General features: G+C 35.1%; 1 protein-coding gene across 2 annotated transcripts; it reads left to right on the top strand.

Annotated features, from left to right (window-relative positions):
* Window positions 1-30,932: 30,932 nt before the first annotated feature.
* Window positions 30,933-42,264, top strand: LOC131150863 (cell number regulator 1-like). 2 transcript variants are annotated; one of them, XM_058101907.1, is made up of 3 exons: window positions 30,933-31,815; window positions 32,020-32,229; window positions 41,986-42,264. In XM_058101907.1, exons 1-3 carry the CDS (start codon window positions 31,557-31,559, stop codon window positions 42,057-42,059), a joined length of 543 nt encoding a protein of 180 aa, XP_057957890.1. In that variant the 5' UTR covers window positions 30,933-31,556; the 3' UTR covers window positions 42,060-42,264. The 2 variants fall into 2 exon arrangements, with proteins under 2 accessions (XP_057957890.1, XP_057957897.1); XM_058101914.1 differs by having other exon boundaries at window positions 31,373-31,815; window positions 32,020-32,233; window positions 41,994-42,264.
* Window positions 42,265-72,089: the final 29,825 nt, after the last annotated feature.

The raw sequence follows: 72,089 nt of genomic DNA, 5'->3' as shown, positions 1-72,089 counted from the left end.
AATTAATAAAGGAATTCTCCAACCTTTTTTAAGTGTTTTGGGATTGTATTTATAGGCAAAAACCCCTTGTGATCGTTATATAGCCGTTGGGACCTTAAAATATTTTTTTTATTTTGAAAACTAACCGTTTTTCAGCTATTGGGATGCTTTCCCAAGAAGGTCGGTCAACTAAGCTCAAGGTTTGGTCAACTGAGGCTGCTTTGGTCGATCGTAGTGAAGGTTCGGTCGACCAGCCTCGAGTTTTCTATGCGGACACTGTTCAGTGTTTTGGCAATAAATTTTTATATATAACTCCAAATTGGATGTTATTAATATCAATAAAATTAAGAGAAAATACCATAACTTTCATATTGAAAACATTTTAAGATGAGAAGTTTTGGATATAGAAAAATGTCCATCAATGAGACGAAAGAAACATGAAGGGAGTTTTTCTATTACGATACATTTTAGTGTTTTAGCCATAACTTTTCCAGTGTAACTCCAATTTAGACGTTCTTGGTATCAAACGAAAGCTAAGGGAAAATTCCACAATTTCATGTTGAACATAGTTTGTGATGAGATCGAATTGAGTGAGAAAAGTGCTCATTTCTAACGTTTGGTCGACTGGCTGGTTGACCGACCCCTTTGAAAAATTTAGTTTTTACCTTCTTTTAACTTTAAAACCATTTAAAAACCTTTGTATAAGTTAGACATTTTATTAAAAGAGTTTTTCATGTTACTTGGAGGTCCTATGGTCAATCTAAGGTTAGTTAGAGCTTCAATTTAAATCATGTAAGATGCATGCACATTCAACCCTAATTACTATTACAACCCAGAAAATAACTAAAGTTTCCGTGTCTTCTACTCCTCAATGCTCCATGGAATATGTTGATTGGTGTTCTTCTCAGTGCTCTTTATAACTTCCATTTTGCATTCATCACTTGTGCTTAAAGAAATATAAACATGTTCACACTCAATTACACAAGTGGATACTGTGGTTTGTCATTATCAAAACAAGGATCAGACTCAAAAAGTCAACAATCTCCCCCTTTTTTATGATGACAAATACAGGAACAAAATTGGGATTGCCTGATAAGGCTCCCCCATACAATATGCATAAATTTAAAATGATATTCAAAAAAGCTTAATCATAAACATGAAAACTTCACAAATTTTCAAGTTGACAGTTAAGTTCAGTGGTTCAATGTTCATTTTATGTTTGAAGCTATTTTAATAAAATATTCAAGTTTGTGCATTTGTCATTTTCCATTTTGAGTAACAAAAGGTAGAGAGATAAAAGGGGTTTATAATTTTTCTCAAGAAACATCTCCCCTTTTTGTCATCAGCAAAAGGGCTAAAACAAAATTTCTTTGAAAAGAATACTATTTAAAGTCCAAAGCCCTTAAAAAAAATCATGACACAAATGAATTTTTGAAACTAAGTAGTACCTGTCATGATTACTTTTATAGAAAAGAAATAAGATTTAGAAATTATAAGATCATTCTTGCCAAAAAAAATTCCGTTTTGGATATTACTAATAAGTTCCGGGGACAATGCTTGCTGAAAAAGAAACTTTAACATAAGAACTCAAGCAAACAAAGTTTTTCTGGTATACATTCAAGCACGGAATATTTCATAAATTAACTAGAAGTAAATGCAACCATATTGATTCAAAAATATCATACAATTTAATTGCAAGATCATATGGCAAAACCTAAATTGACTTGTGGCTAAATAACATATTTTCATTTAAGATTTTCAATACAATCATCATACTTCAATCTACATGCTACCGAAAATTTAATATAAATCTAAGCAAAAGAATGGATGAGCAGAACAAGATGAAAATTTAAGTTCAAAAGGTCCCCCTATCAATTTGAATATGAGCTTAGATGCTGTTAACTACTTATACTGATATAAATTGTGAAAATTCATTAAACATTATAAGCAACAATTTAAGAAAATATACTAAATGGTAATTAGGCAATTTTCGACAAGCAACCAGTATAATCAATCCTATAGGATACACATGCACCAGAAGATTGAAATAAAGTCATGAAAAGTATTTGTACATGCCAAGAACAATCCATATTAAAGTATAATTCAATGAAGGACTAGATATGATGTTCAAGGTACCAAGAAAAACTTAAAGACAAACAATGAGGCACATGAGTCCATGAGGTAGGTGATTTTAATCTTTTTCTTGGGGACGGGGCTCAAGCTCCCCCTATATATATGCATGCATACATGAGTGCATTTTCAAACAAGGATGATGTTCATTTAAAGTGCAATCATCATATATTCATCCTCCAAAGGATTTCAGCATGTAGCAAATATTAGGCGTTCAACACACAAGCATGACATATTGCATATCTATTCAATGCACGATAACCAATCAAGGCTATACTCAAAAATTATGCAATAGGGGTTCAATATAAAGATGACACAACTCAATAATACATAATAAGTGCGTGCAAAATGAAAACTCCCCTAAGTCATGCAATTTCCCTTGTCTATAGACTATCAAAATATGAGACGTTTGACTACAAGGATGATGTTTTACCATTTAAGTCCTGAGTGAAAGTTATAACCCAGAGATTTGGACCAAATGGTGTCTATGAACTAGTTCATCTTAAGATTATGAAATGTGTACATGTGATCAATTTGTGTAGCATTTTGGACTCAACATGTACTAGTCTATTCAATTAATTTGCATGCATTAAATATATTCATTTTGTCCAACCATCATGTAGTGGTTTTCAAGCCATGATCATTAAGCATGCATCAACAGTGAATATTCAGCAAAATACATATAACATTGTAAATGACCACTTAAGATAAAATATTATGTTCAACATGGTCACAAATTTGAAACTGCATAAGACTTGTGAAACTATTTAGAATTCAAAAATAAGTCTTATGAAGTCATGATTTCAGTTAACTAGATGGCATGTGATTATATGATCATTCAATTCAACATGCAAGATCCTAGTTAACTACCAACATGCAATTCATAATACTACATCAGCCATGCAGTTGGCATTTAGAACAAGTATGCATACCAGTATGGCTCAAATAACAATTTTTGTTACAAATTATCCATCCATTAGATAATATAATCATTAAGTAAAAATGGATAGTAGCATTTAGTTCACGCAAATCATCCAATATAATTAAGTAGGGCAATAAGATATATCGAAAGTATGCACAATATAATACAATATTTATTGGATGAAATTTTAAATCATGCTGCTCCCCTTTTTCATTCAACTCATTAGCCAAAGAATTATATATATTCAATTAGCAATATTTGGCATAACTAATATTTTCTACTAGGGGGTGAGTTTTAAATGCATTTGAATAAGATTGATCATTTAAGCTCAATGGAGTTTAGGGATTATGATTCATAGCATTGATTGATTCTCTAAAACTCAATTCAATGTGGTGGACAACAATTAAGACTTTAAGCATATATATATAGCTTTAAGAAATAAGAACACACATGTCCACTTGAGGAGAGTTTCACTTAAGCATGCTTCTAAGATTCAATTCAAGAAATGATAATTTATTTAAGCATGCTATAGCCAATATAATCAAATACTAACCAATCATCATGATATATATATATATATATATATATATATGAAGTTATTAGATTGGATATTTCACTAAAATTCTTATATTGGCATGCTCTTCTATGGTTCTTAATAAAACAATAGTGTATATTAAAATTTAAAATTTTAAGCATAAAACACTAGTTAAGCATTTAAAGTATTATAAGCCCTTTTATATTATTTCCTAAAATCTTATGAGTATATAAAATATTCCTATGTAGCATCTCATAAGATGTTATACTAATATCACATGATTCATAAAAAATTTAACGCAAAAATATCACATGAATCATGGCATAGAATATTTAATAAAGTTGAAGGAGGAAGATGTACCTATTTTGATTTAACTCTTCTTAATCATTTAAGCACGAAATCCTTGAAGTGGTGTTCTTCTCTCTCTCTCTTGATTTTTCCACGCTTCTTAATGTTCCCAAAATACCTTAGCACTACTAGTACAAGATATAAACCTCTTTAAAAACATTAGTAGCATAAGGCACAATAAATAATGCATGACACTCAAATGATATGTGTTAAAACCAATCTCATGCTCATCCATTTCACATTCAAGTTTGGGAAACTATGGATTTTTAAAATCATTTTTATTGAGATAAAAATATTTTGACAAACTCTTTCCAAAACCTCCAATCAATTGATTTTACAAAAATCATTTTCAATATTCAAATGGTAAAATCTGCATAATAAAAGTAGCGGAGGATTTGCAAAGGATTGACCCTCAAAATAGGGATACACTAAAGAAGAGTCATTTCAATCTTTATGTAAATGCGGTTAAACTTTTTGCAACCAGGCACTGATACCAATTGATAGGAATGGTGTATTCCCAAGAGGGGGGGTGAATTGGGTATTTAAAAATTTCTTCCTAGGTTGACTTCAAATCACAGTCAGTATAACACAACTTAGGGTCTTTCTAAGAGATAACTAATTTGAATATAAATATTTGGTAGTATTTAAATCATGCACAACATTCACAATAAATCAAATTTAAACATACATGTGCGGTAAAGACAAATAGTAAAGAGAAAGAGAGGCACAACATTTGTTATCGAGGTTCAACCAATCTTGCCTACGTCCCTGCCTTGAGCCAGCAGCCCAAGGATTCCACTAATGCTCACTTAACAGGTGGAGCGGCACCAGTTATAATCAGGTCAATTCACGAGACTGGCCTCAACAAACACACCTTACCAGGATGATGCACCTAACTTTCCTAACCGGGTCTAAGCTAGTCCAGGACTTTCTTAACTGGGTCTAAGTCTATTCGACACTCTTCACAAGGTGAGTCTCCCTTTTCAGGCCACACCTGGAATACAAATATATTTAATAGAATTTGCGTACAAAAAAATGCTTCAAAACTAAACAGGGATGTACAACATTAAAATCTAATATGCACTCTCATATGATTTTGAAATGAAGCTCATGTAGAGTATGAGTTTTCTCTTAAAATATTTTTCAAGTAAAACTTGAGAATTTGGAAAATGATTTTCTTTTCTAAAATGATTGACCTTTTCAAATTCAAATAAAAAAGGCTAGCAAAAAAAAATGAATATATGCTTTCGCCTTTTTTCAAGAAGCTTTTCGAACCAATATATATTAATGAATATATGCTCAAAGCTCTTGAATAACCCAAAGAGTTTCTCCAAAAATATACTTCAAGATAAGTAGGAGAAACTAGGATTTTGCTGTCAAAATGATTGATCATTGTAAAATAAAAGGAGAAGCTTTTCAAGCAAGTATATATTAAATTGATATATACTCAAGGCTCCCTCTTGTATAACACAAAAAAATTCTCCAACAAATATATTTCAAGGTAAGAGTAGGAGAACATTAGGGTTTTCTTTAAAATGATTGACCTTAGTAAAATTAATCTCAAAAAGGCATTCAAGCAAAATATATGAGTAAGAATATTAGGCCAAGCCTTCAAGACATTATTCACAAGAAATTTATCCAAAAAAATATTTTTCCAAATAAAAGAATATAAGAGAAATTTAATCTTTGAAAACATGAAAAATAGAGAAGCTTTCAAGTAATATATATATATAGAGAATGTTATATGCTCAAGCCTCTTCAAAGAATGATAAACTAAATTAACAAAGGAATTCTCCAACCTTTTTGAAGTGTTTTGGGATTGTATTTATAGGCAAATACCTCTTGTAACTGTTATATAGCTGTTGGGACCTTAAAATATTTTTTTATTTTGAAAACTAACCATTTTTCAGCCGTTGGGGCGCTTTCCAGAGAAGGTCGATCGACCAAGCTCAAGGATCGGTTAATCGAGGCTGCTTCGGTCGACCGTAGTGAAGGTTCAGTCGACTGCCCTCGAGTTTTCTATGTGGACACTATTTAGTGTTTTGGCCATAACTTTTTTTATACAACTTTAAATTGGATGTTATTGATATCAATATAAATCTAAGAGAAAATACCACAATTTTTATGTTGAACACATTTTAATAAGAAGTTTTGGATATAGAAAAATGCCCCTCAATGAAACATAAGAAACATGAAGGGAGTTTTTCTGTTAGGGACACCTTTCAATGTTTTAGCGATAACCTTTCCTGTGTAACTCCAATTTGGACGTTCTTAGTATCAAACGAAAGCTAAGAAAAAATTCCACAATTGTCATGTTGGACATAGTTTGTGATGAGATCGAATTGAGTGAGAAAATTGATCATTTCTAACTTTCGGTCGACTAGCTGGTTGACCGACCCCTTTGAAAAATTTAGTTTTTGCCTTCTTTTAACTTTAAAACCATTTAAAAACCTTTGTATAAGTTATACATTTTATGAAAAGGGTTTTTCATGTTACTTGGAGGTCCTATGGTCAATCTAAGGTTAGGTAGAGTTTCAATTCAAATTATCTAAGATGTATGCACATTCAACCCTAATTACAATTACATCCTAGAAAATAAATAAAGTCTTCGTGTCTTCTGCTCCTCAATGCTTCATGGAATACGCTGATTGGTGTTCTTCTCAGTGCTCTTTACAGCTTCCATTTTGCATTCATCACTTGTGTTTAAAGAAATATAAACCTGTTCACATTCAGTTACACAAGTGGAATACTGTGGTTTGTCATTATTAAAGGAGGGATTAGACTCAAAAAGTCAACACAAAGATCTTTAGCACACTTTCAATATCTCAACAATTATTTTTGTACAAATATAAACCTCAAGAGATATTTAGATTTAATTTATAAAACGATTTGATCTTTGTGTTCAATAAGATAAAATCAATCAAAGGATATTTCAACAAAGATTTTTTTGCATATGCACAAATATCTCAACAAAATATTTCTCAAAGTAAATCACACGTGATATTTGAAATCAGTTTGTAAAAATTATTTGATCTTTGTGTCAAGATGATATTATCAATTAAAAGGTACAATAACAAAGATCTTCACAAGAAAATATCCCAAAAGTATTTTTCTCAAAAATAAGCACACGGGATATTTGAAAAAGGTTCGTAAAAGTTTATTTCACAAACAAAAAGCAATCTGAACTCTTGAGTATTGTCACGACCTGCTCATTTTTCACATTTTTTTTTATCAAAATTATAAAATCAATACTACATATCCCACAATCCAGCTCTGCAGGTCACCATCCACCTGGACCCGTGGGTACCAGGGATATAACAAAACATACAGCAGAAGCCTACGCAACAGAAAGTATAAAATTATATACATCTCATCATAATGTGCCTAATACATACCAGAGTACTATAAACACTGACTTTCAATATATATACATCCCAAAAATGGAATCTAGGGACAATTCCTACAAAAACCTAACTGTCCCTACCAGAAACTTACCCTTCGCAGAGGGCAGATAAACAACACTACTTCTGCAGGGCTTTTCCCGCTTTCCTATCCAGGGCTCCTAAAAAGTTAATAAAATTTAGGGGTAAGACACCTCTCAGTAAGGGAAATAAACTAATACTAGTGTGTGGCAACATGAGTAATTCGTGTTCAACATATATCATATATAACACATTTAGTACTGTTTCATCAAATTTGGGAAAACATATATATATATATATATATATATATATATATATCTCAACAAAGCATAACATACTGCATTCTCATAACATATCTCAACTCATGTCATAATAATAATAACATAAAAATCATCCTGGTGGATTAGTTGGTTTTTGTCATGTATTACCCCCACATGACTAGGTTGTGTGGCCCGAAGGCGGGACCTGACAATGGTTGGCTAACCACTGCCAAGTCAATAGTCTAGTCTGTAGGTTCGATGGGTCTACCCAGACTGGTCCGTACAGCAGGGGCGATAACATCACACTTATCAAAAATAACCGCATTGACCATCCAATCTCACACCACTCCGTACAGCGGCGTTAACACAGATATCATGATCCCGGGGATCATGGACACATAGCAACGGTACCGTGCAAGTGCTAGCCTAAACCAAGCCAACCAGGTTCTAATATCATATACATATACTGAAACCGTGATACATAAATATCTCATTTCATTTATTTTCACATCAATCGTATCATTTCACATATATACATGTATCATAAAAATCATCGGCCCGTACGCCCGTATTTCTCATTTTAACATAGCACGGCCCGTACGCCGGCAAATCACATAACACAACCTGTACGCTGGAAAACCACATAGCACGGCCCGTACGCCGGCAAATCACATAGCACGGCCCGTATGCCAACAAATCACATAGCACGGCTCGTACATCGGTAAATCACATAGCACGACCCGTACGCCGGCAAATATATCCACACACATACACACACACACACACACACACACATATATATATATATATGTACAAAAACATCTTGACCCGTACGCCGATTTTCCCTCATAAAAATCCACATTCCCAGAAAACAGCATTACAAAAACTCATGCCACACAGTAGATTTTCCACATACTCAACATACGATCATTTTCACAGTATTTTGCAAATATAAAACATACGTATATATAAACATATACATTTTCCATAAATCAAATGATAACTATATATATTTATAAGCATTTTCCAAAACAGTACTAGCTTAGTTTATCCCCTTACCTGATTCCTGGAAAGCCCCTAATAAAATTGCCCCGCACCCGCAGGGTTCCTAACTCAACACCCTGAAAATAAAAAATCTCAAAATTAAAGTTCAATATTTCGAAGCATACAATATTTTCCTCAACTGCTAAAAACTTAAATATTGGGTAGAAAGTTTTCACCCAAAAGCATTCAAGTTTAACACCTGAGGGGTTTCCTAACCAATATTCCGAAACTGAAAACCCCAAGTATTAAATTTCAGTATTTTCATGCGTATGACACTTCTTCTAACTAGCGCAAGACTAAATATGGCTTAAAAAGCCTTACCTCAACTTTGTGATGATTTCCAACTAGCTTTCTCCCACGATCCGCTCCAGTAGATTTGGAGACAACTTCGCCAGGAGCGTCGTGGTGACTTTGGATCGTCGATTTGACGACTAGTGGGGGCGGAAACATAGAGAGAAGGGAGAGAGAACCATAGAGAGAGAGAGAGAGAGAGAGAGAGAGAGAGAGGAGAGAGAGAGGTTTCGTAAAAAAATAACATCTCTCCTGGATTTTTCATTCTTATAAAATAGGATTTCATCGACGAGTCCTTCACAAATTTCGTCAACGAGACCCTGTGTTCGTCGACGAAATTCAAGATGCCTCAGAACTTCTCTCGGTATTTTCTCGTCGATGAGGCCTTGTGTTCGTCGACAAATTCTCTTAAGCCTTCGTCAACGAATACAGGGGATTCGTCGACGAAGCCCTGAAACTCCCCCTTTTTGTTTTTTTCTTCCAAAATGCAATGTCATCAACGAATGCTCCGCGTTCGTCGACAAAGTCTACGACTTCCTTCTGTTTCCGGTTTCCATTTCCCTTTCCTTATTATTTAAATTTCATTTTTAAATTCGGGTCATTACAAGTATTGCAATGATGATGTAAAACTCACAAGTTCTACAAAATTTTCCTACGGAAGACTTATTAATGAAGTCTCCTAAAAAAACTCAAACTTACTCTCAGATAAAAATGTATGCCAATCAACTAGAACTAACGAGAGTGTAAGCTTAACTAGAAACTCACAATAATACTCTTACTTAGCTCGATTTGCAATGAGGATGAGTAAGAATAAAAGAATGAAGCTTGAATGTGAGAAAATGAGCTTTTGAAAATCAAAGAAAATTTGCTAATTGTTTTGCTAATCTTATACTAATTTTTGCAAATGAAGAGGTATATATAGAGTTTCCTAAAAATATAACCGTTCAAGACATGTAGGGTATTATTAGTATTATTTTAAACCATTTTAAAATAATTAACCCCATTTAAAAAATTTAATCGCGGTAAAAATAATATGGCAACCTGAGAGCACCAGTCGACCGGACTTAAGGTTCGGTTGACCATTGACTAAGTTTGGTCGACCAGGCAAAATTTGAACTAAAGGTTCGGTCGACCAGACTAGGGTTCCCAAAGGCGATTTTTTATTTCTGCGCAGTTCAATCGATCGGGTGACTTTGAACTGAATGGTTCTATCGACCGGGCAGTTGGCTAAACACATGTGGGAACTTGGTCGATCAGGTGGTTGGCTTAAGCTATAACGACCCAAAAATAAATAAATAAATAAATAAATTATAAAAAATTATTATTATTAATTAATTAATTATTATTAAGAAAATTAATTAAATTAAGAAATTTAAGGATTTTAGATATATATACATATATATATATATATATATATAAGTATATATGTAAGTAATATGTACAAGTATATATAAGTATATGATAAGGTTAAAGAATGGATAAAGGAGAAAGTAGGATAAAGGAAAGAAAAAAAAAAAAGAAAGAAAAAGAAAAAGAAAACTTAGTGTTTAAGTTTTCTGCTGGAACAAAACAGAAGGAAAGAAGAGAAAAAAAAAATTCACGCTCACAGAACTAAACAAGAAGGAAAGAAAGAGAGAGAAAGAGAAAGAAAAATTAAATATATTCTCTCACTCTCCACTCCTCTTCTTTCTACGATTTTGCGGTCGATTCTTGTCCAATTGAAAATCCAAAGATACCACCGAACTCCATTCTTCGCCACCGACATATCTACCAAAGTGGATTTGTCGTAGGAGTAACCTAGGCATATCTCATGGGGTAAGCGAAATTCTCATTCTTATCTCAATTTTTCATAAATTTTAAGCCAAATAGGCGATCGAACACCACCACGAGAATCTAGAGATGATTCTCTACAAGTCTAGCGGAGTGAAATTCTCATGGGGTTATTGTAGAAATAGTTCAAAATTAGGATAAATGTGTTATTTAGAAATTAATTATTATTTAATTATTATAAATTAAGAAATGTTAAAATAATATTTTATTGGGGTTGATTTGATTGAATCAGGGTTCGGGTGAGCGTCGCGAGTATAAGTTTGGGAGCCCTGCAAGCGTAATTCAGGGAATCAGGTACAGGGGAATAAAATTATATCAGTATTTTATTAAAATGAACCAATTATTTACGAGCATACGAAATTTATTATTTATCTATATGATTTTCAGAATAGTCTGATTACTGGAAAAAAATGATTATTTGGTTTAAGGTTATATTTGGGATAATTGTTTATGATATGAAATTCGTGTGACATGAGAGTAATTTTTCCTAATAAATTGAATATGAATTACTGTGGTATTTGGGTTTGCATGTGGGGGCTGATTTTTTGTTACTAAATAAAGGACTTATAGATGCTGATTTTGAATGGTCGAATCTGTCGTCCAAGCATTGTAGTGTTAGATATTGGGTTTGAACAGTAACCATGTTTTTTTGTAAAATTCTCAACTTTCCCTCTTTGATTTTTAAGATCTCTTGTTATTAGCTAAAAAATAGAGTTATACACTTATTGTGGTGGATGAAAATTATGATCTTGTACTCACACTTTTATCATATTGAACTTTTATCATATTGAAGTTTTTGAGTGAACTCTCAAGTCCTGTAGTTTTTACACTTTAATTTAAATGGATTTTTCACATAAAATTGTGTGTCTCGTGTAATTGATATTTGTGATTATTTTTTGGCTAATTTTGTGCTGCTCAAAAAATATATTTTTGTGCTATTATCATATCATAAGAACTGATTATGTTACTTGGGAGAGAAAAAACTTCTAGTTGTGCTTCCACGATTTTTCAGTAAGTCTCGTTTCTTCCCAATAGTAGGCTCATTCATTTTATAAATAAGTAATTTTTAAGTCCTATTTTGTAGCCCATAGATTTCTAAACACGAATGGGTTTCGATAGTTTTGGATCGTAAGCGACACATTTTGGCTTGTTCAATAAGCTTGTATTTGATTTATTTATAAGATAGTTTAATAAGGTTAAATTATAATTGATAGACTATAGTAGGGGTGTGTAACGACCTGCTTATAAACTCATATAATATAATTAAAATAAACAAAACAGTCAACCCGAACCTGTGGGTAATGGGGACACCTGTCATTCACAGCGGAAGCCTAAGCAGCAGTAAATATAAATCACATTCTCAAAATCATAAAATATATAATATCAGAGTCTACTATAATCCTATAATACTGTATTTATATACAATCTCCAAAACATCCAAAATAAACCTAAGATCATACCAAAAAAAAAAAAAATCTCCTGATCCTAGTACAATACTTACCCTCCTAGCGGGGTAACTTAATAAACTCAACGGCGGCCACGACCCGCCGGTCTCTCAGGGTCTCCTGAAAAATTAATTAAGTTCGGGGGTGAGACACTTCTTAGTAAGGAAAAATAAACTAAATACAGTTGTGTGACAATATGAACATTTAATGATAATATAGATATACAATACATTCTTCATACCAGAAAACATTCATCATAAACGTATACCTTCATATTTTATAAAGCATACTAATCATAACTGTCTGGTATAGCTAATAATACAGAAAATATACTCAGAATGAATAGTTAGTTGATGTCATGTATTACCCCCCATACGGGTTGTGCAGCCTGAAGGCGGGACCCGACAATGGCTGGCCGACCATTGTAGAGTAAAAAATGTCTATAAGTACGATGGGTCCGCCACACCCTAGTCCGGACTGTCAGATGGACGTCTACACTCTACACTGAAAGCTACATCAACTATCCATCTCCCACCTCCTTGTGAGGTGGTTAGCACCAATTTGATCATAGATATCTATAAGTTACGGTATCGTACTCCTGAACTGAACTAAACTAACATCCGGGTTCTGATAACATATAATACATGATAATATGGCGTTTAACATAAATAAATTGATAGCATTTCTATAATTTCATAAATACGGCCTCGTGCCGAACATTTAATAAATACGGCCTCGCGCTGAAATCATACGTAAAACACAGCCTCGCGCCAGCTATCAATCACGGCCTTGCGCCGAAAATCTCATACATATCATTCTGAATAATAATCAATTATCATGTATTTTCAACATCATTTTGTACTGTAATAATTCATATTCCTGAAAACATACTTCATTTATAACATAATCATATCATAATACTTCTCACGTAAAGTAATATTCATGTCATACATTTTCTGTATAAAACCATACTTTATATCCTAAAATCATAATTTCTGGTATCTCGAACATATACATACATTTCAACATAATAGCAGTATTTTCCCAAATGTGCATTTCTTTCGTAATATATTGATATAATACATGCTTTACAAAAAATTAATTTACTGATAAATAATAATAATTTGCATGGAAAATAACTGCTATAGTTTATTCCCTTACTTGGCTACTGAGAAAAGCTCCTATAAACTCTAGTCTCACACCCGTAGGATTTCCTATTCAGCACCCTGAAATCAACAACTCACAGAACTAAACTTCAGTATTTTCATGTGAATATCATTTCCTATAACTACAGTAAGACCAAATTTGACATAAAAATCCTTACCTCAACTCAGAGATGATTTTCAACGGAATTCCACCGACAACTTGCTCCGGTAGATTTAAAGAGAACTTCCCTAGAAGCGTCGTGGTGGCCTCAGATAGTCGATCCGGCGAGCAACGGAGCCGAAATTGAATAAAGAGGAGAGAGAAACCGAAGGAGAGAGAGAGTGTGAGAGATTTCTTAATTTCTAAGTTAAAAATCCGAGTTTTGCTATTTATAGGACCAGATTCGTCGACGAGACACGTTCGTCGACGAGTCTTGTAGAAAGTTCGTCGACGAACCTGCACCTTCGCCGACGAATTTCAGACTTCCCCAAAATCCTCTCTCGGTATCTTCTCATCGATGAGACTTAGCTTCGTCGACGAGGCCCTCTTATTCCCTCGTCGACGAATCCCCTGTGTTCGTCGACGAGGCCCTGATGAATTCCCTCAGTTCGCGTTGCCTCTTTCTATTACTGTTTCCATTTTCCTTCCTCTTTATTATTTAAATACCATTATTATTATTCGGGTCGTCATAGGGTGAGCATAATTCGATTAAAATTGAACTAACCGAGTAAATTCAATTGGTTCGATTCGGTTAAAAATTTATTTGGTTTAGTTCGGTTTTCATTTTCATTGAATTTTGGTTTTTGATTTTCGGTTCAATTTTTGAGTTCGGTTAATTCGGTTAACTGAACGAACCAAATAGTATAAATTAATAATAAATAATTATATATATCATATATTAAAATATTAAATTGGTTAACCAATTTAACTGAAATTCAGTTCGGTTGGTTTTGAGTTTGGTTAATATGAAATTTTGGTTCGATTTGGTTCAGTTAATGAGATTTTTAATCAAACTTTTTTAATTAATTTAGTTGATTAACCAAATTAACCGAACCGACCGAATGCTTATCCTTAGACTATAGTTAGTTTAAAAGTGAAAATTGTTTGGATGTAAACTTGCTTAACTCAAATTCCAGAAACTAAATTTAATTATAACAGTGGCCAACTATTTTATTAATTTTTATTATTTGTCGGATGCAATAAAAATATAGAAAAAAAATAACCATGACCTATATTACAAAAAAATTATTATATTTTATCTTATTTTAAAAATAATTATTTTGTAAAGTAAATCAGATATAAGAACTTTTTATTTTTCAATGAGAGATTTTTTTTTTTTATAAAAAAAATTAAGCTTACATTTGCTTTGTGAAATGTTTATTCCTATAAATATATTACTTTTAATATTTTAGATATAATTAATTATACAAAAAATTGCGTTATTATTATGAAGTAAATTAAAATGTAAAATATTTTATGAGGAATAAATAAGAAAGTTATTTATAAATTTTATCATTAGATATCTATTCCTTTCTTATTATTCCTTGAATGAAATAATTAAAATATATTACTTTAAAAAGTGAAAGCATTTCAATACCGTGGGCCAATGAGAAATCGCGAGCTCATTCACTCCACTAATTTTTGCAGCGTCCAGTGGATAGAAGGCGACAAATGGAAGGATGAATTGCCTGTTGTGTGTTTTTGTTTTGACCTGCATAGTTGGCAGTCACATGGGGGGTATAAATGGGGCCTGCAGATCCCTAGTAGACACCAAACGGGGAAGCAACACGTGGAGGAATCTCATGGTTCCAACTGGGGACGACCAGTCAAGACAGGCTGCAGAGAATCCAACACAATCCTATACAGATTACAGCACATAGCTGTGATGGCCTTATCCTCCACCGAATTAATTTCCTCTCTCTCAAAATCTGAAGAGGGTACGGCGGCCCACCCCGGCCCAGCCCAGCCCAGCCCAGCCCAGCCCAGCCCAGGGCGGGAAAGCACATGCCAATTGGGCTCAGGGACGGAGGTGCACCCGCTCCCACTCATTTCATCCTTTGTTTTGTACTGGCCCCCGGCCCGGCCCAGTCGCGGAGGCCCTTGCGCCGCTGATCCTCACTCTGGCCTCTGCTCTTTGCCCCTCCCCGTACGGAAATACTTTGGGTCTGAATCGTCTGATGTGAAAAAATGTTTTTATCTTATATTTGCGACAATTTTAATTCTATTCTTCTTCAATTTAAAAAATTATGTTATGAAATTAATTTGATGATGCATAACTTAGACCTAACAAAGAATTAATAGAGGCTTTTTTAAGATCTAATCTCTTTTGTTAAGTTTAGAAATATGACATTCGCTATCTAAATCAAATTGAAAATTAGATTGATTTATTTTATTTGAAAAATAGGTTAATGATCTGTAAAGAACTTTAAATTACTGTGAATATAGTGTTAAAGTGATTGAAATTTTTATTATTAATGATTGGTAAAATTCGTACAAGTCAAAATTATTAAGTAAATAAATAAGGGAAGAAGAGCTATTATTATGGTAAAAAAAATTCATTTATTTCAAATTATATAATTAGGATTTTCAAATTTTTTGACGAATGTAAATGTTAAAAGAAAGGATTCAATAGTACAACAAAGAGTTATCTAGTGCAGCCAGTTGAAATGGTTGTAAAACTAACTTCTGAATGGATCATTTCACAATATAATGATAGACTTAGTAAGAATTGTTGTATAAAAATAGTTTGACAGACAATTCTATAATACAATAAATGCAGAATAAGAAGTGCAACTGGTGTTTATTATCCACAAAGAAGAACTATAAAACATGGAAGAGGTAAGTGATATAGTTATTGCTAGCAAGCAAATCTATCATTTTAGCAAAGTACATATGACGGGCAACAAAAAAAGTACTTGCAAAATTGCAAACCAAATGATTGCATGAGTAGGCATAAACAATGAATCACCAAAATGAATATAGGAATATTCAAATGGTTCATCTTTGGTAAAACTTTTCTACATATTATCTGTTGTGAAACGTGTAACAATTATAATGAATAATATGAAAAACAAAGAGATAGATAAGGCAATAAAAACACACGAATTTAACATGGTTCAATAGTATGTCTACATCCACAGGAGTGAGTGGCAATTGAATTCCACTCTATAAAAGTAAGGTTATATCATATGTATTTATACTAACCCTAACCGTACAGAGGTATTAGAAAATTTTCTCAAATAACCCTATACCGTATCGCGGGGGCGTTGCCCCAACATCACTAATCCATTTATCGTCCCAACCAATAAAACAATAAATTACAAGCCCAAAAGGTTGATGGTGAAAGTGAAGCAAAGTGGAGCGAGGGGAGTGTAACATGGCGGAACAACGGTATCAGCCTGCTTTCTCTATAAGCGTGTTCCACTGGATATGAGCCAAATATTACAACAATCTCCGCCTGACCAATATTCACCCCCTAGGAGAAAAAGAAAAACATAACCTGGAACTCCACCTGAGACAATAGGTTGGGATGCCTCCCAACTAGCATCTGAAGACGTTAATCAAGTCCAAGCAATGCTTGAACTTATCTGTGGTAATAGGCTTTGTCAATATGTCTGTTGCATTTTTAGAAGTTTGAACTTTCTAAAACTGTAATTCACCAAAAGAAACCAATTCCCTGATCCTGTGGAACCTCACATCTATGTGTTTGGTCCATGCATGATATTCCTAATTCTTTGTCAAATAAATGGCACTCTAACTATCACAATGGAACTGAACTCCACCTTGTTGAATACCCAGCAACTTGATCAACCTTGTAAGCCACAAAACTTCCTTGGCAGCCATAGCCACTGCCATATACTCTGACTCAGTAGTAGATAGTGCAAATAGAGATTAAACCATAGACCTCCAACAAAGAGCCCCCTCCCTCCCCCCCACAAGAGTGAATACATAACCTATGGTAAACCTCCTATCATCTAAGTCCCCTGCATAGTCTGCATCCATGTATCCCATAACTGAAGGATCACCCATTGTTTGTCAAATATGATTCCATAGTTTGTAGTGTCCCTCAAGTATATGAAAATCCACTTGATTGCATCCCAATGTCGTTATCCCAGATTTTATAGAAACTTTATCACCACACTAACAACATATGCCAAATCCGGTATTGTACAAACCATAGCATACATCAAGAACCCCAGTGCATTGGCATATGGAACCTTTGACATGTCTTGAACTTCATCATCTGTCTTTGGGCACTGAGCGGTAGATAATCCAAAATGATTCACCAAAGGTGTACTTACTGGTTTTGCATTATCCATGTTGAACCTCTCCAACTGTAGAGACCCAAAGAATTATATTAATTAAATAATAAAAGAAAGGAGAGAAAAGGAAAATTCTAAGGGGGACTCAACAGGGTCTCGTCGACGAGCGCAGAGTGTTCGTCGACAAGAAGCCTTCTTGGGCATGTCAACGTGGATGCGTGCATCGTTGACGGGGCATTACCGAGAGGGTTGATTTCAGGGTTTGAAATTCATTGACGAGGGATAAGTGTTCATCGACGAACTCCCTTTTTGGACTCGTCGACGAGGTGACATGGCTCGTCGACGAGGCGGCATTTTATAAATAAGCTCAATTCGGGTTTCAACTAGATTATTTTCATGCAAACCACTTTCTCTCTCTAAAATCATCTCCCCCTCCTTCTCTCTAGATTTTTGGCTTCATTCTTCGCTGGTTCGACGATCGAAAGCCGCCACGCTACTCCTAGGAAGATTCTTTACAAGTCTATTGGAGTAAATTGTTGGTTAGACCAACTTGGGTACCATCCCAAAATTTGGGTAAGTTGGTTATTTTAAGTTTTATAAGGTATTTGGTATTTCTGAACTGAGAAAAATGTATTAGGTGAGATAATACTGGAGTTTTGTGGAAAAAATGTGAATTTCAGGGTGTTGAACTGGGAACACACACAGTAAGCAAGTTTGGGTAATTTTGTAGGCTTCTTAGTAAGTCAGGTAAGTGGATAAATTAAGTCAGTATTTTCATGAAATTATTTATTATTATATAAAATTTATTTTTTGAAATTACGTATGTTATAATACAATGTTTGGGAATACTGATGTTGAACAAGAAAATGAATTTTATACATTTTAGCAGAAAACATGGTTTCAGCTCATATTTTATATTTAGAATAATATTCACATTTGTGTGGCAGGAGTATGATTTTCTATGAAAATTATGTTATACTGAAATATTATGATTTCCCAGAATAAACATGTTATAATAGTTTTCAGAAAAACCATAAAATAGTACAAGAACTATGGTTTTTAAATAATATGTTAACAATGCAGAAATATCAAGATTCAGTATGTTGTATTTTATACCAGCGCAGATGCCGCCATTTATACAATATGATATGTTGGTGCAGATGCCGTGATTTATACGATATGATATGTCGACGCATATTTCGTGATTTATACGATATGATATGCCGGTGCAAATGCCATGATTTATGTTGACATAAATGTCGTAATTATGTATGTTATAACAGAATTCATGAAAATATGATCAAGTCAAATATTTCTATGAAATATGAAACAGTTATGTATCAATATCATGAAATGTATTATATGTTATCAAAACCCAGTTGGCTTAGTTTAGTTTCACGAGGCACGATATCGTAGCTATATGTTCAAGATTATGTTTATGTTAGTGCTATAACACATCTCAGATAGAGTGTGGGAGATGGCAGTCGATGTGGCTTCATGGTAGTGCAGGTGTTCCACTGGCAGTCCGAGCCAGGTGGGGCAAGCCCATCATACTTACAGACTTATGTTGATTTAGCATGGTCAGCCAGCCATTGCTAGGTCCCGCCTTCAGGTCGTACAACCTTGTCATGGGAGGGGGGGGGGTAAGACATGACATTAGTTAGCTATCCATCCTGGGTATTATTTCAAGTATTGTACAGTTATATAAGATGATTCACATGTATAGAAATTTAGTAAGTTATATTATGTTATGTCAAATCATGTTTTATTCAGAAACTATACAAGAAATTTTACATGTTATACAATTAAGTATAGTCCATGTTTATGTCACGATAATACTCTTGTTGCCACACACTAATGTTAGTTTATCTCCCTTACTGAGACTTGTCTCACCCCAACATTACAAATATATCAGGAAATTCAGGCAGGATGACAGATAGAGTCTCGCAGCAATAGAAGTTGATCGAGCTACCCTAACAGAAGGGTAAGTAGTTAAGCTAGGGTCAAATGAGTTTTTGGATTGAGTCCCTAGGATAGTTTTTGGTCTTTTTTGGATGATTGTATATATATATATATATATATATATATATATATATATATATATATGTGTATGACAAACTCAATAGAACTTTGGTATTGTGTTTGGTGATGTATGATATGTATGTAATTTAAGTTTTCCGTTGCTTAGATATCAAAGATGTATGACAGATATATCCTTGGTACCCATGGGTCTAGGTTGATCATGACTAGTTTAGTTTTAGAAGGTTATTAGGGTTATTATAAATGTTATTATGGTGGAAAAAAAAATATATGAAAAAAATAAGAAGGTCGTTACAGTTTGGTATCAGAGCCTAGGTTGCTAGGTTTTGTAGACTCTAAAGTGCAACAGAAATAATACCAGAGTATAGGAAAAAGGATTCGAGATTTTGTTCTGCAGTGTGGAGACAAGACTTCCATAGTGGTTTTTATGTCTTTCTTGGGGTGACGATTTCAAGAAAGTCATAGTAAACTATTGACGGGTTGTGTTTCCAAAGTGTAGAACTGAATCTTGAATTAAGATAAGGATGTCAGGATAGAGGAAATATATGAGATTTTAGTTAGACATGTAAATTATAGGGATAGGTTCCCTAAGTCATGTTTATTGTCTTTTTAGGATGGACTCGGGTGGTGGCAGTGCTCATACGAGCTACAGTGAGGGTGCAGGGCCCTCAGGTGTAGGCGGAGCTGATTCAGATGCGATATTATATAGTGTAGCTTAGCAGGTCATGGTTGAGATTGCACAAAGCTCCAGAGAGCAGGGAGGCCTGTTTGCAGGGCATGGGTGTATGATAGAGAAATTCACCAAGATGAATCCTTCGACATTTTCAAGAGAAGCTAATCTTGTAGTCGCCAAAAATTGGATGCAGAAAATAGAGAAAGTTTTGACAGTACTGCAATGCATGGAGGAGCATAGGGACTTATTTTCCACTTATAAATTGATAGGAGAGGCCGAACGATAGTGGACTGCCATAAAACTATTGGAGGAATAGAGGATGGTGCCTATAGCTATGACTTGGTGCCGGTTTAGAGAATTATTCTTTGACAAATATTTCCCAGCCACTACTAGAGAAGTTAAAGTAAAATAAATCCTAAATTTGAAGCAGGGACAACAAACAGTCTAGCAGTATGCTGTGAGGTTCATAGAGTTTTCTCGCTTCGCCCCATATATCGTTCCCGATGAAGTAAAGAAGGTGAGACAATTTGAAAGAGGTCTGAGGTGAGAAATTTATAAGTAGGTAGAGGTGTTGAAAGTGCAGAACTTTGTTGAGTTAGTAGACAAAGCAGCTGTGGCTGAGGCCAGTGAGCGAATGGGGGCAGAGGAGTAGGGACAGAAGAAGAGGTCCACGCCTTCAGGCTTTCAGCAAGGGCCTAGTTGGGGCCAATAAAGGAGAGGAAATTATGGCAGAGGACAGAGGCAGAAGACAGGGGGCCATGAGGTTTAAGGAGTGCAAACCTACCCTTTATGTCAGACATGTGGGAAGAGACACTTGGGAGAGTGTCGAGTGGGGACAGACATCTACTATCGTTGCGGTAAATCGGGACATTTGGTGCGAGATTGCCCTACACCACTTGGTGCCACTCCTGCTTCCAGACCTTATTGGGGAGGTTATCAGGTGCCTCGTGGAGGCCAGTAGAGGAATGTAGTTCCAACGAGGGTATACGCTTTGACGCCAAGAGATGCTGAGATCGCAGGCAACGTCGTGACAGGTACCTTTACTGCTTTATCATATCAAGCTATTGTTTTATTTGATTCAGGTGCCACTCATTCCTTTGTGTCTGCGGGATACGTTAAATTTTCTTATGTTGAGACACAGTTATTAGATGTTGAATTGTCAATAGCAACACCAATAGGGTCAGTGGTGAGGTGTCATAGGGTGCTTAGGGGCTATCCAGTAGAAATTCAAGGGAGAGTATTACTAGCTAACCTAATTATGCTAGATATGCATGGATTTGATATAATACTGGGTATAGACTGATTGACTACTAACCATGCTAGTATCGATTTTTATCTGAAAGAGGTGAATTTTAGACCATCGGGAAAGCAAGAATTCAGATTTGTACGGTCACAGGTGCATTCCCCACCTCAGTTAGTGTCAGTGATGCATACGAGAAGACTACTCCAAATGTCAGGGGTTTATGGCCTATGTAAAGGAGGTGACAGGAAATGAATTAATGCTTGTCAGTACACCAGTAGTAAAGGAGTTTCCAGACCTTTTTCCAGGGGAACTACCTGGGTTGTCTCCCGACTACGAGATAGATTTTGCTATCGACGTACTTCCAGGGATGGTACCGATCTCTAAAGCTCCTTACCGAATGACTCCAACAGAATTGGGAGAGTTAAAGGATCAGTTGCAAGATTTATTGAATAAAGGGTTTATCAAACCTAGTGTATCACCTTGGGGAGCTCTAGTTTTATTTGTGAAGAAGAAGGACGGGTCTATAAGGATGTGCATAGATTACAAGGAAATAAATATAATAACAATTAATAACAGGTATCCTCTACCCCATATAAATGATTTATTTGATCAACTCTAGGGTACATGGGTCTATTCCAAGATCGACCTCAGGTCAGGTTATCATTAGGTGGAAGTTAAAATAGAAGACATCTTAAAGACAGCTTTCAGGACCAGTTATGACCATTATGAATTTCTAATTATGTCATTTGGTCTAACGAATGCTCCTACTGTATTCATAGATTTTATGAATAAAATCTTTCACCAGTATTTAAACCAATTCGTTGAGGTTTTCATTGATGACATGCTGGTCTACTCAAGGAGTTTTGAGGAGCATGAGATGCACTTAAGGCTAGTACTTCAAATGCTCAGGGAAAAAGAATTGTATGCCAAGTTTAGCAAATGTGAATTTTGGTTAGAAAAAGTTGCGTTTCTGGGGCATGTTATATCAAGAGATGGAATCTCAATAGATCCCAACAAGATAGAGGCAATGGTGAATTGGGCCAGGCCGAGGAACGTTTAGGAAATCAAGAGTTTCTTGGGACTGGCAGGATATTACCATCAGTTTGTAAAAGGATTCTCAGGATTATCAGGGCCTTTAACATGACTAACCAAAAAGAATGCCAGGTTTGAATGGGACGATAGTTGTGAGCAGAGCTTCCAGGAATTGAAACAAAGGCATGTCACTGCACCAGTATTGACTATTCCATCAGGAGGTGATGGTTACGTGATCTATTGTGACGCATCTTTGAGGGGGCTCAAATGTGTATTGATGCAACAGGGCAAAGTAGTAGCTTATGCCTCCAGACAATTGAAAGAATATGAAAAGAATTGTCCTACCCATGATCTAGAATTGGCTGTAGTAGTTCATGCATTGAAAATTTGGAGGCATTATTTGTACGAAGAGAAATGTGAAATATTTTTAGACCATAAAAGTTTAAAGTACTTCTTCATACAGAAGGAGTTGAATATGCAGCAAAAAAGGTGGTTAGAGCTCATCAATGATTATGATTGTACTATCAGCTACCATCTAGGTAAAGCAAATATGGCAGTTGATGCACTGAGCCAAAAGTCCATGATAGCAGCATTGTCAGTAGCAGAAATTTAGCGTCCGATCCAGATGGACTTGGAGAGGCTTGGCGTGGAGTTGGTAGAGAGTAATCACCGGGCATATATTGCTAACCTAGTGGTGCAACCTACCATACAGGAAAGGATTAAAGCTTCTCAAAGGGATGACATAGAATTAGCAGAGCTGGTAGTTAAAGTGCAGAACGGACAGAGAGAGGAGTTTAGTATTTCTGATGATGGAACTATGAGGTTCCGTACCAGGCTGTGTGTGCTTGCAAATGTGGATATCAGAAGGACGATCCTAGAGGAAGCTCACAAATCCTTATACACGGTTCATCCAGGCAGCACTAAAATGTATAGGGATCTGCGAGGGTCTTTTTGGTAGAGCGAAATGAAGAGGGGGATTGCTGAGTTTGTGCAGCAGTGTTTGACGTGCCAGCAGGTAAAGGCTGAGTACCAGAGGCCGGTGGGCCAGCTACAACCACTTCACATCCTAGAGTAGAAAATGGGATCACATTTCTATGGACTTTGTGGCAGGTTTACCGCCGGTGTGGTAGGGGTAGAATGCTATTTGGGTGGTCTTAAATCGACTGATGAAGACCGCTCACTTTATTCCTATCAAAGTCAACTACTCCATGGATAGGCTGGTAGAAATATGTATTGAAGAGATAGTACGATCACATGGTGTGCCTATGTCTACAGTATCAGACCGAGACTCATGTTTTACATCACGGTTTTGGAGGAGCTTGCAGGAGGCTCTGGAGTCTCAATTATCATTCAGCATGGCGTTTCATCCTCAGACGGATGGGCAGTCAAAGAGAAAGATTTAGATATTAGAAGATATGTTACGAGCATATATGCTGGATTTTGGGAGTAGTTGGACCCAATATATGTTACTGGCAGAGTTTGCATATAATAACAGCTATCAAGCCAGCATTGACATGGCACCTTTCGAGGCGTTATATGGTAGGAGATGCCGATCTCCACTATACTGGGATGAGATGGGAAAGAGGTGAGTGTTGGGACTAGAAGTAGTACAGCAAGCGTACGGTAAAGTCCGACTTATTAAAGAAAGAATCAGCGCAGCTCAGAGTCGATAGAAAAGCTACGCAGATACTCGCCGTCGGAAGTGGAATTTAAAGTGGGAGTCCATGTATTTCTAAAAATAGTGCCACTGAAAGGAGCTATGAGGTTTGGGAGGAAGGGTAAGCTGAGCCTTAGGTTTATTGGCCCATTTGAGATACTTGATAGAGTGGGGTCAGTTGTCTACCAGCTAGCTTTACCACCAGTTTTATCTAGGATGCATGACGTATTTCATATTTCCATGCTGAGGAAATACATCCCAGATCCCTCCCACGTGCTTAGTTATGTAGAGATAGAACTCAAAGATTCACTGGTTTATGAGGAGATACCAGTACAGGTCTTAGATAGGAAGGAACAGGAATTGCGTAGTAAGAAAATTCCATTCGTGAAAGTCTTGTGGAGGAATCACACAGCGAAAGAAGCTTCTTAGGAGCTTAAAAAAGAAACACAATAGAAATACCCGCACCTATTTAGTGGGGACCAGTAGTAATCAGGAAAAATGCAGATAAGTATGTTAAGTTTCTTTTATGTAGGATAGTCAGTACATGTAATAATTCTCTGATAGTAGGTAGTATTTTGGTTTTGGGAGAATTTTATTTTATGTATTTGTAATCTTCCAAAACCTTGAATATAACCACGGTATTCCTCTGCCACAAGTGAGGGTAAGTAATTAAATAATTAGCCCATTTTCCTTAAAGGATGGTGTTCAATACAGATAGTAAATTTCAAGGACGAAATTTTATAAGGGGAGAGAATGTAGAGACCCGAAGAATTATAGTAATTAAATAATAAAATAAAGGAGAGAAAAGAAAAATTTCAAGGGAGACTCAGTTGGGTCTCGTCGACGAGTGCAAAGTGTTCGTCGACAAGAAGCCTTCTTGGGCATATCGATGTGGACGTGTGCCTCATCGACGAGACATTACCGAGAGGGCTGATTTCAAGGCCTGAAATTCATCGACGAGGGGTAAGTGTTCGTCAATGAACTCCCTTCTTGGACTCGTCGATGAGGTGACATGCCTCGTCGACGAGGCGGCACTTTATAAATAAACTTAATTCGGGTTTCAGTGAGATTATTTTCATGCAAACCACTTTCTCTCTCTAAAATCATCTCCTCCTCTTTCTCTCTAGATTTTCGGCTTCGTTCTTCGCCGGTTCGATGATCAGAAGTAGCCACGCTACTCTTAGAAAGATTCTCTACAAGTCTGTTGGAGTAGATTGTTGGTTAGGCCAACTTGAGCACTATCCCAAAATTTGGGTAAGTTGGTTATTTTAAGTTTTATAAGGTATTTGGTATTTCTGAATTGAGAAAAATGTATTAGGTGAGATAATACTAGAGTTTTGTGGGGAAAATGTGAATTTCAGGGTGTTGAGTTGAGAACACACACAGTAAGCAAGTTTGGGTAATTTTGTCGGCTTCTTAGTAAGCCAAGTAAAGGGATAAATTAAGTCAGTATTTTCATAAAATTATTTATTATTATATAGCATTTATTTTCAAAAATTACGTATGTTATAATACAGTGTTTGGGAATATTGTTGTTGAACAGGAAAATGAATTTTATACATTTTAGCAGAAAGCATGGTTTCAGTTCAGATTTTATATTTAGAATAATATTCACATTTGTGTGGCATGAGCATGATTTTTAATGAAAATTATGTTATACCGAAATATTATGATTTCCCAAAATAAGCATGTTATAATAGTTTTCAGAAAAACCATAAAAATAGTATAAGAACTATGGTTTTTAAATAATATGTTAGCAGTGCAGAAATATCAAGATTCAGTATGTTATGTTTTATACCGATGCAGATGCCGTGATTTATACGATATGATATACCGGTGTAGATGTCGTGACTTATGTTGGCATAAATGTCATAATTATGTATGTTATGACAGATATCATGAAAATATGATCAAGTTAGATATTTTTATGAAATATCAAACGGTTATGTATCAGTATCATGAAATGTATTATTTGTTATCAGAACCCGGATGGCTTAATTTAGTTTCACAAAGTATGGTACCGTAACTATATGTTCAAGATTATGTTTAAGTTAGCGCTACCTCACATCTTAGATAGAGTGTGGGAGATGGTAGTCGATGTGGCTTCATGGTAATGCAGGTGTCCCACTGGAAGTCAGGACCAGGTGGGGCAAGCCCATCGTACTTACAAACTTATGTTGACTTAACATGGTGGACTAGCCATTGCTAGGTCCTGCCTTCAAGTCGCACAACCCTGTTATGTAGGGGGGGGGGGAAGACATGACAACAACTATCTATCTATCATGGGTTTTATTTCAAGTATTGTATAGTTATATAAGATGATTCATATGTACAGAAATTTAGTATGTTATATTATGTTATGTCAAATCATGTTTTATTCAAAAACTATACAAGCGCTTTTACATGTTATACAATTAAGTACAGTCCATGTTTATGTCATGATAATACTCATATTGTCACACACTAATGTTAGTTTATCTCTCTTACTAAAATGTGTCTCACCCCAACATTACAAACATTTCAGTAAATCTAGGTAGGAGGGCTAATAGAGCCTTGTAGCAATAGAAGTCGACCGACCTACCCTAACAGAAGGGTAAGTAGTTGGGCTAAGGTCAGATGGGTTTTTGGTTTGAGACCTTAGGATACTTTTTGGTCTTCTGTGGATGATTGTATATATATATATATGACAGACTTAGTAGAACTCTGGTATTGTGTTTGGTGATGTATGATATGTATGTAATTTTATGTTTTCCACAGTTTAGGTATCTAAGATGTATGACAAGTATATCGCTGGTATCCATGGGTCCTGGTTGATCATGATTAATTTAGTTTTAGTAGGTTATCAGGGTTATTATAAATGTTATTATGTGGGCAAAAATATATGAAAAAATAAGTAGGTCGTTACACTAACACCCTCTTAACTTACACTAAGATAACAATAATCTTCTCGAAGCTCTGTCCCTACAAATCTCTATCCCAAGAATTTTCTTGGCTGCACCCAAAAAAGTCTTCAACTTATTGACCTCACTCATACTTTTTGCATAAAATCAACATATCATCCATATAGAATAGTAGAAAAATAAATGAATCATCATCAAGGATCTTTATATAAACACAACCATCATACTCACATCTCCTGTAGCCAATCCGGATCATATAGGAGTCAAATTGCTTGTATCACTATCTCAGAGGCTACTTCAGCCCATAAAGTGGTTTCCTCAATTTACAGATCAAGTGTTCCTGTCCAGGTTAACTGAACCCTTCCAGCTGTACCATGTAAATCAGCTCCTCCAAATCACCATGAAGGAAAGTTGTCTTTACATCCATCTGCTCCAACTACATATCAAAATGCGCTACCAAACCCAACATTACCCTGATGGAAGTGTGTCTGACCATAGGAGAGAGGATCTCATCATAGTCAATGTATTTCCTCTATAAGTAACCCTTTGCTACTAGACAAGCCTTGAACTTTTCTCTCTATTTTTCTAATACTACTTTTTTCTTCTTATACACACATTTGCATCCTATCACTCTTTCCCCTTTGGAAGCTCCACCAATTCCCATGACTGATTCGTATACAAAGACTTCATCTCCTCCAATATAGCACCCATCCATATATGTTGACTTTTTGAGTCCTATTTCATTTCTGATAATGACAAATACAAGGTATTTAATGTTTGTCAAGTTTGTGTGCAAGATCAAATTGGCAAAATCATATGACGACACATATTGACTTGAAGAAAAAGAAGACCAAAAGTGTTTAATTTCCTTGTATTTTTAATTTGGGTATGTAATATTATTTAAATTCCAACGGTCTGTAATAATTGATGCATATCATGCATGTAGGAACCTATAAGCTTGAGACCGCTAAATGACCTTAGGGATTACTGGTCGACCGACACCGAATTTTTGGATCTAGGTGAAAAGACCTTAGAAAGACTATAGGACCTTGTACAGACACTTAGAATAAGTCCCCACTATCATCTATGCAAATCAAAGGTACAAATTTAACTTAAATCCTAAAATGATAAAGAATTCGAGTGACTGAACCTTGGCGTTGAAAATGCCTTAGTCGACCGAACAGTTGGAAAGTCAAAATGTTGACCTGACTTTGGGCGACCAAACTTATTTGAACTAAACGTCCATGGTTGACCGAAGCCAAGTCTTGACATTTTCCAACAACTTGAGCACCTAAACTTCACGTTCAAAATACCTTCGGGCGACCAAACATGCAAGTTCGGCAGACTGAACTTGAGACCAAGCGACCGAACCTCGAACATATTGAAAAATCACCTTGGTCAGCAAACCAAATCCTCATTCAGGCACCTGAACTTCAAAAGTAGCTTTTTTGTATGAGAGTGTTTGAGCAACCGAACTATATATGACTCGATCGACCGAAACTCTCGAGTTGGCCAAAATTTTATTGCGGTTAATTGGGGTTAAACTGGGTTAATTTTTTAAACTCAATTAAAAACAATTCTAACAATTTCCTTGGTGTCCCCAACGGTTATAATTTTGGCCATGTCTATATATATATATATATGAGCTCATTTTCAAAATTAAGATATGACTAGGGATTTAATTAGCAAATATTTTCTCTGAATTTTTTGAGAGGCCTTCTTCATACTCCAAGCCAAAATACTTCTCCTTTACTTATTCTTTTGCAAAATCTTGTTGAGTGAGATTATCTTGAGAGTACCGACAATCCCTTACACAAGCTATACTCTCTTTGTTTTGATTGAGTGTTGATTTTTTTGTGAGAGCAAGTTATAAATTTTTTCCATTGATTTTTAATCCATAAATTCATTTGTGGGGAAAATTTTGAGAGCTTGTGAGTCTTTGCACTATTATTGCAAGACTCTTGAGCTTATTGTATTGTGTTCTTGTATAAAACATTTTTGCAAGCTTGGATTGCTAATATCTCTTGCAATTGATTGCTTAGTGACATTACATTGAGTGGTATTGCACATATTTGCACTGAGCTTATAGTTCTTATCTGATTGATGTGCATTGATTATACTATACTAAATCAGTACATAGTCTGCTTAGTTGATAGGCATTTGAATTATACATAAAATTTCATACTTATTGATTGTATTCCAAGCGTGGCCTGAGGGGGTTTGATTTAACTCGGAAGGATCAGTTGTTAGGACTTTCTCTGCCCCGCAAGAAGAGTGTGTAAAGGTTGAGGTCAACCTTGTGAATTTGACCTGATTGTAATGGGTGCCGCTCCACCCGTTAAGTGAGCTGTAGTGGAATCCTCACGCTTGCCAATTAGAGGCGGGGACATAGGCAGTATTGGCCGAATCCCGATAACATATCTAATGTTAGTTTTATTTTCCGCAATTTACTTTCTGCACATGTATGTTTATATTTATTGTTTGAATATTTGATTTGGTTTGCAATTACAAAGAAAGACCCTAAGTTTGTGTAATACTAGTCTTGAAATTTGAACCAAATTTAGGAGGAATTTTTAAATACCCAATTCACTCCCTCTTAGGAATACACCAATTCCAACAATTAGTATCAGAATCTCGTGACATTGACTTAGATGTTTTTGTTAAAGATTGAGATGACTCACATTGGTGTATCTCTGTCTTGGGAATACACAAATTCCAACAATTGGTATCAGAATCTTGTGGCATTGACTGAAACGTTTTCTACTGCAAGCATCCTTCCGTAATTTGAACATAACTTTTTCTATATGACTTCAAATCGAACGTGTTTGATATCAACAAAATATTAAGATAAAATCTCACAAATTTCACGTTGGACACTTTTTAAAATAAGGAGTGTTTAATAGATAAAAGTACTCATTAATGCGACGGAAGAAACATGAAGGCTTGTTTTTTTTTTTTTTTCAAACTTGTTTTCGAAAAGTTTTTTCAAGAAAATTTTATGTGCCCTAAGGTCAATCTAAGGTCAAGTTTGAGTTTCAAATTAAATCATGAGATGTATGCACAATTAAACCTAATTAATTATTACAACCTAAAAAAAATAGTCTTCAAGCTTACTCTCCTAATTCTCATGGAATACGCCGATTGGTGCAAGCTTGAAGTGTGTTTACGGCTTCCATTTTGCATCCTTCACTTGTGCTTCCAGAATTATAACTTGTATATTCACTAAGTGTACAAGTGAGATATTATTGTTTGACATAATTAAAATAAGAATCGGACTCAAAAAGTTAACACATGTCAAATAAATTTAAAAAAAAAATAAATAGAGACCCATTGGATTGACTAATTTCGTTACACACAAAATTAATGTAGCATTTGTATCAAACTCGGTTGATATTTTCATTTATGCCAGCTTGAATAGTCTTATTATTAATTTTTATTAAAAAAGTAGTGTAGATGGTGTACCTTTCGTTGAAGATTAAACATTGACCCCAACAAACGAGTCAATATAAATATATATATATATATATATATATATTTATATATATATAATTTTAAGTTGGAGTTATATTTTTTTAATAACCAGTACTTCACCAGTTGTGACCTGCACGGGTTACATCCAAGGCAATCTCACTACATCCAAAGCAATTCACGTGGGCAATGGGCACTCCCCGTAAGCCCCCAGATGCCGAGCATCCTTGTTAAGCTTCATTACCATTTACCAATCACCAACTCAAATACACTATATATATATATGAATGATGAAGATCAAAATTGCGCCAAGCTTATGAAGAAGCTATGCAGTCCCACCATCAAAGCCAACACAAACGAGTTAAATATGATTATCCTCTCTCAATAATTTTCATATAGGTGTCTTTAAGATTTAAAAATTCAAATATTCGTACAAAATAACTATTTGATCCCTGCATGTGCATTCTACCTAATATCATATTAATCATGATATTAAACCATGTCTTTAAAGACTCAAATCATTGAATGGAAATCTTAAAAAATTCAGTTAGTAAACATCCATGGACTATGTACATATTATTTATATAAATTAAGGAATACATAAAAACATAATGTTTAACAACAAGACGCGTAAAATTATTATTCGATCTAGAAAGCCGTGTTTGAATTTAATAACTGAATTAGAAGAATAATAAATAAAAATAGCGACCGGGTCAGCCATGATTAATCCCCACGACGTTAAAGGAGGGCTGGTCCTGGTTTTGGCGGGTTGTAGGTTTGGATCAAGTCTCCCTGCTTCATTCGCCTAGACCTTTCTAAGGAAGAAGGAGGTCTTCCTTAAAAGAGGAGCTACCTCTTTCCTTCGTCACTCGTTGATTAATACCATTGAGTGGCTTCGTTCTTGAACTCCTCTAATCAGTTATCGGGCCATGTACGCTTCTGCCCAGCAAGACTATGGAAAATTCGAGCCGCAGGGGTACCCTGCAGCCGCCGGCGGCCCTCTGAGCTACCCTACGGCTCCGGATCAGCCACACCCACCACCCTACATCTCTTCCACGGCCGTCGCCACACGGTGGTCTACCGGCCTCTGCCACTGTTGCGATGATCCTGCCAACTGCTTCATTACTTGCTTCTGCCCTTGCGTCACCTTTGGCCAAATTGCCGAGATAGTCAATCAAGGTTCCACTGGTAAGTCTATCCCAACTTCGTATGCATGCGAGTCTTTTGTGCGATGAAATTCATGACAAGGAACTTCTTCGTTTCGCTTATACAATTCTCCCTGTTGAGCTTTTTATTTATTTTTATTTTATTATTAGTATTATTTTTTCAATTAAGGGAACTGCCTGGGAATTAAGGCATTTGATGAATTAAATTGGTTATAATTTTGGGCAGCTTGTGGGGTAAGCGGTACAATCTATGGGCTGCTGGGTCTGACGGGCTTCCCCTGCTTGTACTCGTGCTTCTATCGCTCCAGATTGAGAGGGCAGTACGACTTGGTAGAGGCACCCTGCGCCGATTGCTTGGTTCACTTGTGCTGCGAGCCCTGTTCGCTTTGTCAAGAGTACAGGGAGCTCAAGAACAGGGGCTTCGATATGGGAATTGGTAAGTAATTCAACTCTGCTTCATTTATCTACAACTAATTAGATCCGGCTGGGCTCCTCTGTTCTGGTGGGTGCTCTGCTCCTCTGCCCCTCCTCCCAGCTTCTTCTGGCACGAAGTTTATGTTATTTAAACGCAATAGTTTAGATTCAAACGCACCGCCTCAAAATAATCCGTCGTCGGTTTATCATAGCCTCTAGAACCTCAGAATACCAATAATAGAATATAATTGTCCCTGGCCAAAAAACCTTATGGGCAGCCGTACAGGATAACAAGCCTGTCCCTTTTATTCTTCTTGGTTAGCAAATTCTTATGTCAATTGGATAATCTTCTGAAATTTTGAACTTAATTAGATTGGAACATGGCATTCTGCTCGTCATAGATGACCAAAACCAAGTGTAAAATGCATGCGATATGAAAAGAATAATGGGTCTAAGAGGGTGTTTGGGAAGCGAGAAATTGCTTTTTATGGATGTAAGTAATAGGCCTGTCAGAAAATTGATCCATTCAATTCCAAGGCCGTTAATGGTGTCACACAATCACAAGAACACATTTACGTGGTTCCGTTCAAAAATTGACCTACATTCACGGTAGAAACTCATATTCGGAGATACTATATTAAATCCGGTGGAAATAAATACAAGTACACATATTTACCCTTTCTTGTTTTACCAATCTCTTCTGGAAATCAGCTCAAGAATGACCCAAGAAAGCCCCTCTTCAAACCTGCGAAGAACCCTAGGCTTCTTCCTATCCTTCTCCCTAATTTCCCTAAAAGAAACCTTCTCAAGAAACAGATATGTGCATTACCTTTCCTTACCCTTGCGTGAACCTCTGCTGGAGGTTGGAGATCCCCCCAACACCGAACCTCCGCTGCCGTCTCCTTTTCTCAAGCGCTTGCTAAAGAAAACCCTTCACTTGCGGCTGCTGAAGAAAACCAGGCTACAGGTGCTCTCTCGCATAAGTGAAGGGTCTTGGGTTCTCCAAACAAGAAGTCTCGGCTGCCCCTCCAATCTGTTCTGAAAACTACAAGCAAAATAGAAAAATAATACCCCTCCCGTCCCTCTGCTGTATTGATTTCTATTTACAAAAAAATGAAAGGCAAATTACATCCATGTGCCTCCGCTAACAAAAGTGAAAACACACATCCGCTGGATCTCTCCTGATATGGATGGCTTGGATTGCTTTTCCTTCAAGCTTGACACTCCAACAATTCTCTACCTTGGCAAGCTTGTGACCATTGCACCTTCTTAGCATCTCCAATGGCAGTTCCTACAAAACAAACACTAGCAACTTCCAAAGTTAACGAAGTTTGTACAATGTTCAAAATTAGATTTAGATACTGCTTTAGTCATCATATCAGAAGGATTATCCTCTATTGGAATTTTCCTTACTTCTATTTCACCACTAAAAATAATATCTCTCACAAAATACAGCCTAACATCCTATCATAATAAACATGATTCATAGCCAAATGAATAGTATTTTGATTGTCACAATAAATTATAACGGTTCCACTATACATTCCTAACTCTAGACACAGTCCTTTTATCCAAATTGCCTCCTTAAAGGCTTTAGTCATGACAATATATTCAGCCTTTGTTGTAGACAAGGCTACCACCGACTGCATGTGTGATTTCCAACTAATAGCACTATCTAAAAAAGAAAAGACCATACCGGACAAAGACTTTCTGGTATCTAGATTTCCAGCATAATTAGAATCTACATATCCTTTTAACCCTATTTCACAATGCATATCCCTTTTTCCAAATATTAATCCTTACAATTTTGTTCCAGACAAGTATTGAAAAATTTGTTTCAAAGCATGCCAATGTGGTTTTCCAGATTTTCTCATAAATCTACTCACTTGACTTAATTACAACATAAGATAGATCAGGTCTAGAACATACCATATTATATATTACACTACCAACCATACTAGCATAAGGTATTCTATTCATAAACAGTGACTCGTTTTCAGTTTTAGGATACTGTTTTCTAGACAATTTAACATGTTGTGCAATAGGAATAGAAGTAAATTTAACATGAATCATTCCAAATCTTTTAAACACCTTTGAAATATAAGACTTTTAAGACAAGTAGAGAAGCTTTTTATTCATTTCTTTAGTTATTTCCATACCAATTATTCTTTTAACAGGTCCTAAGTCTTTCATTTCAAATTCAAATTTAAGCATGCGCTTAACTTGATTTAACATATCCAAGTCTCCACAAGCAACCAGCATGTTATCAACATATAATAGCAAATATATATGACATTTATCACATGATTTATAATAAACACAGGCATTATAATTGCTTCTACAGAAATCATTTTGAATCATGTAAGAATCAAATCGTTTATACCATTGTCTAGGCGATTGTTTCAACCCATATAAAGATTTCTTTAAACATACACGATTTTTATTCATTTTTGTATCAAAACCCTCAGGAGGTTGCATATAAACTATTTCTTCTAAAGTACCATGCAAGAAAGCAATTTTAACATCAAGTTGTTCCAAATGCAAGTCATGTTCAACAATTAAAGATAGTAGAATTCTAATTGAACCATGCCTCACAACAGGGGAAAATATTTCATTATAGTCTACCCCTTTCCTTTGTGTAAATCCCTTAGCCACTAACTTAGCTTTATACTTAGGTGGTTCAACTCTAGAGATTCCCTCTTTCTTCTTAAAGATCCACTTGGATCCTATGAGTTTCTGTTTTTCCGATCTAGGTACCATCACCCATTTCTTATTCTTGTTTAAAGACTTCATTTCTTCTTGCATTGTAAGAATCTATTTTTCAGTCTCTTTACTATCCACGGCCTCTATAAAAGTCTTAGGCTCCACCTCAATTTCTGTTTCAGCAACAGAAAGAGCAAAAGTTGTCATATTGGCTTCCCCATACCTTTAAGGAGGTCTTATGACTCTCCTCTCCATATCCCGTGCTAGAAGGTAGGTTTTACTTAATTTAGAGGTTTCTGTTTCTGAGTTTTGCTCCTTAAAATCTGCAACATCTATTTCTAAATGGCTATGAGAAGTGGAGGGTTGCTCCACCTCAAGCTGTAGGTCACTAGTATCAGAGTGCCTAACACTTTCATCTGAATTTTCTGTTTTTCCCTCCATTTTTGTTTCATTAAAAATTACATCTCTGCTAATAATACATTTTGTTTTCTAGGTTCTATAACCCAGAGCTTATAGCCTTTAACCCCCTCTAGGTATCCCACAAAGATGCATTTAATAGCCCCAGGCTCCAAATTTATCAGTTCTAATGTGGACATAGACTATGCACCCAAAAACTTTTAAACCCTGATAATTTGCAGGCTTACCCGACCAGATTTCTTGAGGGGTTTTAAAATTTAGAGCTATGGAATGACACCTATTAATAAAGGCATACAACAGTGGTCACCGCCTCTACCCAAAAGGTTTTAAGCAGACCTAAAGTGACTAACATGCATCTTACCCTTTCCAGAATAGTCCTATTCATCCTTTCAATTAGTCCATTATGTTGGGGAGTATCCCTAACAATCCTATGTCTAGCAATGCCCTCAACTTTACAAAATTCAGAAAATTCTTTTGACAAGTATTCTAATCCATTGTTTATTCTCAGTGTTTTAACTTTTCTGCCAACTTGAGTTTCAACTAAGGTTTTCCATTCTTTAAACTTTTCAAAAGTATCACTTTTATCTTTTAGAATATAAACTCATACTTTCCTAGAAAAGTCATCTATAATTGATAGAAAATACCTAGAACCACCATGAGAACTAGCTGTAGCAGGCCCCCATAAGTCTGAATGTATGTAATCAAGAGTCTATTTCGTGGTGTGAGTGGACTTCTTAAAACTAACCCTAGTAGACTTACCCAAGACACACTCTTCACAGAATAACAATTCCTCAAGTTTCCTATCCCCAAGCAGCCCCTGTTTCTCTAGCTCCTTTAGGCCTTGTTAGCTAACATGTCCTCGCCTTTTATGCCACAAGAAAACCTGATTTTCTACCATGTGATTGATAGGTGAAACCTCACCAATCATTGTCTTTCCTACTAAGGTGTACAACTCATTCTTTAGCACCCCTTTCATCACTACCAGTGAACCTCTACATACTCTTAGGCTACCTCCTTCGGACTTAAACGTGTGCCCTATCTTATCCAAGCTATTAAGAGAAATCAAGTTTCTCTTCAGCTCAGGTATGTACCTCACATCACTTAGCATTCTTTCAATCCCATCATGCATTAGAAGTCTCACAGTCCCAATACCCTTTATTTTACATGACTTATTGTTTCCTAGGATAACATGACCTCCTTCTAAGCATGTAAAAGACTCAAACTAGTTTTTCAATGGACACATGTGGATGGAACATCCTGAATCTAATATATATTCTTTTCCTGAATCTTTCTTAGAGATGTTCAACACTTCTGCACTATCATACCCATCTAAAACTACAACTGCCTTCCCCTTTGATTCAGAGGTGGTGGCATTGGCAACCTTCTTCCTTTTAGGGCAGTCCCTCTTAAAATTCCCTTCCTTGTGATAGGCAAAACACTTTAGTGCTTTACTTTTAGACTTTGATCTAGACCTCTTGTCTTTTCCTTTGTTGTCCCTCTTTTCAGACCTACCTCTCACATTTAGCTCTTCCCTTGACCATGATTTAGACTCAAACTTAGTGTGTAATTCCCTAGAGTGCAAAACAACTTGCACATCTTCTAAAGTCAACCTCTCTCTCCCATATATCATAGTTTTTTTAACATTTTCATATATGGAATCAAGAGAACTCAATAAAAGAATTGTCTGGTCTTCTTTATCTATACTAATATCAATATTAGTAAGATCCAAAAGAATTTTATTAAATTCATCTAAATGTTCATCAATAGATGTTCTGGGGGTCATTCTAAAGGTGTAGAGTCTAGTCTTCTTATGGAGTCTATTTGTTAGGGATTTTGTCATATACAAACTTTCTACTTTTGACCAAACTCTAGTTGTTGTATCCTCATTGGCAACCTCCCTAAGTACTTTGTCTCCTAGGGACAAGATAATGGCACTCTATGCCTTTCGGAGGATTTCGGGCTTCACTTTGTCAGTGGAGGGAAAACTTAGTTTCCCCTCTTGTGAAGTGGAATCTTCCTTCTTTTCTCCAAGAAGAGCCTCCTCAACCCCTGTTGTACCAAGATGGCACGTATTTTAATCCTCCATAAACCAAAGTCATTTTTTCCGGTGAATTTTTCTATTTCAAACCTAGCGGTCCCCATCACATAGTCAGGCTCTGATACCACTTGTTGTATGTATAAGCTGATTGCTAATACTAATTTTCAGATTTTAACCAATCATAAACAAACCACAATAATAGTATTATTTTATCTAAACATCAACCACAACCACACCTAAACGAAAACCTGTTTATTTCAATGTGTGCGTGTGTGCCAAGTCTGAACAAGAAAAATATTTTATTGACCAAATAAAATTTAGCAATGCCTCAATAAATTCAGTAAAATATAAACATGCCAATCACACAATCATAAGAACACATTTACGTGGTTCGGCCAAAAAATTGGCCTACATCCACGACAGAAACTCACTTTCGGAGATACTATATTAAATCCAGTGGAAATAAATACAAGTACACAAATTTACCCTTTCTTGTCTTACCAATATCCTTTGGAAATTAGCTCAAGAATGACCCAAGAAAGCCCCTCTTCACACCTGCGAAGAACCCTAGGCTTCTTCCTATTCTTCTCCCTAATTTCCCTAAAAACAACCCTCCCAAGAAACAAATCTGTGCATTAACTTCTCTTACCCTTGTGTGAACCTCCACTGGAGGTTGGAGATCCCCCCAATGCCAAACCTCCGCTACCGTCTCCTTCTCTCGAGCGCTTGCTGAAGAAAACCCTTCACTCGCCGCTACTGAAGAAAACCGAGCTGTAGGTGCTCTCTCGCATAGGTGAAGGGTCTCGGGTTCTCCAAACAAGAAGTCTCGGCTGCCCCTCCAATATGTTCTGAAAACTGCAAGCAAAACAAAAAAATAATACCCCTCCTGCCCCTCTGCTGTATTGATTTCTATTTACAAAAAAATAAAAGGAAAATTACATCCATGCCTCTTCACTAACAAAAGTGAAAACACACAGCCGCTGGATCTCTCCTGATATGTACAACTTGGATTGCTTTTCCCTTAAGCTTGACACTCCAACAATCATACTTTCCATTCAATTTTTATTTCATTTATTTCTTGTCACATACCACACATGATGTTAATGATTCTCCTCATTTGCTGGGTTATTCCCAAGCCTCGTGGATGATGTTGGTTGAGTGATCTTTAACCGTGCATATTTGCAACTTGCAAGGTATTGGGATACTATCCCGAAGCACTCACACTCCCAATAGTCAGCCTAAAGAAGTCACTCTCGCTATGTGGTTTGCTTGCGGTCGACCTACTCCATCTCCTTTATGGGGAAAGTCACCCTCGTTACATGGCTAGCATGTGGCTAATCTAACCTATTCATTTTCACATAGTTGGTACATTCCCCTCCCTTATCATGCCGTTAGCGGACATGGACAACCTAATCTCTCCCCATTTGGGGCAGGTGATCTTGTCACTTGGTCGTCATGTGACTAAGGTACATAGATAGTCTCATTGAATAAGAATAGAATATATGTGTTTAATCAAATATTGTAATTATGATAATTTTATCCCAAGCACAAAACATGTATGACCCATTTGGAACTTGAACAATATTAAGAAAATAAATAAGAAAAGAGGAAAGATTCTAATTTTTAATGTTTGACTATCAAGGAAGGTATGAAAGAAAACAAAATTATACCCAATCGGCGAACAAATTCTATTTTGCATATCCTTAACATTTGAGTTTTCTTAATTTTTAATTATATCAAACAATTTTTCATTTTAAATGGTATTTGGTATACCGAGAAAATATACTAAAAAATAAATTTCCTTCTTGTATTCCTTTTTTTTTTTTTGTTTTCTCAAATAAAATTCTTGATTCAAGTTGAGCCTTAAGTTACAAAAGAAAAAATTAGGATAATAGAAGCCAAATATATTATAAATATGAGTATGGTTAAGAAATATGAAAAAGAGAACAAAAATGGAAGAAACAGAAAATTGAGATTGCAATATGCAGGCGGATCGATAGCTTAATGCTAACAACCGAATCCATATGTTGTAAGATGTGACAATAGTTAGAACGTAAGAGCTAAGTCTATTACGTCAAAACTCTAAATATTACATTTGGTTCTTAGAATAGAATATAATAGAAATGAAAAATGAGTATTATAGATGGATATAATAAATAGTTTAAATAAAAATAATGGTATTTCAAAGCATATGATAATTTTTTTCAAAAAAAGTTACTAGAGTGAAGAAATTACTATAATTTGGGGCATAGAAATTTAATGAAATCAAGTTTAATAAATGTCTAGTACATAGAAACAGAATGAATTAGGTTAAATGAAATTAAATTTATCATTTCATCTCTACTCGTTCCCAATTCTAGTTTTCATCCCGTTCCATTTTCATTATGCAAACTAAACCTACCATTAATTTTATTGGAACGAAATGGAGTCACCCTCAATGAATTTAAAACATCACTTAATCTCTTCATGTTCTCCATCCTAATTTTCATCCCATTTCATTTCTTTTATTTCAATCGAAATATAAAGAATGAGTAATGGAGATAACTATTTGCAAATCTCAATGCTGGAATGATTAGTTTAATGCCACTGATCTCTTGGTTCAAAAAATATTAAGTTTTGCTCCATCATAATTTGCTCTCGAATTACAACATGCATCCTTTTCTTTTATTTATTTATTTGTTTTTGATAAAAGAGGGTGGCACCTCCTTTCTTAATTTTATTATTAACTCTCACTTATGACGGAGGAATACCATGGAAATAAAAGGACACTTGGGGCTTACATAATAACCAAATAAAAAACACCCTATGCATCAAACCAAACAAAAGAATAAAACAAACTTATACCAATATCGAAAGGAAACTAACTAAACATACCTCATATAAGTTGTACCTATTTTATCCAATTTATATAAACTTTTGATAACTCTAGGAAGTTGACTACTATTTTTTAACAAACTATTCGTCCCCATTACACCTTGTCGAGCCAACGCATCTGCCACTTTATTCCCTTCTCTATAGAAATAATATATAGAAAAATTTACTCCCTCCAATACACCAATTGCTCTCAAAAATCCCACAAATACCATAAAGAGCATTTACTGGATCTTATTCAATTTACTATAATATCCGAATTACATTTAATGTTAATACTGGTATGACCCAATCGTTTGCAAAATTTTATTCCTTCTATCACTGCTTTCAATTCAGCTTCATTATTAGAACAAAAATCAAAATATTTTGAAAAACCAAAAATAAAAGAACTTGTACAGTCTCTAAGGATGTCGCCACCACCCATCGGCCCTAGGTTCCCCAAGCTACTCCCATCCAAATTTAGTTTCAACCTCCCTTATCTCAATTTTAGCCATCTCACAACTTGTGCACATAACTTTATTCTTTTTATTCACAATCTATACCTCCAGATTCTTCGAAATTCGAACATCAACATTATTTAAATGAGTCATAACTCTCATGTTCTCACTCAAAACCTCCACCCAATTCTTAATGGACATCCACACATCAGTACTACTCTCTAATTTTCCCTCCATTCTAGTCACACATTTCCTTCTCCACAACCTCCAAATTACTAAACAAGGAATCAAACCCATCAATGTTCATATTGAGAGTATCTGAAAGCCCTATTAAATCACATTTAGACTCTTTCTTTCCAACTTTGGTGCCTGAGGAATGGTATACCTACCTCTACCGAAACCTGCCTCCATAATTCAATAGCAAGATCTCCCTTATTCAAAACATGCTCCACATCTTCTGATTGCTTCATCTCACAACAATCACATGCCGAAGCAAGTGATACCCCTACCCTTCTCACCTTTTTATCAACGTTTAAGCACTCAAAAGCATCTTTTTCTTTTAAATATTAATATATTTTTATACAAAACTATTTCATTCACATTCTATTTTATTATGTGAATCAATGGTAATATATAGATTGGGCGTCCTAAATTTGAATTTATTTTTATACAAAAGCTATTTCGTTCACATTCCTTGAATCAATGATCTACATTTTGAAATTTCACTGTATGGAGCCTACTCTACTCACCCAATAATAAAGTAGATCTCGCATTAGAATTTAGATACAAGTGGGAATGGTTCATACCACTATTGATTGAGAATATAAGTCTAATCTTGGATTTAAAGCCTCCAGTGCTTCAGCATGACTAATTTACTTTTCATCACTTGGGTTAGGGTTTGAGAGTAAAACCATTCTTGGGCACTCACCTAATAAAATGAAGCTCTTAGACTTTTCGCTAATCTGATTCCTTAACATGGTATATATCCAATTAAGCTCAATGACCTAGAGGTTTAGAATTCATTGCCTCCATTCTTTCTTACTGAATAAAAACTATTATGGGGAATTCATCTAATAAGCTTGGTACTTCATCTAATTGATAAGCTTAAGCTTGTGATGAAATCTCTATTTTCAGTGTCCTTTTCAGCTACTTCCATTCATCATATCTTGTTGATCAATGCTATTATTTGTATATACATAGTCATCCTAAGTCATTAATCTTTATGAACTTGCTAAATATATTGCTTTCCATCTCTTTATTAGCAGACAATATCTAAATATTAAGTTGATAAACTTTGAATGTATGCATGAAGGTTGGCAGGCTAACATGGACAGGCGAAACCGAGCAATAACACCAGCCCCTGTTGTGGGAGCCATGACTAGATGAATTAATGTTTGATTTCTCCACCGCCATTAAAACTGCTTGCATCTTTTTCATTCTACTTTTACTGTATTGAATTGTATTGTACTGTATTTGTATTCTTACTTGATGTTTATTTTTGCACAGTTGTAGCATAATTAATACTGTCAAATTTTGTGTGTATACACCCATAAACTTAAATTTTAGTTCTGTTGTCGGCTTGGCCTTCTAATTCTCCATTTAATTTTTTGAATTTCCCCCATATAATTTATAATTAATTGGAACAAGCATTCATCAGGGTGATGTGAATATATATTGTGCTTCAAATTCAATTGATTTAATGAAGTGAATAGTTTTTTTTTTCTTCCTAAAAGAGTTCAGATCGAATTGAAGCATCATCTGCATCATCCAACAATTATAAATAGAGAAACCAATTGAGTTGTGTGTATTTTTATTTTAATCAGATCTACCCTTGTGAAAATATTATTATTCCAGGTATAATTTTTTTGCCCTAAATTAAACCATCATGATTATTGAATGGGTTAAAATTTATAGTATCTACTACTCAATCAACTGGTGTAACAGCAATAACAACAACAATTCCACACGGATTAACTGGACATTTGAGAAATGGCCATAGTTCCTTTGGGGCAACACTGTATGCAAGCACACATGGACTTTGTCCATTTTATGCTAAACACCAACTATATGTTTCCACAAAGAAAAAAAATCTTTATTTTAGATTTGTGTGAATTTTAACAAAATATAACGTAAAATTATATCAAATTTTCTTATAATTCACGCAAATCTAAATCTAAGATCTAAAATTCACCCTTCCAAACAGCAAGATTTTTTCAATGCACTTTTTATAATTTTCCAATCCTCTATTAATTCAATCTCCAAGGACTCCCCACCCTTTATTTGTAAGCCACTTCAACTCTTAGTTTATCAGTCTCAAACATGTCGTTGGAGGGAACCCATATGGAGCTTTTTAAAGTATACACATCCATTACTCAAAACTTCTGAAGTTGATGTAGCCAACTAGAAAGAAGTTCACCGCTTGTAGCAGGACTCAAAAAGTAGTTTCAATGGTCTCTTTAGCAAATGAATATGGCCTTCTCACCTATTTTTGCAAAACCTTCAGCTCGCCGTACATAAATCTACTCCTTGAGCTCGTAATGTAAGAAGCTTGTTTTAACACGACTGCTATAACTCTAAATTTTGCAGAGCAACTAGTGTAAGCAAGACAAGAATCAAACGTGCGTCACCATTACAGACATCATAACTTCGAAGTATATGTTGGTATTTGTCAAGTGCAGATGCTTCAAAGTGAACTCTTTCCTTTTGACGTCAGAGGAAGATGGAACAAGTTTGCTCTCACTTATATACCCTTCTAAACTAGGAGTATCTTCTTACAGTGGGGCAATGAGTATGAGGGTATAAACCCTGGGCTAACCATGTGTGTGTAGCTTGCCCTGCCATGCCTCACGCACAGGGCAAGATCTCCTTCTATAATATTTTGAACTCTATGTTTGGGTAGATCTTGAATTTATAATTGTATTAGATTTAAATAAAATATAATATAAAATTATATTGAAATTTGTACATATCCATCTAAATTTAAATTCAAGACCCGAAATTCATTCTTACAAATGCAGCATAAAATAAGAGGTCGGCTGCTTCCAGTAGAATTTAAAACAATAAAAAGATTTGTTTTTCCCTTACTTTAGATACTTGTTTAATTTTAGGTTCAATAGTCTATTTTTCTTTGATAATTCTGCATTTATTAGGGGTCGTGGGATACTCGTCGGGCAGAGTAAAAAAGAGCATGCTCTAGCATTTTCCATCACACCACAACTTCATCCACTTTCCTCTACTTCTTTCATCTGTCATTTCCTTTTTCTACCCAACAGTACAGCCTGCAATCTACCCTTTAAGCTCCTCCACACTTGACTGCCCTAGTACCAGCTCCCTAGCTTCCTGTCTACAGGCAGAAATTTTATAATCTTTCTGAGCTTAAGTTGGGTAATGACACATGGTCCCTATAGATTTATCTGTCGTCTCTGTGCATACAAAATCAAGCTTACAGAATCATCCTGGAAGCCGTTCAAGCAAATAACTACTTACAACAAGACATGTTCTCCTTAGGGGTGAATAATTGACTTATACACTGTGGTCCTTCCATGCCTAAAGTCTGTCTACTAATTTTCAACCGTATATATACTAGAGAACCTGACTGTAGCTCATGATCGCCAACCGAACATTATACCAAGCATTCTCTACGTGTGATTTCCATCATTTTTTGAAGACCCATATACAGCCTACAATCTTCTTTTCATTTGACAATTCTAGTAATACCAATTAATTCTTATTCTTATGCAGAGACTTGATCATTCATTCATAACAACTAACCATCTATTTGCGATAGTGAATGCAAAAAAAATTTATGAATCCTCATAAGTCTCTATAGTTCTTAATGCATAGGTAACAAAACTCATAACCTCGCAGAACACTATGGTGGTCTACTTTCTCTCTTCTCTATACCTTAATTTAGCAATGCCATATATATTCTTCTTATTCTATGTGACGGGAGGATATTAGAGGGTGTGAAAGTAAGTCATAGTGAAGTAGCTGTTTTTTTTTAGAAGTTTCTTTCAGAGTCTTCAGTGGTTGAACCATGTGATCTCTCTGAGTTAATTCAAAGGTAAATTTCAAATGCTGATAATAATTTCCTTAGCGCCGAACCGACAGAAGAAGAAGTAAAAGAGCAGTGTTCTCTATTCCCAAAGAAAGCAGTCCGGAACCAGATGGATTTGACTCTAAATTTCATAAAACTTGCGGGGACATTGTAAAAAAAGATGTCTTGGATGTGGCAAAGGATTTTTTTCAAGGCACTACTCTTTCCAAGTTTTTTTCCTCTTCGTTTATTATTTTAATTCCTAAGGTGGATAATCCTTCTAACTTTGATAAATTCCGGCCTATTAGTTTATGCTCTGTGGCTTATAAAATTCTTTTCAAGATTATTGTTTTTAGACTAACTAAGGTTGTTGATAAGTTGGTCTCGCATGAAAAAAACGCTTTTATTCCTGAGCATAGTATTTTTGAAAATATTATGCTCGCTCAAGAAATGGTTCATTCTTTACACAAAAAAATGGTTGGCAGCAATGTGATAGTAAAACTCGATATGGCTAAGGCTTATGATAGAGTGAATTGAAATTTTCTTCTGCAGGTTCTTAAGACTTTTGGTTTCTCTGAGAGATTTTGCAAACTCATAAAAAATTGTGTGGAGTTCCCATGGTTTTCGATTATGATGAATGAAACCTTTATAGGTTTTTTCAAACTACGAGACGCTTGCGGCAAGGGGATCTACTCTCCTTTTTTATTCATCATAATGGAGGAGATTTTGACAAGTTAGGTTGCTTAGGAAAAACTATGAAATATGTTGAATTGGTAAATTTAATCATCCGATTGGGGCCCCATTGGTTTCACATTTGCTATTTGCGAATGATATTCTTATTTTTGAAAATGGTGGGAAGAAGTTTATTAGAAATTTGGTTTACGCTCTAGAAATGTATGAGAAGTGGTCGGGTCAAAAAATTAGTACAACAAAGTCAACGTTATTCCTTTTGAAATACATCACTCCTGCTCGGAAACATGGTTTATTGAGAATCACTGGTTTCATGGAAGGTAAATTTCCAGTTACATATTTAGGTGCACCTTTGGTTTCTAGAAAATTGTCTTCTAGGACATTGAAGCCTCTTGTGGAGAAGATTAGAAAGAAAATTGTAGGGTGGAAATCTAAGTTTCTCTTGCTAGGCGGAAGATTGATTTTATTAAAACATGTGTTGTCTAATATGCTTATTCATTTGATGTCTGTTATTAAGGTTTCGCATGTCACATATTCTTGCATTAACTCTCTTCTTTCTAATTTTGTATTGGGAGAGGTGGAAGGTAAAAGGAAGATTCATTGGCACTATTGGGGGAAATTTTGTAAACCTACCTCGGAAGGGGGTATGCGCTTGAGAGATCTTAAGGAAGTTTAGAAATCTCTTCTCATGAAATTTGCCTTTAGATTACTCACTTCTAGCAACCTATAGGCAGGCTTTTTCAAGGCTAAATATTGCAGAAATGATCATTTATTAATAAGGAAGGGGAGAACAAATGACTCTCGGTTATGGAAATCAATTATGGCCACCATTTTGAAAGTTATGGATAATGTTAAAATTTTGGTGAGGTGTGGGAACTCTTCTTTTTGGTTCGATAGGTGGCTATCATCAGGCCTGTTATCTGTGCGCACTGAGGATATTGTGAAAAAAAACTATGTATTAAGGATTGCTGGTTGAATAAGAATTGGAACTCTGATTTATTACCGGAATTGGTTGGGGCCGATAAAATATTGGAAATTTTGCATCAGGTGCCGACTAGTAAAAGTGGGCAGGATATTTTTGTCTAGAAGCCTGCCCTTGATGGTAAGTTTTCTAAAAAAACAACTTGGGAGGCAATGAGGAGTTGAAGTGATAATTTCGTGTGGAATGATTGGTTTTGACATTCTTTGTTGTCCAGAAGAATCTCAATGTATTTATGGAGAGTCTAGTTTAAATGTTTGGTTGTAGATAATAGAATTCAGACCAAAGGAATATCGATGACTTAGGCTTGTGATTGTTGCAAACAGAGAAGTCAAGAAAACATTGATAATATTCTTTCTTAGGCGAGGTGGCTTCAGAGGTTTGGTGTCGAGCTAATGTGGTGTTAGGGATTCCTTTCCAACGTTCCATTCCCTAGAAAAACAGAATGGAAAATTTATTCCACTATGCTCGAAAATTGTCTATTAAAGGTATTTTAATCAGGCTGATTCCGTGTTTGATTGCATGGTGCCTCTGGAATCGAAAATGTAAAGAGAGAATGGAAGAAGTTTATCAAAGTGCAGATCAGATGTGAAGAAGTGTTCGATTCTGGGTTAGTTTTATAGCTGAGAGCACCAATTCTTTTCAAAAATTGAAGAAGTCGGACATTTCAATTTTGAACGAGTTTCAAATTAAGCATCAAGGAGTTTGCGACAGACCTGGAAAAATTGTTTCATTGGTTAAACCTCCAACAGGGTGGATAAAACTTAATTGTGATGAGAGCTGTAGGGGCAATCTGGGTACTTTAGGAGGTGGAGGAATTATTCGGGATTGTCATAGCATGACAAAAGTGGCTTTTTCATGATATTTTGCAATGGTATGAATAATAGTGCAGAATTAAAAGCAATCAGAAAAGGAATTCGTTTGTGCAAATGATTGCATTTTTTTTAATGTGATTATTAAAAGTGACTTGTGAATTGTAGTTGATTGGCTTTGGAAAAGTAGATGTAGCTTGTGGTATCTTTGGGATTTTTGGGAGAGCTCGTGGTGGAGTTAGAAGGAGTGAACATCATGGTGACACATCAATATAGGGAAGGTAATAATGCGGCTGATTTTCTTGCTAAAGACAGAGAAATAGGAAACAATGTAATCTACGAAGAACAACACCTTCTACCACGTTATCTGAAAGGTATTCTTCGGATGGATAGGTAGGGTCTCACTTCTGTTCGTCATTAGTTTAAATATTGAGTTTTGTTTGGTGAGTTTTGATTTGTCTATGTTTGTTTTTGTATTTTTATCTTCTTTGTTAGCTTTGTTTAATTTTGTTGTCCTGGTTTGGTTGGTTGCTGGTGTTGTTTTTGGGAGGGTTTTATTTTATTTTTTTGTTATCTCCCTTTTGCTTGTCTTGTAATCACGATTTTCCTCCACCAAAAGTGAGGGTTTATTAATAAATAATTGGAGGTATCGCCCTCTTTTAGTAAAAAAAAAAAAAAGTCACCAATAGTGTTACTGTCTGACTGAATTAACGAAACCAAGCAAGCAAATCATCCTTTTTAGTTACTAAATTAACAAAAAAGTGTTCCATGAATTCAATACATTCTCCTTACATTTTGGAAACATATTTGATAATAAATAAGACAAGATATATGATCTAGGAAGTGCATTATCAAATAGATTTTTCATTTATAACCTGTAAGGAAGTTCATGAGCAAGAGTTCATGTATTTTGGAAATGTGTAATTAATTAGGTCAAGTGTCTTTAGAGAAGCTCTTATAATTCCTTAAACACCAATTGAGTTTTTAGAAGGAAGTGAAGGAACTTGGAGAAGGAATATAGTTCTCCATAGGAGTGTTGTGTTATATGGAGATCTTGTTGAATTGTAAAGTCATTTCTAGCATTCAAAGTTCAATATAGCGGTTGTATTATTTATATGGTGGCTGCACTATTCATTTGGTGGCTGCACTATTCATATGGTGGTTGTACTATTCATATGGTTGTTGTACTATACATTTGATGACTTTGAAAATTAGGATTACAAAACCCCTATAAATAGGGAAGTGGTGGTGAAGGAAGAAATCATCCCAAGCATCTCCAACTCCACCTTTAAAGAGAGAAATCAAGTACTCTCTTGTAAAGTGTCCCTGTTGTAACCTATGTTTCTAGTTTCTCCTAATTTTAGAGAGATTTGTATACTCCTAATTCAAGATAGAGGTATCATTGTTCTCCTCTTATAATTAGAGAGAAGTTGTATCACTATTTTTTATAATGGATTCCTTCTACTTTTGCCCGTGGTTTTTCTCTCGGTTTGTTTGGGGGTTTTCCACGCAAATCTTAGTGTCAATTTCTATTTTCTCATTTCTCATTTTAGCTGTGTGATACTGTTCCTACCCATTCAATTTCCTAACAGTGGTATCAGAGCCTTGGGTTACGACCTTTGGGTTGGGATTACTATTCATAGTTACTATTCACACGTGTTACCGGATACTTTTACAGTATTGTGAACATATACGAGATTTATTCAAGTATACAGTTCCATTCATTTACGATACTATTCACGTATACGATATTGATCACGATGAAAAAGTGGGAACTGGTTTAGTGGAGGAGCAGATCTTATCTACTACAATGGCAACAAAGTACGAAATTGAGAAGTTCAATGTGGGTAATTTCTCCCTTTGGAAACTGAAGATGAAGGCGGTCCTGAGAAAGGACAATTGCTTAGCGACAATTGGAGAAATACCAATAAGAATAACTAATGAAAAATGGAATGAGATGGATGACAATGTTGTGGCTAATCTTCATCTAGCATTAGCAGATTCGGTGTTATCAAGCATTGTGGAGAAGAAGTCAGCAAAAGAAATTTGGGATGCACTAACAAAGCTCTATAAGGTAAAGTCACTTTATAATAAGACTTCTTAAGTAGGCGACACTACACTCTTCAAATGAGTGAATACACATCAGTTACGGACCACATCAACAATCTTAGTACGTTGTTCTCCCAACTTACAACGTTAGGCCATAAGATTGAGCCAACGAACGAGCGGTGCTTCTGCTCCAAAGTCTGCTAGATTTGTATGATCAACTCATCATCAACATTACGAATAATATTCAATCAAATAATATAGTATTCGATGATGTTGCAGTGGCTATTCTGGAAGAGGAATCCGGACGCAAAAACAAGGAAGACAGATCGTCTAGTTCTCAACAAGTTGAGGCACTACCAATGACGAGACAAAGATCAACAGAACATGGCCCTATTGGGAGTCACAATCATGGTAGATCAAAGTCAAGGAGTAAGAAGAATTTTAAATGCTACGTGGTAAAAGGGGGCACATCTCGAAGGATTGTTGGCATAAGAAGAAGAATGTAGGGAAAGCTCCTAAGGAGAACACTTCTCGAGGATACGCTGCGAGTACCTCCAATGATGGCGAAATCCTATACAACAAAGCGAAAATTATCTCTAAAGGTGGTAAGAAACTCACTAATGTATGGATCATGGATTTAGGAGCAACCTGGCACATGAGCTCTTGCCGAGACTGGTTCCACTCTTATGAACCTGTTTCAGGCGGATTTGTATTCATGGGTAATGATTATGCCTTAGAGATCGCTTGTGCCGGTAATATCAAACTAAAGATGTAGGATGGTACGATTTGCACTATTCAAGGGGTACGACATGTGAAGGGGCTTGAAAAAAAAATTTATTGTCTCTTGGACAGTTAGATGACCTCAGCTATAAGATCCTTATTGAAAATGGGATCTTGAAGGTTGTCAAAGGCGCGCTTGTATTGACAAAGGTAGAAAAGATCGTGGCAAATCTATACACACTGCTGGGAAATACTATACAACACGGAGACGCATCAGTTGCATCAACCTAGGAAGTATCAATGAAAATGTGGCATAGTAAACTTGGCCACATGTCTGAACGCGGTCTGAAGATTCTTTCAGAACATAATCTTCTTCCCGGACTCAAATCAGTTAGTCTTCCTTCCTGTGAGCACTATGTTATAAGTAAGCAATACATTAAAATTTGAAAGATCTACTGTCAAAAGCAAACACGTTCTAGACTTGATTCATTTTTATGTATGGGAATCACTAGTTCCTTCCCGTGGAGGAGCACATTATTTTGTATCATTTATTGATGACTACTCAAGGAGATTATAAGCGTATCTAATCAAGAGGAAGTCAAATGTGTTTCTAGTTTTCAAAGAATTCAAAGCACAGGTGGAACATGAATTTGGAAAAAGAATCAAGTGTTTAAGGACAGATAATGGAGGAGAATATAAAGATGACAATTTTATTTCATTTTGCAAGCAAGAGGGTATTCAAAGGCAGTTCACTTTTGTGCATACACCTCAGAAAAATGGCATAGTAGAGTGGATGAACAGAACCATATTGGAAAGGACCAGAGCCATGTTGAAGACTGCAAATCTAGCCAAATCATTCCGGGCTGAAGTAGTGAGAACCGCATGTTATGTGATAAATCGGTCACTATCATCAGCAATTGGTTTGAAGACACCAATGGAGATGTGGATTGGTAAGCCAGCCCAATATTATTCTTTTCACATATTTGGATGTCCTGCATATGTGATGTATAATGGCTAGGAAAGAACTAAACTGGACCCAAAATCCAGGAAATGCATATTCTTGGGTTATGCTGATGAAGTCAAATGGTATCACCTATGGAATCCCATTGCCCTCAAGGTCGTAGTCAGCAACGATGTGATTTTTGAAGAAAATGAACTGCAAAGTAAAGAAAACAATAACACTTTGAAAATGACTACTATTGTTCAGATAGAAGAAAAGAAAGATTCTTCTGAAGCCGCACCAGAACATGAGGAATAAGAACCAAATGAGGCCAATGATACAAAAGTTTGACGTTCAGTACATGAAACAAGGAAACCATCATGGCACTCAGATTATGTCATGGCAAGCAATACTGCATATTGTCTTCTAACAGAAGATGGAGAGTTATCAACTTTCCATGAGGCTATTAGTAGCATTGATGTTACTTTGTGGATGATAGCAATGCAGGAAGAAATTGAAGCCTTGTACAGAAATAATACATGGGAGCTTGTTCCATTACCACATGGATGTAAAGCCATTGGAAATAAATGGGTCTACAAGATCAATCGAGATGGCAACGATCAAGTGGAATGATATCATGCAAGACTTATAGTGAAAGGGTATGCTTAGAAAGAAGATATTGATTTTAATGAGATATTTTTTCCAGTTATTAGAATTACTACTATCATAACTGTATTGGCTATGTGTGTTGTGTTTGATTTATATCTAGAGCAGTTAGATATGAAAACTAATTTTCTTCATGGAGACCTTGAAGAAGAGATTTACATGATCCAACTAGAAGGTTTTGAAGAAAAAGGAAAAGGAAACTTGGTTTGAAGGTTAACAAAATCTCTGTATGACTTAAAGTAGACACCAAGATATTGGTACAAAAGATTTGATTCCTTCATAATTAGCCTAAGATACAACAGACTCAGTGCAAACCATTGTATGTACTACAAGAGGTTTGATAATAATGATTTCATTATTTTATTGTTGTATGTAGATGATATGTTGGTTGTAGGCCCCAACAAAGAAAGAGTCCAAGAATTGAAAGCACAATTGGCTAGGGAGTTTGAAATGAAGGATTTGGGATCAGCAAACAAGATTTTAGGGATGCAAATTAACCGAGATAGAAAAGTGAAGAAGATTTGGCTTTCTCAAAAGAATTATTTGAAGAAAATCTTGCGACGCTTCAACATGCAAGATTGTAAGCCAATTTCTACCCATTTTCCTGTCAATTATAAATTATCCTCAAATATGTGTCCTAGCAATGAAGCAAAGAGGATGGAATTGTCTCGAGTGTCGTATGCATCAGCAGTGGGAAGCCTAATGTACGCTATGATTTGTACAAGACTAGATATTGCTCAAGCAGTTGGTACGATTAATCAGTTTATGGCGAATCCTGGAAGAGAGCATTGGAATGCTATGAAGAGGGTCCTAAGATACATCAAAGGGACCTTAGATGCTGAATTATGTTATGGAGGATCAAAATTCATTGTCAGTGGATATGCTGATTCAGATTTTGTAGGTGATGTTGACAAAAGAAAATCCACTACAGGTTATGTGTTTACTTTTGCAGGAGGAGCAGTATGCTGGGTATCAAAGTTGCAGACTGTTGTGGCATTGTCTACGACTGAAGCTAAATATATGGCAGCTACGCAGGTTTGCAAGGAGGCAATCTAGATTAAAAGACTATTGGAAGAACTCAGGCTCAATCAAGAAAAAATTTCTCTATATTGTGACAGTCAGAGTGCCTTGCATATTGCAAGGAATCCAGTTTTTCATTTCAGAACAAAACACATCAAAGTACAGTATCACTTCATTCGAGAAGTTGTGGAAGAAGGAAGTGTTGACATGCAAAAGATTCACACCAAAAACAACCTAGCAAATTTTACGACAAAACCAATCAACGCTGACAAGTTCATTTGGTGTAGATCCTCTTATGGCGTAATAGAAACGTAAGTGGCATGGAACTGACAAGACTAGAAATGATTAAAAAAAAAAGAAGAAGAGGTTTGAAAATGACTTTAAGCAGAAGAATAATGAATTGTAAAGTCATTTCTAGCATTCAAAGTCCAATATAGAGGCTGCACTATTTATATGGTGGCTGCACTATTCATTTGGTGGCTGCACTATTCATATGGTGGCTATACTATTCATTTGATGACTTTGAAAAGGAGGCTTACAAAAACCCTATAAATAGGGAAGTGGTGGTGAAAGAAGAAAACATCCCAAGCATCTTCAAATCCACCTTTAGAGAGAGAAATCAAGTTCTCTCCTGCAAAGTGTCTCTATTGTAGCCTGTGTTTCTAGTTTCTCCTAATTTTAGAAAGATTTGTATACTCCTAATTCAAGAGAGAGGTATCATTGTTCTCTCCTTGTAATTAGAAAGAAGTTGTATCATTATTTTTCATAATGAATTTCTTCTACTCTTACTCGTGGTTTTTCTCTCGATTTGTTTGGGGGTTTTCCACATAAATCTTGGTGTCAATTCCTATTTTCTCATTTCTTATTTTAGCTGTGTGATACTATTCATACCCATTCAATTTCCTTACAAATCTAAGGAGTAATAACTGAGTTCTCCATAGAGTGTGTTGTAAATGTTTCTATGTATTACTAAAAATACTGCTTATGCGTGAGTTCAATGCTTTTTCTTCTCTTTTTTGTGTGTATGTAACTATGTGTCTATCCTTGTCAACAGTGATTTAAGTGTTTTTCCTAGTGTTTTTCAGAGTACAAGACATCTAACAAAGCAGTATAAGAACTATTATGTATTTATGCTACATTTGGGAGCATGCATTTCGGACCTTAGATTTGAATTTAGTTGGATTTGGAAAAAATTTAGTACAATTTTATACTACCTTATCCAAATCCAATACAAATCTAAATTCAAGGCTTTTCCAAATCCAAACATAGGGTAACAATCTTGATAGATGAAGTCCTTAGAACATAGTCATATTAGGGTCATAAGTCCTGCACAGTTTGGTGGATAAGTATTAACCACAAACAAAGGCACGATATGGAAATAAGTGAGGTTGAACTAGAAAACAATTTGATCTTAGTGCAAAAGAAGGCATCAAATCTAAGCATAGTTCAATAATTTTTTTTTTTTTTTAAATCGAGCATTGTTCAACCCTACCAAGGGAATGGTAAAACCAATATGAGTGGACATTTTAACTATGAGAATGAGATTGATTTGTTCTCAAAGGGTAATCCCTACAACTATTTAGTGTGTTTAAAAAAAATTAACTTGTGGCAAGGTGAGAGATTTTCTTCGAGACAAAAAAGAACTCAATGAAAAGACTGCTAATGAATGTGGGAGAGTCCTAAAAGGTAGAAAAAATCTTGTAAGTTTATTTTGTGACAATAGCCTGCAAGTCATTAAGAGTTAACTACCAATTGAAGTAGTTATTTTTTAAGGGTACTTGACAAATTGCTTGTAAAATCGAGATTACCACATAAAATTATAGCGCACCAAAAGACATCTTGTATTATATTTCATTGGATGTTCTTCATGGTTTTAAATAACAGTCGCGACCGTTACATAACATAGTTATGTCACAATTTTTTGGATTCTCAATACTGTAACACATCAAAAAATTAGTGGGAAGAAAAATCACAGTCGTAAGAGTCGTTACATAACCACTACACGACTGTTATGCCTAAAAAAATTATTTTATTTTTTACCTTTTCATCTCTCTTGTTTTTTTCCCTCATTTTCATAAATCATCCTCAAAATACTACGTGGCAACCAAGAGAAAAGATTATAATGAGGATGATAATGATACACAATTTACTATTTTTTTAAATACTTACAAAAGATGCATTAAATAACAATTTGAAAATACTAACTTACTAGGAGAATGTTTTATTTTGATAATATTAGAAATTTGATATTTATGTTTTATGTTTTTCAACTTCAACATTCTTTCTTTTCTAGTTATTATATATTTGTATTATTCGTATGTCTTATGTATCTAATAAATTGACGGAGTGTATAATGTTTTGTTTTATTAATTAAGTTAACACAGATAAGAATTTATCACTATGAGGAATATAAATACACACATAATTTTTTTGTCAATGGTGGTTTAAAATAAATGTAAACTTCTTTCCCTTACCAAACAACTTAGTTGAAATAAATGATCCAAAATACACTAAATCTCTTTAAGAAAGGGTTAAAAATTTAAAACATGCAAATACACTATTATGCACAAATTTGTACAAGCTAGAAAAAAAAAATTACACCCATTTCCTATTATGTAACCTCCGCTACTCCCGCTTCCCATCACACCCGTTACTGTTACGCTATGCTACCTGCTATCGCGATTTAAAATCATGATGTTCATTAAGAAAAATTACTATATAGGTGCATAAGTTTAGCATGAAGATAACAAAAATCTCCATGAGTGCAGAAATTTTTTAAAATATCAAATTTAATGGATGCTTTAAATAAAATTCACATTTATATAGTAGTAACCAGTGTACTTAATACATTTATTGAATTAAATTTTTATATACAATCATGTACGGTGTAGGAAGGTAGGATATGTGTAATAAAAGAGGATATCTCTAAAAATAAATTGGGTCAAGGTGTTATAGACCAGATACTTCTCCTTCTAACTTGTAATATAAAATCTAAGACAATCAGATGAAATTATTGAAATAACACAAATACCACACAATCTAAAAATTATAACCTCATTACGCTCTAAAATGAGCTTAATATCAAGGCCTCCCTCTATTACATGTTCACGAACTTTATGAACTCACTTTACAACATCTTGAATTCCTATCTTTCCCTTCCTGTAGAAAAATAATAGTGGGACAAACATAGCAGCACAAGTATGCCAGAATACTCATCAAGATAGACTGTATCAGTTGACGCCTTCAAGAAAAAGAGATATGCTTATGAACCCAATTACAATATTAGTAGAAATCCTTTCAATCAACAAGCCGCAGTCCTGTTAGGACTTAAATCTATTCAACTAGGTTATATTTCAGATGAGCACATTACTTTGTTGGTACATTAAGGTTGTGTGGAAGGGACAATGGTACCTTTCTAAATTGGTTTCTAGCAAATACAAAGCAGTACTTGAGATGTTTAGCAAACATGGAAAAAGCTGGCCTACAACCTGATAAAGCTACTTGAATTATTTTGGCCAAGAAATGCTACATGGGCAATGAACCAAGTTCTTCAGTGTATGCAAGACAATGCCCTCGTCCTACGCTACTCTATATACTAGCAAGCACATAAAACAATAACAACAACAACAACAAGCCTTAAGTCTCACTAGATGGGATGGACTATATGAATCATTTTCCACAATTCACTACTAGTCTTGCATTAAAAATGTCCAAACCATCTAAACCGCTCCTCTTTTATCTTGCCTTCAACCGGTGTTATGCCTAAATTATTGCATATATGCTTGTTTCTTATTTTATCTTTTAATGTCAAACCACTCATCCATCTTAACATTTGCATTCCAACAACTTTTACTTTTTCTACATGCTTCTCAATCACCCAACATTTTGAATCATAAAACATAGTCGGCCTTATATTTGTCTTATAAAACTTTTTTGAATAAATTTAAAGGTATTCTACGATCCCATAACTCGCTTGATGCGCTACTCCATTTTACCCAATATGTTTTAATTCTATGAATTACATCTTATTCAATATCTCCTTCCACTTGCATAATAGATCTAAGATATCCAAATCTATTAAAATTATTAATTTCTTGATTATCAAGTTTAATCTTCTCTCCACTACTACTCCTCACATTAGTAAAATTATATTTCATATGTTCTGTCTTATTCCCACTTATCCTTTAGATTTTAATGTGGTTCTCCAAAGTTCAAGTTTAGATTCCACTTCGCTCCTGCTATCATCAATCAACACAATATCATCTACAAGTAGCATACACCAAGAGATTTCAATTTAGATATTTCTAGTAAGTTTATTAATCACTAAAGTAAAAAGATAAGAACTTAAAGTAGAACCTTGATATAGACCCTATTATGATTGGAAAATCTATAGATTCCCCTCCTACAATCCTAACGTTAGTAGCTACTTTATCATACATATCCTTAATGACATAAGTATATCTACTCGATATCCCCTTTAAGACCCAACAAATAACTTTCCCAGGTACTTTATCATATACTTTCTCTAGGTCAGTATAAATCATATGCAAGTCCTTTCTCTTTTCGCTAAACTTTTTCATAGAGCTTTTTAAAAGATAAATACTTTCTATTGTTGATCACCCCGGCATAAAACCAAATTGATTTTCCAAAATCCTTGTTTCTAATCTTATTCTTTGTTCAATCACTCTTTCTTATAATTTCATCGTATGACTCATAATCTTAATTCCATGATATTTTTTAGAGCTTTGAACATCATCTTTGTTCTTGTATAAATGTATTAATGTACTTTTCCTCTATTATTTTGTCATTTTTCATGATTTTCATAATAATGTTGAATAAATTTCAAATTTCCTTTCTCTCCTAAACATTCATAAATTTCAATTGGTATTGTATCTATCCCTTGATTTCCCACTTTCATTTTTTTAATGTCATCTTAACTTCAAGATCTCTAATTTTGCAGATAAATCTCTTATTTTTAAACTTCTCCTTATTTGTTACATCCAAGTCAAATCTTTTATTTTGATTTTCATTAAACAACTTATTAAAGTATATTCACCACCTCTTTTATATGTCTTCTTCTCTAATTAAGACGCTATCATTCTCGTCTTTTATACATTTTACATTACCTATTCTTTCTCTAACTCTAACAGGTTTAAAATGTCTTTTTTTCCTCCTTTTATTTTGTTTAGTATATAAAGTATCATAAGTTCTATATTTAACTTCACTAATAGTTTTTTTTTTTTTTAGATTTTTTTCTTACCTTTTATATTTTCAAGATTTTCTATATTTCTACAATTTGACCATATTTCATACTAATTTCTTTTTATCTAATGACTTTTTGGACTTATCGATCCTATCAACGACTTTCTTTACTACCCTAGTGTCTACCTTTGGATTCAACTGAAATCTCTTCTATAGGCTTATAATAGGGTTAGCCATTTTATTCCAAATAGCATTTTCATCTACATGGGAATATGATGGAAAACTCACAACCCTTCTTTGTCTTTTTGAAATTTTTTTTTTTTTAATTAATTGGGGTGAAAATTTCTTACTAGAGGCGAAGCAGTTGTAGGCGGCGACGCTTGGACGAGCAGATGCTGTGGGCGGTGCTTGCTGGTGGTCAAAGGCACCATCCGGTGTCGGGGGGATGGGAAAGGAAAATATGAGCAGTGCCAAGGGAATTAGGGGGAATAGGATTTTCAAAGTAGACAAAACGCGTCGTTTTGTCTACACTATTATTATTAAAGAGGAAGAAAAACAACGTAGCGTCCTCTCCGTATAACTCTTTTACATCACAACAAGTGTATTTTGCCCCTCGAATTCATTCCAACCTCATGAAAATGAGTTTGCCTTCCTACCCAACGTTACAGATGGCATTTCAAAATTCATTGCCAAACATATTTGATTTGAGCGGTCTTTAGGTATCACTCTAAAAAATTAGAAAATTAGAGAAAAAAAAATTAATTAGAAACCAACAACTTCTTTGATTAACATTTATAAAATTAATACAAATTTAAAAATACTCATTTTCATCTTTAAATCAAATAATATTATAAAAATATGATTAAAATGATAAAATTACAAATAGTACACATTAAAAAATTACAAAAATAAAAATAAAAATAGATTATAATCATTTTACTTATGTTCTACTTTTAAATTTTACTTTACAATAAAAGTTTTATTGGACATGACAATTGAAAAATAGTATAAGTATTTTGCAAAAAGCTTTATTACTATTTTTTGAAATTTATGTATATTTTTATTTTAATTATTCATTAATTCATATGATCATTTGATTTCAATTTTAATTTAAAAGTAAATAAAATTAATAATTTAATCCAAAAATATATTTCTAAATATTAAAATTTCTAACAATAGATTGTCAAAACAACTGAAAATCATAAAATTTGGTTTCTAATTTTTTAGTAAACAACTGAAAATAGGTGACAGAAGTAGAAATTTGAAAAATTAAATAAACGCATTTTTAGAACCAATTTCTTTACTGTGGAGAAATAGAAACAAAAATAAAAAATAAAAAATAAAAACAATGCCAAACATACTGTAATTTTTTTATGACGACCTTAAATATGGTCGTGATAAAATTTATTTTGTCACTACAAAGAGATTGTCAAGAAAAAGCATTTTTTATGTAGTAAATCTGCTAATGCGTGTGGAAAATGTTTATAACCTTCCAACAAATGCATCTGAAGTGGTATCCCAACCTGATACCTGATGTATGAGTGTGCAAACGTATACATATATTGTTGTGTGTATAAGCTGATTGCTAATTATTCTAAGTTCAGATTTCAATCAATTAGCAAACAATAAGAATCTAATTTTACCGAAGCATCAACCACAACCACACCTAAACTAAAACCTGTTTATTTTAATGTGTGCGTGTGTGCCAAGCCTGATCAAGAAAAATATATGTTCACTAATCCAATATATTCAGCAAAGCCATAATAAATTCAGTAAAACATAAACATGCCAATCACAGAATCACAAGAACACATTTACGTGGTTCAGCCCAAAAATTGGCCTACATCCACCGCAGGAACTCACCTTCGGAGACACTATATTAAATCAGTGAAAATAAATACAAGTACACACAGATTTACCCTTTCTTGTCTTACCAATTTCCTCTGGAAATCAGCTCAAGAATGACCCAAGAAAACCCCTTTTTGCACCTGCAAAGAACCCTAGGCTTCTTCCTATCCTTCTCCCTAATTTCCCTAAAGAAACCCTTCCAAGAAATAGATATGTGCATTACCTCCCCTTTACCTGAGTTTGCACCTCCGCTGGAGATCCCTAACGCCGAACACCCTCCTATCGTCTCCTTCTCTAGCGCGCAGGTGACGAATCTCTCTCGGTTGCAAGTCCCTCTCGTGCTGAAGACTCGCGACTGTGGAAGGGAAACGTCTCCTCTCCGCTGAATGTTCTGAAGTTGCCAAACCGCAACATGAAAACCCCTGCCCTTGCTGTTTAATTTACAACTAAAGAAAAAAATCAAATTACAAAAATGCCCCTCCTTAACAAATAAAAATACAATAGCCGTGTCATCATCCCATCAAATGGATGCCGACTTCCTTTAAGCTTGATACTTCAAAAATTCTCCACCTTGGCAAGCTTGTGACCCTTGCACCTCCTTAGCACCTCCTATGGCAGTTCCTGAAAAACAAACACTAGCAACTTCTAAGATTAACCAAGTTTGAACAATGTTCAAACTTGGATTTAGGTACTGCTTTAGTCATCATATTAGAAGGATTATCCTCTGGTGGAATTTTCCTTACTTCTATTTCACCACTAGAAATAATATCTCTCACAAAATGCAGCCTCACATCTATATGTTTTGACCTATCATGATAAACATGATTCGTAGCCAAATGAATAGTGTTTTGATTGTCACAATAAATTATAACGGTTCCACTATACATTCCTAACTTTAGGCACAGTCCTTTTATCCATATAGCCTCCTTGAAGGCTTTAGTCATGACAATATATTCAGCCTCTGTGGTAGACAAGGCTACTATCGACTACATGTGTGATTTCCAACTAATAGCACTACCTAAGAAAGAAAAGACCATACCAGACAAAGTGTTAGCTTTGGTGTATGGGATGAATTGGAATTTTAAACTTTTCTCCCAGGTTTAGCTAATCAAATAACAATATATTTGCATCTTAAGGACTTTCTATACAATTCCAAATGTGCAGATAATATATGATGCAGAAATTTAAATCATGCACATCATTCACACCATAACATACACGTGCGATAAATAAATAGCGAAAATGTAAAGAATACTCACAATATGTTATCAGGGTTCGGCTAACTATGCCTACGTCCCCGCCTCTAGCTCGCAAGCCCGAGGATTCCACTAATAGCTCACTTAAGGGTGGAGCAACACCGATTACATCTAGGTCAATTAGCACAGGGCTGACCTTAACCTTAACCAGGTCAATTAGCGGGGTTGACCTCAACCTACATGCCTTAACAAGATGACGTAGCTAGCTTTCCTAACCGGGTCTAAGCCAATCCGGGACTATTCCAGAGCTAGTCTCCCTCTTCAGGCCCGTGCCTGGAAATACAACAGATGTGTATTATAATCAAATCGTACAGTGATTGTGCTTTCGTGTAAAGCAGATATGTACCCAAATACGCGCAATTGCATACACCACAATATGATTTAATATGTAAGCTCAGTGTGGTCCAATGTTTCAACTCTCACCTATTTATATTTACTATCAGTGTAATGAGTGCATGAGAGTGCGAACACTACAATCTTTGTATCACAAAATGTATTAAATCTAAGTGCTCAAACATAGATATCAACCAAACAATATATATATATATATATATATATATATATATATATATATATGAAGCTCTAGCAATGTATAAGTTTTGTTTGCAAAAAGAGTTTAATCTTTGTATTCAACTAAAGATATAAATCAATGAATATTATAACAAAGATTTTTCTCACACAAACAAATATCTCTTCAAAAATTTATCAAGATGAAACACACTAGATATTTAAGAGTGATTTGAAAAGAATTTTTGTAACCAAAAACAAATATAAACTTCTCAAGATATTGCAATGACGATGCAATACTCAGAAGTTCCAATGAAGTCTTCTTAGAAAAGACTTATTGATAAAGTCCCCTAAGAACACTTGAGAATGTGCTCTCAAATAAAATAAATTTCACACAAGTACGATCTTGAGAGAGCAATCCTTAAGGAACAACAACACTTAAATCACACTTACAAAAGTATTTGAGAAGTAAGATATGGTAAGAATAAGTGTTGGAGGCTCAAAGATGAGTATTATGGGTTTTGGGATTTTCAGAGAATTTCTCCCTAATCAAAACTTCTAAACTCATACTAATTTTTACAAATGATCTCATATATATAGACATGGGAAGAGATATGACCGTTAGAGACCTATTGAGTATTATCAGGAAAGTTTAATGACATTTCAAATATTTTAACCCTGTTTAAAAGATGATTAACCGCGGTAAAAATCGGGGCAACCCAAGAGGTCCGGTCGGCCAGAACAGTTTCGGTCGACCAGGAGGTTTTTGAACTGAAGGCTCGGTCGACCGAATGTGGGTGATTTCCCATTTCTCCGAGGTTCGGTCAATCGGGCCATTTTGAAATGGCTGGTTCGGTCGACCAGATCGTTGGGATTTTTCTCGATGACCCTCGGTCAACCAGACAGTTGCAATACAAAATAGGCTCGGTCGACCAGGAGGTCAAAGTGTTGACTCCCAAGTGGTTTGGTTGACCGGGTATAAATGAACTGTATAAGTTCAGACGATCGGGCTATGGTCAAACTGTTGACCCAATCAAGGTTCAGTCGACCAACAGAAAATGAATTGTGGAGCTCGGTCGACCAGGCCATGTTCAAAATGTTGACCCGACACTGATTCGATTGATCGGGGCAGAATTAACTGCCAAGGACGGTCGACCGAAAGTGCACAATGTGTGCATTTCGATCCTGTTTCATCACACAATCACCCTATTCAAGTGCTTAATACATACAAGTGCAAAGATGAGTGTCCTAAGGTCACTTTGGGTCCAATTTTGAAGACACCGAAAAAGTCCGGTGTCAGTCGACCTTCGGTTAACCGAAGGAAAAATTGTAAGGTCTTTCTAAGGTCATTTTTCATTTATGGTGTGTTTGAATTTATGTATTATCATGCATGTGATAAGTGTTAGCTTATTACAAACCAAATACTTATTTACTATTACAGACCAATTAAATGAAATATATTACAATACTGAATATAAATTGGTCTTCAGTTTTTGCTTGCTTTGTGCCCATCTTTATCTTAACAATCTTAGTTCCTGCACAAAACCTCAAATACCCATTAGATACAATGAGTATTTGTCATTATCAAAACCGGGTGTGACCTATAAGGTCAACACAAAGACTTCCTGGTATCTAGATTTCCAGCATAATCAGAATTTACATATCCTTTCAATCCTATTTCACAATGCATATCCCTTTTTCCAAATATTAATCCTTGTTGTTTTGTTCCAGACAAGTATTGAAAAATTTGTTTCAAAGCATGCCAATATGGTTTTCCAGGTGTGCTTAAAAATCTACTCACTTGACTTACAACATAAGATAGATCAGGTCTAGAACATACCATAACATACATTACACTACCACCCATACTAGCATAAGGTATTTTCTATTAATAAATAGTGACTCATTTTCAGTTTTAGGACACTGTCTTCTAGACAATTTAACATGTTGTGCAACAGGAATAGAAGTAGATTTAACATGACTCATTCAAAATCTTTTTAACACCTTTGAAATATAAGACTTTTGAGACAAGTAGAGAAGCTTTTTATTCTTTTCTCTAGTTTTTTCCATACCAAGTATTCTTTTAACAGGTCCTAAGTCTTTCATTTCAAATTCAGATTTAAGCATGCACTTAAACTTGATTTAACATATCGAAGTCTCCAAAAGCAACCAACATGTCATCAACATATAATAGCAAATATGTATGACATTTATCACATGATTTAAAGTAAATACAGCCATCATAATTGCTTTTACATAAATCATTTGAATCGTATAAGAATCAAATCGTTTATACCATTGTCTAGGTGATTGTTTCAGCTCATATAAAGATTTCTTTAATAAACATACATGATTTTTATTCATTTTTGTATCAAAACCCTCAGGAAGTTGCATATAAACTGTTTCTTCTAAAGTACCATGCAAGAAAGCAATTTTAACATCAAGTTGTTCTAAATGCAAGTCATGTACAGCAACAAAAGATAATAGAATTCTAATTAAGCTATGCCTCACAACAGGGAAAAATATTTCATATAGTCTACCCCTTCCCTTTGTGTAAATCCCTTAGCCACTAACCTAGCTTTATACCTAGGTGGTTCAACTCCAGGAATTCCCTCTTTCCTCTTAAAGATACACTTGCATCCTATGAGTTTTCTGTTTTCTCGGTCTAGGTACCATCACCCATGTCTTATTCTTATTTGGAGATTCCATTTCTCCTTACATTGTAAGAATTCATTTTTCAGCCTCTTTACTATCCATGACCTCTCTAAAAGTCCTAGGCTCCACCTTAATTTCTGTTTCAGCAACAGAAAGAGCAAAAGCTGTCATATCAGCTTCCCCATACATTTGAGGAGGTCTTATGACCCTCCTCTCCCTATCTCGTGTTAAAGGTAGGTTTTACTTAATTCAGAGGTTTCTGGTTCTGAGTTTTGCTCCTTTAAATCTATAGCATCTGTTTCTAAATGACTATGAGAAGTGGAGGATTGCTCCACCTCAAGTTGCAAGTCAGTAGTATTAGAGTGCCTAATACTTTAATCTGAATTTTCTGGTTTTCCCCCTCATTTTTGTTTCATTAAAAACTACATCCCTACTAATAATACATTTTTATTTTCCAGGTTCTATAACTCAAAGCTTATAGCCTTTAACCCCCTCTGGGTATCCCAAAAAAATGCATTTAATAGCCCTAGGCTCTAATTTATCAGTTCTAATGTGGGCATAGGCTACGTACCCAAAAACTTTTAAACCCTGATAATCAACAGGCTTACCCGACCAGATTTCTTGAGGGGTTTTAAAATTTAGAGCTGAGAAAGGACACCTATTAATAAGGTACACAACAATGGTCACTACCTCTACCCAAAAGGTCTTAGGCAGACTTGAAGTAGCTAACTTGCATCTTACCCTTTCCAGAATAGTCCTATTCATCCTTTCAGGTAGTCCATTTTGTTGGCCTTACAAGGCTTAAAATCTTGTTATCTTATTTTGATGCTAACAAACAAGTGAAATTTAACATATTTGTGTGATTAATGTTATTTCAGGGCTCACATATGAGAAATTATGGTCAAAGTGCTCACAAGGATCAAATGAAACTTAAATGAGTCAAAGCATGGATTTAAAGATGATATATTAAACCTTGAAGAATATGAGGTCATGCATGATTTGTTGAAAGTCAAGGAATGTTTAAAGTCAAAAGAGCCAAAGAAAAGTAAAGTGAGAAAGCTCAAAGAATATTAAAGCTTGAAGACCAAGAAAGGGCCAAAGCAAGCATGAAGACTTGAGCGTTTAGAATGTTATTGTCTTAGAAGTCTCATGTAAGTGGTTTAATGTTTAAAATATCATTTAAAAAATTTTGAAGATCTTAGGTTAACTTCTTGGACCTAGATACCTTTTAACATACTTGGAAAATATTTTTATAAGGTTAAAAATTATTTTTAAAAGGTTAGAATCATTTTTGGAATGAAAATCACCAAAAAGAGTTTTTTCCAAATGCTGTCAGTTTTTATACATCTGCATTGAGGTGTATTTTTCTCTATCAAAAACTCTTTATTTTAAAAAGTGTTAAACATGAAAGTTATAGGATTTTCTCATAGATTTCTTTTGCCACAAGGAAAACCTAATTTGGAGTTATACATAAACATTATGGCCAAAATCCTAAAGCGGGGTCACAACTGTCAGTCAACCGAACACTGTTCACGGGAGGAACTTCAGCTGATTGAACAGCACACAGAACCACTTCAAATGATCGAAGTGTCACTTTAGATGACCGAAGATTAAGTTTAGTCATCTGAAAATTTTTTGCTGAATTTTCTAAAGAGGCAAAACCACCTTAGACGACTGAACCCGAAAGTTGAGTCATCTGAACATTGTTAACCGGCAGAAAATTTTCAAAATTTATTTTTTAAACTTTAGTTTCTTGTGCTCTAAACTTTATAAAAACTTAGGAAATTGTCTAAGGAAACTTTAGCAACAAGGAAACTTTTGAAAGCCTATAAATACATGGTTTTGCAAATCAAAAACACACCAAGAATTGAAAATTTTGTTTGAGAAAGCTAAAAACACTATTGTTCTTACAAGTTCTCTTGTTTACTCATTGAAAAACTCTTTTGCTAAGATATTTTGAAGTGCTAATCCTTCCTCTTATGAATTCCTACTGCTAATCCTCATCTAAAAAGGATATTGGTGAATTCTACACTTGAGTTTCATTCTATTTCACATTGATATTTTACATTGAAGTATATAGTGCTGAACTTGTACTAACTTGCTCTTTCTAGAGAGTGTTTCTTGTACATAGCTATTCTTTTTATTTTTCTTGTAGATTGACGATTCCAAGGATTGTTTGGATCGTTGCCTAAGTAAGGGATATTGCTTAGAAAGGTGGGCTCTAGCCTAGTTAAGGAGTGACCGGACGAGGGGATATTGTTTGGAGAAGGTGGGCTTGTACCTTAACAAAGGAGTGTTGTAAAGGTTTGTTCCACCCATTAATGGAATAAGTTTAGTGAATCCTTTGGTGGTTTTGCCAAAGGCGAGGACGTAGGCTGTGTTGAAGCCAAACCTCGTAAAAATCTCCGTCTCACTCTCTATTTCCCTATTCTTTATTTTCAGTGCATATTTAAATATCATGGATGGTTTAAATTTGAAAAACATATAAACTACGTATATTTGGAAATCAAACAAACTTAAGGTTTAATTTTGAACCATTCTTTGCATAAACCATACGGGAGTACGTTACTTGGTTAAACACCCAAAGATATATTAACTGAGAGCTTATTTGGATTTTGAATATTTGGAAAGAGTGATTGGATGATGCATTGAATATTATATTGAAGGAATAAATTCATATATACAAGGCTTGGTTCAAATTCATATTAACAACAGGGCTACACACAAGCTGAGAATTCTTATGATTGTTTGGTTTGATAATCATGGTAAATTGATTGGTTTGGTTGAAAAGTTTATTACTTGCTTGGTTAAGCAATAAGTGTTGTGGTTGAAGATTGAATGTTTACTTAGTTCTTGTTTGATTGAAAAAATAGATAAACAAGTAAAAGAATTGGTTAAATATTAAAAGAAGTTAAGGACTTTAGAAAGAACTAAAAAGAAATCTTTAAAAGCCAATTCACCCCCCCCCTTCTTGGGAAGCTATTCCTAATTTCAATTAGTATCAGAGCGGGGTTATAAAAAATCCTAACAAGTAGTTGTAAAAAGATCCTAATGGCTCACATAGGCGTAGCTCCTTTTGGAGAGGGACAACGAGGCCTCCTATCTTTTGTGATTTGAACTACATGTTTTGGAAAAAGAGAATGCAAATCTATCTCCAAACGATGAATTGGAAAGTATAGAAAGTTGTTATAGATGGAGATCAAATTCCCACTAAGATAGTAGATGGAAAACAAATCCCAAAAGAGAAGAAAGATATGGCCGATCAAGATTATAAAATGCTCCAAACAAATTCAAGTGCTATAAATGTTTTATATTGTGCCTTGGATGCTAATGAATTTAATCAAGTAATGGCTTGTAAATCAGCTAAGGAAATATGGGATAAGCTAGAAGTTACTTATGAAGGAACAACAAATGTTAGGGATAATAGGGTTTATATGCTCACAAACGAGTATGAAGCCTTTAAGATGAACTCAGATGAATCAATTACAAATATGTTTACTAGGTTCACTCACATAATTAATTCCGTAAATGCACTAGGAAAAACCTACACTACTTATGAGATGATGAGGAAAATTCTTAGAGTGCTACCACTTAAATGGGAACCAAAAGCCACAGCTATAACGGAAGGAAGAAATCTAAAAACCACTTCCTTAGATGAGCTTGTAGGTTCTCTTATCACATACAAAATGGCAATGAATGAAAAGAGTGGGAAAACCAAAGCCCAAGAAACAATAGCCTTTAAAGCCTTAAAAGAAAACTCAAGTAGTGAAATGGATGAAGATGAAGAAGCCTTCTTATCTAGAAAGCTAGCAAGGATAATAAGAAGGAGAAACAAATTCAAAAGAAGAAATCAAGACTCCGAATCAGAAGAAAAAGATATCAGTAAAAAGAAATCAAAGAATAAAACTCATAAATGCTACAATTGCAATAAAGCTGGACATTTAAAACCGGAATGTCCACTATTAAAGAAGGAGTCTAAAAAGAAACACAAGAAGGCCATGAAAGCCACTACTTGGGACAGTACAAGTAGTTCGAAGAATGAAATAAGTGACCAAAAGGTTGCTTACATGTGCTTTATGGCATGGGATAGCGAAGAAAGCTCCTCAACTAAATCTTCAAATTATTCTTGTAGTGATGAATCAAGTGATGAGGGTATGCCATCTTATGATGAACTTCAAAATGATCTATTCAAGGTACATAAGATGTTGATGAAAGCAAATAAACAAAACACTTCATTGAAGAATAAGAATGAAAGTTTAGTGAAAGAGTTAGAATTCCTAAAGAATGCTGAAAGAGATAAAGACTCAAAATTCAAGCAATTAGAACATAAGTATGAATCAGCAATGAAAGAAATGGAATCCAAAAATCTTGCTAAAAAAGAAAACAACTTGAAAATTGAGAAACTAAAAAGCAAGAATGACCAAATGATAGAAGACCTTTGATCCTTATCCTCCACCGTATATGAGAAAGATATGTATATTTCTGAATTAGAGGATAGAATCATAAAATTATCTCTAGAATTAGAGAAATCATTAAAGAAGGTTGATAACAAGAAAGACATAGAGTTAAATGATCTCAAGAATCAAATCAAAGATAAGGATAAAATTATTTACAACTTCACAAAAGGAAAGGAAAACCTTGATAAGATGATTGGCTTACAAAGAATGTCTCTAAATAAAGAAGGCATTGGTTTCAATGGAATTGAAAATAAATAAATAAACAATTCTTACATGGGATATTTCTCGAAAGAATCCGAAGACTATACTTGCACATCTTCTAATGCCTATACAAACACCATATGCTATTAATGCAAGAAAAAGGGGCATATAAAGTTTAAATGTCCGTTTAAGAGGAAAAGTGTTAAAACCAAACAAGTATGGAAAATAAAAGAAACCTCCCTTGAAAAATCATTCGGACCCAAGAAAATATGGGTACCAAAAATGAAATAATGATTTCACACATATATAAAATAGAAAATGGCATTGTTGGCCAAAATCATAGGATGACTTTTTACTAGGCTTAACTTAAGAAAATATAAAGAAAATATCAAATCTAAGCTTATTATATAAGCGCCTTGATGTTACATGCTACATGCTTACTTTCCTACATGTGATATATTGATATGCTACATGTGTATTAATTAACTTGACTTGATTTATATTGAAAAGTATGGCTCACTATGTTGAAAATTGAGAATGAGATTATTGAGCTTAAGCATAAATTTTGGATATAAGGGTAATTCTTGAACATGCATGATTTTAAATGAATCACATGGATAAACATATTGTTTTTTATCTATTAGCTATGAAAGATATAGTAGTTATATTAGTATCCATGAACTATACATTATGTGATATTAAGCTTTGGTATCTATAAAGTATTTTTGGTTTCACATGTTAAAAATTTTAATAGATATCAAATCTAAAAGCTCACTTGGTATCACAAAGTCAAATTATTTATGAGCATGATTATGTCTATGAGCATGATGTGACATTGATGATCTTAGCATGGTATTGATATTTGATACATGATATGATTCAATATTATACATGGGATGATAAAAGCAAAATTAATAACAAAACCAAATGTATTAAATTCAGGGGGAGTGTCATGAATCATTAATCAATTGATATCATGAATTAAATTTTAAATTTTAAATTGGTAAAATAAAAAAACCATCAAATTAATTTCAGTTGGTATCTTGAATAAATGTTGTGAGCTACACACTACCCATGCTATATTGAAAAACAATAACTTGAGTGCGTACATATGTTTGGAATACATGGTTATTGATATGCTTAAAATGATTTGTATTTGAATTTAAATCATTTCTTTTCTTTTTGATTGATGTCAAAAGGGGGAGAAGTTGTGAAGTAAAAATTGAGCATAATTAAGCATGAACATTATATCTATTCAAAAGAAGTATTTAAGTATTTAATATTGATTGAAAAAGCTTGTAAAACCAAAAGAAAGTGATTAGCATGATTGATGAAATAAATATTGATTTTATTAAGATGAAGCTTATTGAAAGGCGGAGCCTTTTTAAGGCTTACTTAATTTTTTGCTCCTTATTTGTTATCATAAAAAAGGGGGAGATTGTTGGCCTTACAATGCTTAAAATCTTGTTATCTTATTTTGATACTAACAAACAAGTGGAATTTAAGATATTTGTGTGATTAATGTTATTTTAGGGCTCACATATGAGAAAGTAAGGTCAAAGTGCTCACAAGGATCAAATGAAGCTTAAATGGACAGCCTGATCCCTGCACGATGCAAACATACAAAACACTTTACATTAGAGCGGCATAGTGGTGCCGCTAGTACTCATTATGCTAATTATTTTTCACTACTGAATAGAGAAAGACTGTGCCCTAACTGTTGCTCGCGTTTTCTTGCGAGCCGCCGTCGCCGGAAGTAATATCTGGCGCTCGCGTGACCTCGTTCGCCAGTCGTCGCGTCTGGATCTCCGGGAGATTGGGTGGGACTGCCTTGCGAGCCGTCGTTAACTCGTCGCTCGCGTTTCTGGCCTGCCGCCTTCATTCTTGGGAGCCGCCGTCACCGGACGTTTCTGTCGCTCGCGTCTCCTGGCCTGCCGTCTTCGCCGGACAGTTGCTCACGTTTCTTGCGAGCCGCCGTCTCCGGACGTATTCTCTGTCGCTCGCGTGGCCTCGTTCTCCAGTCGTCGCGTCTGGATCTCCGGGAGATTGGGTGGGACTGCCTAGCCGTCGCCAGTGGGCCTTGCAGCAGCGGCATCCCGCGACCATCTGTGGAGTGCCCACGTCGATCACGGATTGGGCCTTGCAGCAGCTGCGTTCCGCAACGGAGTTCCAGGACGCAGTGGCAGCGTTTTCACCTCCGGCGTTGGCAGCGATTGGCTCCGGCGTTGTTGCGAGGAGTGTTAGGGAAAAGACGTAGCCGACGAATTTGCACAAGAAACATACGGGGACGGCAGACGTAGATCTACGAGACTGCAGGTTTGGTTTTTTATTTTTATTTTTTATTTGGTTATTTTTTATTTATTTTTGTATTCGCTTTTCGGTGGTCAATATAGAAAACAGGAAACTTATTTTTTAGACATGACTGAACCATCTTCGGTAACTGTTACCGGAGGATTGAGGGGAGGTGTCGATGCTAGTATACGGAAGATAGGGAGTGGTTCGGGGGATGTTAAGATCGAAAAGGGGGAAGGTTTTGTTGGGGGAAAATCGTTTGCGGAAGCCTTGAAGAGGCCAATTCCATCTTCAAAATTCAAAATCCCATTGAGGAAACCGGAACTAATTAATGGAGAATTAGGTTTTATTTTCTCAGATGTGGAGATGGAAAAGGCTGCGGAGGATCTGAAGTTTGCATTGGTACTTAAATTTCTTTCTACAAGGCCGTCTATTGATGTCCTTCGAAGGCATATTATCCAATCCTGGGGTCTCTCTGAAGTCCCCATGATAAGTTTCATGGATAACTATCATGTTCTGTTGCATTTGGTAAACGAAAAGGACTACATTCATGCATGGGCACGAGAAGGAAGATGGGTGGCAGGGTGCCAATTTCGGCTTTTTAATTGGTCCGTGAATTTTGATGTTAACAATGAGCCATCAATCGCACCTCAATGGATTTTCTTACCAGGTCTGCCTTTACATTTATATAGAATGGACTGTTTACAGAGTTTGGCCACAAGATTTAGTTGATTCTTGGGAACGGATAATGCCGCGTTATATAGAACACGAGCCACGGGTGCGAGATTATGTGTTGAAGTGGATTTGCAGAAGGATCCTATGGAGGGTTTTCCGTTGGTGATAGGACAAAAACAAAATTGGCAAAGGGTAATATATGAGAAGAGGGGTTTCTATTGTAACAAATGTTGTAGACAAGGTCACACTGAAATAGTATGCCAGTTTGGAGTTAAGTCTAAGGATAAAAGAAAGGTAGATATGAGAAAGGAGGTAGATGAGATGGTTTGGAAAAAAGTGAATAGAAAAGAGAATATGATAGTTGAAGAGGAAGATCTTATTTTGAAGAGTCAGGAACAACGGATGAAGGAG

The sequence above is a fragment of the Malania oleifera genome, chromosome 1 (genome assembly GCF_029873635.1).
Source record: "Malania oleifera isolate guangnan ecotype guangnan chromosome 1, ASM2987363v1, whole genome shotgun sequence".
Lineage (NCBI taxonomy): Eukaryota > Viridiplantae > Streptophyta > Magnoliopsida > Santalales > Ximeniaceae > Malania > Malania oleifera.
The sequence above is the reverse complement of the archived record's forward strand: the minus strand, read 5'-3'. Positions and strand labels throughout refer to the sequence as shown.

Bases quoted from the DNA above. Each gene is read 5' to 3' on its own strand.
- LOC131150863 (XM_058101907.1), top strand. From the start codon at position 31,557: ATGTACGCTTCTGCCCAGCAAGACTATGGAAAATTCGAGCCGCAGGGG. The intron at 31,816-32,019 runs GTAAGTCTATCC...AATTTTGGGCAG, and splicing joins AGTCAATCAAGGTTCCACTG to CTTGTGGGGTAAGCGGTACA. The intron at 32,230-41,985 runs GTAAGTAATTCA...GTATGCATGAAG, and splicing joins GGGCTTCGATATGGGAATTG to GTTGGCAGGCTAACATGGAC.